The sequence below is a fragment of the Salvia splendens genome, chromosome 8 (genome assembly GCF_004379255.2).
Source record: "Salvia splendens isolate huo1 chromosome 8, SspV2, whole genome shotgun sequence".
Taxonomy (NCBI): domain Eukaryota; kingdom Viridiplantae; phylum Streptophyta; class Magnoliopsida; order Lamiales; family Lamiaceae; genus Salvia; species Salvia splendens.
In genome coordinates, this window is record NC_056039.1 from 11888659 (window position 1) to 11960747 (window position 72089).

The 72089-nt window shown below is 42.4% G+C and overlaps 3 protein-coding genes and 1 pseudogene across 10 annotated transcripts in view; 2 read left to right on the top strand and 2 right to left on the bottom strand.

Moving 5' to 3' along the window:
* Positions 1-7188: 7188 nt before the first annotated feature.
* LOC121745756 lies at positions 7189-8262 on the bottom strand. Its single transcript, XM_042139714.1, has one exon. It carries the CDS (start codon positions 8260-8262, stop codon positions 7189-7191), a length of 1074 nt encoding a protein of 357 aa, XP_041995648.1.
* Positions 8263-24768: 16506 nt separating this feature from the next.
* Positions 24769-35242, top strand: LOC121745616. 6 transcript variants are annotated; one of them, XM_042139591.1, is made up of 8 exons: positions 24769-24865; positions 25894-26903; positions 26979-27320; positions 27521-27601; positions 30105-30281; positions 33877-33942; positions 34030-34266; positions 34597-35242. In XM_042139591.1, the coding sequence occupies exons 2-8, from the start codon at positions 25898-25900 to the stop codon at positions 34815-34817; spliced, it is 2130 nt and encodes a 709-aa protein (XP_041995525.1). In that variant the 5' UTR covers positions 24769-24865; positions 25894-25897; the 3' UTR covers positions 34818-35242. The 6 variants fall into 6 exon arrangements, with proteins under 6 accessions (XP_041995525.1, XP_041995524.1, XP_041995526.1 ...); XM_042139590.1 differs by having other exon boundaries at positions 25894-27320; XM_042139592.1 differs by having other exon boundaries at positions 25894-27320; positions 30195-30281.
* Positions 35243-35402: 160 nt separating this feature from the next.
* Positions 35403-37463, bottom strand: LOC121745759 (annotated as a pseudogene).
* A 28855-nt stretch (positions 37464-66318) lies between these two features.
* Positions 66319-72089, top strand: part of LOC121744771 (probable protein phosphatase 2C 60) — an 8701-nt gene continuing 2930 nt past the window's right edge. The window contains exons 1-6 of one of the 3 annotated variants that reach the window (XM_042138408.1): positions 66434-66449; positions 66584-66641; positions 68561-68683; positions 69537-69600; positions 70161-70269; positions 70585-70726. In XM_042138408.1, the coding sequence (XP_041994342.1) occupies positions 68567-68683; positions 69537-69600; positions 70161-70269; positions 70585-70726 (432 nt within the window). In that variant the 5' untranslated portion in view covers positions 66434-66449; positions 66584-66641; positions 68561-68566. The other 2 variants (XM_042138406.1, XM_042138407.1) reach the window with 2 other exon arrangements.

A 72089-nucleotide genomic window follows, 5' to 3' on the forward strand; every position in this document is an offset into this window, starting at 1 on the left:
CTAAGAATTCTAACTTGAAGTCCATCCACGTGCGGATAGAATCCGGAGGCAACCTCAATAGCCACGTATTAGCTTCCCCCTTCAAGGTAAACGGAATCGCTCGTAGACGATAATCCTCCTCTGTTGCATCATTCGGCCTCTTCTGAATACCACATAACTTACTGAATTCATTTAAGAACTCATACGGACACTCATTTCTACGCCCAGAGAACGTCGGCAAGATGCCGAGTACGTTTGTCTTGATCTCGATAGTCCTCTGGCGTGGATTCATCACTATAGCTTGAGCTGGTTCTCCATCTAAATGAGCAGTGAGAGAGCCGATTTCTGGATCCGGGTCTACCACCTGCGCCATGACTACTTCCTCTGCTTCCCCTGTTTCTGACTCTGTTTCTGATTCGGGTGGTGATTCTGGATCTTCGCGTCCTGATGACGTCCAAGATTCGTCGCTAGTAAATTCACTCGGAAACGGACCTCCCGTGGTGAACCCTGATCTGGTGGTCACAGTAGAGACTGTATCCTTAACCCGCCAATCAAACTGGCCGTGTTTCCACCCAGATGAGTTGCTCCAGTAGGTAGATCTTGAGCCTCTCCTCATAAACTGCAAACAAAAGAGAAAGAAAACAAATCAAAACTATTTACACCACAGACTCTGAACACTAACACTAAGCACGCCATCCATCCCCCGCAACGGCGCCATTTGAAGTGGTTCTTCCTCAACTCTAATGTCGAATGACTAGACTCAGGAGTAAGCGAGTGTGCACATATAAGAATTAATGCAAAGCTTGGTCCAGACACAACGCTCCTTAAATCCACTGGATCACTGGGTCCAGGAACTCTAGAGAACTACAGTGTTTTTGTCGTTGGACACACTCGACTCCCCTTCAAAAATAAATCCCTCAACCCGAATACTATGAATTAGTATAGGGAAGTGGGGTCGATCCCACAGAGATGGATTCGCAAAGTAGTGCTAAAAGACTATGGAAAAAAACGGCTGCTGCCACACAAAGGGGTTGAGATTTAAACTACCACTAGATCTAGACAAGAAATGTAAATGCTGGACCTAGGACACAGAAAACTTACTGGAATCAGACATCAATACCGAAAGACACAATTACTCCCTAGACTAAGTAAACGACTACCTAATCTAGCTAAACAGTAAGCAACTAACAGTGGGGACCATATTTCCAGAAATAGCAAGTACGGTAAAAAGCTGCAGATAACCAACCCATGCTCCAACTAACTACGACATGCACCTTCGCAACTAAACTAAACTCGCAGATGAAGAAAACAGAGCACACTCCTAGATTCAAACAGAATATAAAGATTTGGACGCCGGAAACTTGCTATGAATCGGAAATACATCAGATCTACATAAACTAGGCGAAATGAAATGAAAACACGTAAGCTAGGCATAAAATTAAAACACTCCTGCTCAGAATCACTTCAGACGCTTAATCCACTCCGGATCCAAGCCATCCGAACTCAACAACCAACAAAATCAACTCCATAACTCCGATTCTCACAGATCTGCTCCGATCAACTCCAAATTCCAACAATCACAAACAACTCCACAACATCAGCAAAACAAAACCCCGATTCATCCACAAACAAACTCCATTCTTCCAGATCTCACCATTAACCTGCAATAATCCAGAAAATAACCACGAAAACAACCAACTCCAACAATCCAACTCCAGAATTCAAGTAAACACAATCAATCGACAGAAATCATCACGATCGACGTAAGCGAAAATGAAACTTGCATAAAAGTAGAGAAATATCCAGAAACAAAAGAGGACCGAGCTTCGAACAGCGAAGCTCGGCGAATTCAGCAGAAACGAAAAAAAATAGAAATAAATTGTTTCTTCGCCCCAAAGAAGGACGGTGTTACAACCCACAAATACTATCGGAAAGCTAAAAGTGAACCCCAGCGCGAACCCGAGATCCTCCGCGAATTAGAACCAAGTATGTGAAAAGTGAACTGAGCAACAGGCTGTTCGTGAGGCCTCTACCGAGAAGGTCCCTCCAGCTTGCATGCTTCTTCCTTTTATAGATGCGGACATAGCCTTCTAGAGTCTTCGTAGAAATCCCTATTCTACCCTTCAACTCCGAGGCTTCCTCCGTCAAGCAATTTCTTTCATAATGTCCGCTCTTTCGCCAGTTTTCTAGGACTATGCAAGCGTCCTCTTCTTTTCCTGGATCTAGCGAAAACCTTCACACACCTGGCTTAAAACATGCGTTAGACCCAGTAATTTCACGAAATAAAACCCCTAGACCGATGCATGAAATTAGCCTTATCACTTATATTGGAATATTACAAGCAGCCACTACAGAAGTAATATTGCACTGCCTTTCCAAATCCGAAATTACAAGTATTCCGGGTTTCCTTTAATTTGTTTAATTTTATTTCCTGCGCTTAAGATAGAAACATCCATTAATTAATCAATGTCTGCTATGGACTTAATTAATTAACATATTTTAATTTCCAAGAGTGGACTTAGCAAGAACTCTTATTTATTATTCATAGAGTAATCAAACTCCAACTAGCTAGGTTTCGAATAATAAAACCTTGTTTCGAGCTCCTCTAGTGGATGTTATCAAACGAGACTCTCATCACGCACGATTCAACATAATAGCAATCCAAGCACCGCCAGATAATGATCACCACTACCCAATATACCTGGATCGTTGGGTGACGAAAAACCCGCACCTTTGGTAAGTCAAAGTAGTAGATACTCAATATCGTATGCCCAATGCTAACGTACATTGATTAAGAAATTAATTATCAAGACCTCGTCTTTCAGTAGATAGCATAAAGACTCGTCTTGCTGTTAGATCCATTCAGTACTATACCACACCAACGTCATCATATTTCAATAAGGCTTAGAAATAATCGGACTGACATTGCAACCTTTCACGATAGGTAGTCTAGGCCTATCTAGGTTGTGAAATTCTTATTTTTCTTTTTTCAGGAATGACCGCTACCTTAAATTGAGCGCAGCCCACAACCGGTCTACTAAAACAAAGACTTAGACTTTGTTATGTTCACTTATACATTTAAATATACAATAAACATCCATTAAATGTAAAACATAACAACATTACGACAAAAATAATCTGTTGCATTCATTGGAAAATGATAATTAGAGTTTTACAGTATTCAATCACTCGAAAGGTGATTTCTAGTATACAAACCCTAATAGGTCGGTGGCGGCTTCGTCTAAAACTTACACAAAGAAAATTTGGAATGGTGAGGTTAGGGTTTTTTGAAAATTGAATGTGTGTGTTGTGAGAGTAAATAATTGTGAGCTATAAGTTAATAAGGTGAATGAAGTTATTTTAGGAAAATTTGAAAAGAAAAAAAGAAATAAGAAAATAAGGAAATAAAAATAATAGGAAAAGGGAGAAGGACGGTTGCATGATGATGCAAGCAACCGTATGCCTCCTCCTTGGCAGTTTTGAATTTTGAATTTCAAAATTTGAAACTTCCCCCCATTTTGACCGATAATTTCTCCCCCTCACTTAACTGCTGTTTTCAAACTCCCTCTCACAATACAACACTTAAGAAAATATTTTAACTAAAAAGATGAGACACCGAACCACTGGGTCAAGAGGATATGAATCTAAAATATTTTCAATCTCAAATTGCTTTTCTAGGTATGCTCGGTGTTTCAAAAATATTTTTTTTTGTTTTTTTTGGGTAAATGATTTTTTTCTTTGTTCGGAATTTTTAATATCAAGATTCAGTAAACCTATCCACATTATTTACAATTCGTGCATAAGTATTCTTGGGAATATGCTGGTTTAGTCCACAGATTTTAAAACTTCATTCCTATCTACTTGACCCAGGAATTCCCGAAGAATACTTAGCAACCTGATCAGTTAGGCAATAGTGACGAGCATGCGTAGTGGAATTTCTTCCACTACACGCATCTCTGAACTATACCTAAATATCTTGACCCTATGGCCATTAACAAGAAAAGGTATAGAGTTAGAAGCGCTTCCCTGTATTTCCACAACTCTATTTGCTCCATGCCAACGATCGTGTAGGCCCCTATCCACTTGGACTTTAGCTTTCCAGTCATCAGTTTCAACCATGATTGGAACAAGAACACTTTCTTACCAACCTGCAACTCCTTGACCCGGAGGTTTTTGTCGTGCCATAACTTGGTTTTCTCTTTGTACCACATCGCATCATCATATGACTCAAGTCTCAATTCATCCAGCTCTTGCAGTTGGAGCTTCATCTCCTCTTAGTAGGTCTGGGGCTTCTGATTCATCTCCTTGACTGCCCAGTAAGCTCTATGTTCAACGCCCACAGGGAGGTAGCACATCTTGTCGAAAACGAGCCTGTAAGGCGACATTCCAATGAGGGTCTTGAACACAGTACGGTAGGCCCAGAGAGCATCATCCAACCGTTTGCTCCAATCTTTCCTTGACGGGTTAACTGTCTTTTCCAGAATTCCTTTTATCTCCCGGTTGGAGATCTCTGCTTGCCCGTTACATTGTGGATTATATGGAATGGACAACCTGTGATGTACTCCGTATTTCTTCATCAGTGCCTCAATGATTCGGTTGCAGAAATACGTTCCTTGATCTGAAATCACCGCCTTGGGCACTCTGTAGAGACTGAAAATATTGGCCTTTAGAAACTTTGTGACCTCTTTTGCTTCACACGTGGAAGTCGCCTTAGCCTCTATCCATTTCGATACGTAATCTACTGCCACCAGTACGTAAGAATGCCCGTAGGAAGACGGGAATGGACCATGAAGTCCATCCCCCAGACATCAAACACTTCATAGACGATTACTGGGACCTGGGGCATTTCGTCGCAAGCGGAGATTCCCCCGGTTTGTTGGCATCGATCACAACTTTGGAAATACTCATATGCGTCTCTATTCAGTGTGGGCCAGTAAAAACCGATGTCAAGAACTTTCCTAGCAGTTTTTCTTGGGCCAAAATGCACACCGCATGCCAATGCATGACAATGGTCCAACACTTCCCTATGTTCCCATTCCGGAATACACCTTCTGATCATCTGGTCTGAACCCATTCTCCAGAGGTAAGGATCGTCCCAAAAATAGTACTTGGCTTCACTCCTAATTTTCATCCTCTGGGCCCGGGAAACCTCTAGCAGAGCTCTCCCTTAACTAAGAAATTTGCCAGGTCTGCGAACCACAGTTCTGCATTCATTTTAAACTTCCCTTTTCCTGAGAATCCTGGACCAGTTATCGCTAGCACTTCCATCCATCAAATCGGTCTAGAAGAATTCCCCACGTAATAAAGATGCTCTTCTGGGAACGCATCTGATATAGCTTCCTCTGTATCTCCTAGAAAAATTCTGCTCTGATGATCAACTGCCTTATTCTCGGTCCCCTTCTTATCCCTCACTTCCCAGTCAAATTCTTGTAGTAACAACACCCATCAGATTAGTTTTGGCTTAGACTCCTTTTTCGCCAACAGGTACTTAATAGCTGCGTGATTAGTGAACATTATCACCCTCGACCCAAGTAAATATGGTCGGAATTTCTCAAATGAATACACAACAGCTAGCATTTGTTTCTCCGTGGTGTAGTAATTCTTCTGGGCCTGGTTAAGAGTCTTCGAGGCGTAGAAAATTACATAGCTCTTCCCATCAATTCTTTGACCTAGAGTGCTCCGACGGCGTAGTCACTGGCATCGCACATCACCTCGAAAGGGTGATTCAAGTCCGGAGCTCTGATTATCTGGGTTGATACAAGCTTAACCTTCAGGAGTTGGAAGGCCTCTTGACAAGCCTCGTCAAAGACAAAATCGACATCATTTTGCAGGAGACGGGTAAGCGGTTGCGCTATCTTCGCAAAATCCTTTATGAACCTTCGGTAAAAACTGCATCACCTAGGAATCCTCTCACTTCCTTCTGTCAAGTGGGATAAGGTAGCTTCGAGATTACATCCACCTTCGCCTTGTCGACTTGGATTCCTCTCTCAGATACAACATGGCCCAGGACGATTCCCTCTGGGACCATAAAATGACACTTCTTGAAGTTAAGGACGAGGTTATTCTCTTGACACCTTCTCAGAACAACATCCAAATGACCTAAGCATGACTCAAAAGAATCTTCGTAGATAGTGAAGTCGTCCATGAAGATTTCTATACACTCTTCTAACAGGTTGGAGAAAATGCTCAGCATACACCTTTGGAAAGTTCCAAGCGCATTGCATAGACCGAAGGGCATCCTCCTATAAACATACATGCCAAAAGGGCAGGTGAAAGTTGTCTTATCTTGATCCTCTGGATCGACGTAAATCTGAAAGTAGCCACTGTACCCGTCAAGAAAACAAAAGTATTGTTTCCCGGCTAACCGAGCATCTGGTCGATGAAAAGCAAGAGGAAATGGTCTTTTCGAGTGGCTGTATTTAACTTTTGGTAATCGATACACATCCTCCACCCCGTGACTAATCACATGGGAACGAGTTCATTCTTTTCATTCTTCACCACCTGTATACCCGACTTTTTCGGCACCATGTGGACCGGACTAACCCACTCACTATCTGGGATTGAGTAGATGATTCCCAAGGACAGTAACTTCAGCACCTCCTTCAAGACTTCTTCTCTCTTGTTCGGGTTCAGTTTCCTCTGTGAATCCCGGTAGGCCTTTGCGCCTTCTTCCAAGCAAATATGATGCATACAGAAATCGGGACTGATTCCCACCAGATCTGATAGAGTCCACCCTATGGCTTTCTTTTTCTTTCTGAGCACTTCCAGTAATTTACCCTCCTGTTCCTGGGTCAGGTTGCTGTTGACAATCACATGGAGCGTATCATTCGCTTCTAGGTAAGCATACTTCAAGCCTGGTGGAAGTGTCTTTTACTCTTTCTTTGGTGAACTAGTCTCCTGGGGCAGGGGGTTTTTATCCATTTCACTTGTGGTTGACTCCTCTGGGTCTCGTAACTTTTCCATACTGGCCAGATTGGCTGATCCCCTTGACCTGGTAAACGTCGGAAACTTACAGAATTCCATAATCGCCTCTGCTAGCTCTTCATCTGTCAATTCCTGTGTGTTCATTGCTTCGCACCAACCTGCTACATCTTTATCAATGGAATGGCTCAATTATGAATTATCAATCTGTTCCTGCATTAATTTAGTCTCAAGATATTCTTGGACCAAGGGGTTAATAATATCTACAGCATGAAAATTCTCCACATCTTAAGGTTTTTTCATAGCCTCATCAATGTTAAATGTGAATTTCTCCCCATGATAATCCAGGAAAATTGTTCCATCAAAAACATCAGTTATGGTCTTAGCGATGCGTAGGAATGATCTACCTAATAACACTCCGCTAGACTCAGCAGATTCATTTTCTCTCATCCTAATCACATGGAAATCGGCTGGATACAAGAAATCATGTACCTTAACCATCACATTTTCTAACACACCCTCTGGACTAATGCATGACCTATCCGCTAATTGGATCACCACTTTCGTTTCAAGCATTCGTACTCCTACCAACTTCTTGTCGATGGAAAGCGGTAAAACATTTATCGAAGCTCCTAGATCACACATAGCATGCTCAATTCTAATGTCCCTAATTGAAATGGGCAGAGTGAACATACCTGAGTCGGTGCGTTTTGATGACATCCTCCGCTTCTGAATCACTGCTGAAACACTTTCTCCGATCACTATTTTGCCATTGGGTCTAGTCTTATCGGCGTTGAATTCCTTGATGAACTTGCTGAAAAGAGGCAGCTTCAGAGCCTGCAGGAATGGCAGGTTGATTTCCAGCTTGCCGAAGATTTCCATGAAGTCTACTGGATCATCTTTCTTTTTTTCTGACATCCCCTCGGTAGGGAAAGGGGTCACTTGTTTGACCGTGTTGCTAGAATCTCCCTTAGAAGACTCTCCACTTTCTTTCATTACTTCTTCTTTGTCCACTTCAGTTCCTGGGTCTAGGAAAAGTGGGTCAGCCATTCGGGGTACTGGTTTTCTCAAGCCACCGATCTGGATATCACCCTTTGTTCTGGCTTCCCTTGTTTCCGCTTCTTTTGTCCCAGTGTCTTCCTTCTGATGGATTAGATCATCTCCTTCTTTGCTGACCCCAGTAGGCGTCCCTTCATCAATCCTCATTGTCGGACCCTTATACTCTTGTTCGGACCTAAGGGTGATTTGACTGATGTTAGCCCTATCTGGTGGCTTAACTGTGGCATGGATTCTTCTTTCATTCCCACGCATCTCACTCAGGGAAGTGGCAATCTGGGATAACTGCTTCGCCAGCATATCCATGGCTGCCTTGTGTTCCACCTAAGCGTCTTGGAGCTTATGTACCACATCATTGTTGGATTGCATGTTATTTTGAAGGTGCTGGGCTTGGAAATCTCCTTCCAGCTTCCTATTGAATTTGCCTAGGCTTGGAAATCTCCTTCCATTGGCGGTCCATAGTATGGTTAAGGTTGCAATTCCTCTAGACCTGGCGCTTTCTCCTTTTCTGGTGGGGCTGGCTGGTTGTTCTTCTTGATGGCACTCAAGAGTGCCTTCTCTAATCTGTTAATTCTGGCCTCCACCTTTTCGTCGCCTTGCTCTGTGACTGAATTAGCTGATCCCCTCCTAAGAATGGCGCGAGGCTGATCATGCGTCTTCTTTGCGTCAATCAATCTCCCTAGAATTTCTCTGGCCTCGCTCACACGCTTCTTTGTAAAATTCCCCCCGCTCGAGGAGTTCAACAAATCCTTGGATGCTGGATTCTCCCCTTCTTAGAAGATATTGTAGACTTCTGCTTCGACCATTCGGTTGTTAGGACAGGAATCAAGCAGTCCTTTGAAGCGCGACCAATATTGACTCAATGACTCATCATAATCTTGTCTGCATGCTTGAATTTCCTTCTTGAGAGCATTAGTCTTGTTCGCGGGAAAGAAGTAGTCCAAGAAAACTAGTCTGAAAACTGCCCACGCGCGGATAGAATTGGATGGTAACCTTAATAACCATGTATTAGCCTCACCCTTCAGGGCAAATGGGAGCGCTCGTAGCCTGTAATCCTCCTCAGTCGAATTAGGGGGTCTCTTCTGAATACTGCAAAGTTTGCAAAACTCATGGAGGAATTCATATGAGCACTCAATCTTCCGCCCGTAGAAATGCGGCATCACAGCCAGCACATTCATTTTGATATCGATCGCCTGCTGGGCCTGGGTAATGACAATGGCTTGGGATGGTTTGCCATTCAGGTGGGCATTGAGCGACCCTATATCCGGATCTTTATCAATTACGTCCGCCATACTTTCCGTACTTTCTGCCTCTATTTCTGAAAACGCCTCTGGTTCCTTCTTGATTGGCGAGGTCGGGTCCTCTTCACTGCCTGAACTCAACTGGAGCGGATCAGCTGTTGTGAACCCTGATCTGGTGGTTACATGAGCAAGTACTTCTTTAGGTTGCCAGCTGAACTGAGTGTCTCTCCAATTGGGCGTATAATTCCAGCTTCCAATCTTTGAGCCTTTACTTATAAACTGAAAACAAAAAGGAAAAATAACAATTCAAAACTATATACACCAAACCACTTTAAACAAAAACATAAATAACGCCATCAATCACCGGCAACGGCGCCATTTGAAGTGAGCTAGAGAGAGTCTGTGCACTTGATATTTCTCAATCCAACAGGTCTAGAGGATTTACTAGATCACAGGGTCTAGGAGATCATGAATCAATCAGAAATGGTCGTTGGATACACTTTTCACTGCTTCAAAACCTTAACCCATCATACTATTGGCTAGTATATGGAAGAAAGGATCGATCCCACAGAGATGGAGGTGTTATCAAGTATTTAGAGGGTTTGGAATGGGTCGGATGCTGCCACGCAACTCATGGGTTAATATTTCTTTAAACTACTAGACTCGAGAGAATTAAAAGCATCTAACTACTACTGGACCTAAGAAACGAGAAAAACAAAAAAACACGTACACATGCATGATTCGAGAGATGACTAAACTAAGGAAGGTTTATCAAACTACTAGGTCAAGTAAAAATGTTTCCCGAAACAGTTAGACCAAGATGTCAGAAAAGCAAGGGAACAGATTTCCCGATTTAGCTACTGCGACAGATAAATCTGCAAAAGCAAACAAACAAATAGATCTCAGTCTAACTACCAACAATCATCATCTTCTTCAGCAAATTGAAATGAACATGAATGAAACAGAGCATCAAAATAGAGCATCAAACACAAAAAAACAGAGTAAACTCAGATCGGACTTCGAACGCTACGATTAAGCTTAAAACTACAAGATCTAAACTATCAGGTCGAGCAAATCGAAAACAACAGTAAAAATAACCATACCCATGCAGATCCAAATCAGTATGTATCAGATCTATAACTCCAATTCACAATCCACTCCAGATCAATCCAATCCAAACTCGACCACATTCAGATCCATATCCATCGACTCCAATTCAATGCAATTCAACAACAAACCAACTCCGATTCAACCGATCTCAACTCCAAATCGACAATCAATTGCGAAAAGCATCCAATTCAGTAAAAACCAACATCAAGCATCAAAACCAACATAAAACAGTAAACAAAAACTTCCATAGCTGCAGAAAATAGGTTCAAACACAAAAGCAGTCGCCGAGCTTCCAGCAGAGAAGTTCACGGCGAGCATAAAACGACAGAAAAGTAAAATGATTGTATCTTCGCCCTCGTGAGGACGGTGTTACACTACAAACTAAGCTAACCGAACCCAATATACCCAGAATTACCCCATTGATGCCAAGTACGTGTGTGAAGTTAGCTAAAACTAAAGTGAAACTAAGGAGTAAGTTGGAGCTCTCTGCTCTTCAAGATAGTTGTCCCTTTTATAGTTGAGGCTCAGATCCCTAGGGCACTCCTTCATGATTTGTCATTTTTACCCTCCGAAAAAAGATCTTTTAAAATTTGCTTATTGATGGGGTACGAACTAAACCCTAATGGCAAGCCCAATAATAGTGACGGCCCATCAGCCCAGAGCCCAAGAAAGAGTATCTGTTCGGCACCAAAGAGTTCGGCACGACCAAAGAGTTCGGACTCAGCCTACAGCTCGGTAAAAGCCGACCAGTCAAGCTCTCCTCTCAGATCGGCAAGAGCTGATCGGTAAAGTCCAGCAGTTCGGTCTCAGCATTCGACCGAACTAGGAGTTAGTGGACTCATGAAAGGCCTCCACGACCTCCGCTATACCCACGATCTATTTAGTGGTACGAAGCAGTTATTGAGCAGTTATTGCTCACCCACGATCTTGTTAGTGGGGCTGTAAACCACGACCTTAGTTCAATGTATAAATAGAACTTAGATCAGATAGAAAAGGGTTAAGCTCTCTAGAGATAAAATCATATAGCAAGTCTGTGTTGTAAGCTGTAATCCCAGATCAAGCAATACAATCTTGCCCTCCCTTCTTCCCGTGGACGTAGATTTACCTCAGTAAATCGAACCACGTAAATTCTGTGTCATAATCTTCATTCTCTACCAGCATTTATTAACATCAGAAATTCGCGGAATCATCACTGGCGCCGTCTGTGGGAAGCAGAGAACAAAATTTGTGATAAAGCGAATTTTTGATCCATTTTTTCCACCCAAAAAATGCATACCAGATCGCAGAATACCCGTATTCCAGCCCGTGAGAACCAGGAGGAAGCCAATCCATCCCATAGGTCGGGAAAACAGCCTAGGGATAAATCCACCACCAGTTCTCATGGCGAAGGAACAAGCCGCTCCAAAAATCGTCCCACTGAGTCTTCCCAGCAGCCCGATTTGAATGAGGCTGTCAAGCAGTTTTTGGCTGAAAAGCAGGAGGAATTCTTAACCTTCCTGCGAAAAAGCCAAAAGCAGCCGGATACGAAAACGACGGATTCCCCTTCTCCCTCCGCACAAGAAAGTCACTACCGCAGTAGTGTCGCATCTCCCAGGAGAAAGAATCCTCAACCCCGACATATTCCTGTCCATCCTCGGTACCGGAATCACAGGAGAACTCAATCTCCTCCATACCGACGAGATATCGGATTAGCCGTGTACGGAGCACTGAAGACTCCGTTCTCGGACGACATCACCCGAACTCCCCTACCACAGAACTACCGAACTCCGTCGATGACTTACGACGGGCTCGTGGACCCTCACGATTTCTTGGGGCGCTATCAATATAACATGGCGAACCAGGGTCTCAACGAGGTCCACATGTGCAAGCTGTTTCCCGAGCTGCTCATCGGGAACGCGAGAAGGTGGTTCGATAGCCTCCCCCAGGGCAGCATCAGATCTTACCGAGATCTAATGGATGCCTTCCACAGGAGGTTCTTTCAGAAAGCGGAAGCCCGAATCACTTCGGCTCAGCTGCTTTCCATTCGTCAAGGTCGCGACGAAAAAATTAGCGACTTTATGACAAGATTCCACAAGGAATGCCTGCAAGTAGACGATCTCAACGATCTGCTTGTCATCTCGGCATTCCAAAATGGAATCCTGCCCGGAGCTCTCTACAGGAAGCTCGTTGAGTGCGGTCCGCAGACAGCTCAGGAAATGTGGGACATTGCGGACCAGTACTCCCGGGCCGATGAGGCAGACCGTCGCAAACGGTCGTTAGACAGCTCATCGTCCCGAGGAGACAGAAGGAAGCCCGATCATAGCGATCAGGGGCATCCTCGCCGGACTCCATTTGAAAGAATTCAAAGGGCTCCGGTGCAAGACAGATTGGGACCTCGTCTCAATCCCGAGAAGCCGCCCGCTCAGTTCGTACCGCTGAACAAGCCGAGAGCGGAAATTTTCGAACTGCACTCTGACCTATTCGAAAAGCCAAAGCGGATGACGAAATCAGTCGCGCGCCGACCACAGGATAACTACTGCTCCTACCATCAAGACCACGGTCACGATACTGAGGAGTGCAGAAACTTGGCTGCAGGTATCGATGTTCTTGTGAAGGCAGGGACATTGAAAAAATACCGAAGTAAGCAGCCAAAGAAGAATAAAAAGCAGAGTGGTGCGAACTGCGCCCCTCAGGATCCGAAAAGGCAGCCGGATCCCGAAGACGATGACGAGCCGCAATATGATGGAGTAATCCAGACTATTGACGCGCTCCCTGCCGGGAAGACCAAGTCGTCCCTAAAGTCAGAACGCAGAGGCTCCAATCGAGAGGAGCCAACGCATAAAAGGCTGAAGCAGGACGAAGTGATTACGTTCTCGGCTGCTGATCCCGTCCCGGCCATCTCTCCTCACCAAGACGCCATTGTCATCCAAGCCGGAGTGGCAAACAAACTGATCCACAGGGTGTTTGTGGATACAGGAGCGTCGGTTAGCATTCTTTTTAAAGAGTGCTTCGACAAACTAGAAGTGGACCCAGCTCGGCTCAGTCCGGCTCCGCTTCCCCTGAAGAGCTTCACTCAGGAGGACACCCGCCCTGAAGGTATTATCAGCCTTCCGATCACGGTGGGGAAAGCGCCTACTAGCTCCAGTACGATGATTGAGTTTTTCGTGGTGAAAGCTCGGTCCCCGTACAACGTCATCCTGGGAAGAGACTGGCTCAACACAGTTCGGGCCGTTTGCTCCACCTATCACCTCACCATCAAGATCCCTACTAAAGGAGGGATAGCGGTCATCCGAGGTGACCAAAAGAGAGCAAAGGAATGTCTGCAAATTGCGCTTAGAAGTGCCGAGCAGTCAGATCGGCACCACCAAGCATAGCAATCACAGCAGCCGGAGTCAGAGGCGATGACCGAAGTCATACCGGAGCCGAACTCGATGACAGTTCAGCTGTACGAAGACGATCCATCCAGAACGGTTAAGATCGGCTTCGCGGGAACGCCCCTACTTCGGGAAAAAACCATCCAGCTCCTCAAGGAGTATAAAGACGTCTTTGCATGGTCTCCGTTGGACATGACCGGAGTGCCCCCCGAGGTAATCACTCATCGGTTAAATATTGATCCTTCAGTCCGGCCGATAAAACAGAAGCAAAGACTCTTTGCGGCAGAACGAAGTCAAGTCATCCATGACGAAGTCCGTCAATTATTGAAGGCGGATGTGTTATTCGAAGTGAAGTATCCTTCGTGGGTGGCCAATCCTGTCATGATCAAGAAAAAGGAAGGAGGATGGCGGATGTGCATAGATTTCACCGATCTAAATAAGCACTGTCCCAAAGATTGCTATCCCCTTCCGAACATAGATAAAAAAGTAGAAGCTTTGATAGGCTTTGAAATTTTTTGTTTTCTTGATCTGTACAAAGGATACCATCAAGTTTTAATGGATGAGATTGACGCTTCAAAAACGGCCTTCATTACTGATTTCGGCATTTTCGCTTATAAAAAGATGCCATTCGGTTTAAAGAATGCCGGAGCCACTTATCAAAGGATGGTAGACAAGCTTTTTCGGCACCTGATTGGAAAGGAGGTCGAAGTGTATGTTGACGATATAGTCGTCAAAAGCAAAAGCACTTCGGAGTACGAGCACAACCTCAAGTCCACTCTCAACGTGCTCAAGAAAGCCAACCTCAAGCTTAATCCCCAAAAGTGTACCTTTTTGGTAGATTCGGGAAAGTTTCTGGGTTGTTGGGTTTCAAAGGACGGACTCAAGGCAAACCCCTCAAAAGTTCAAATCGTTCAGAACATGGCAATGCCGAAGTCCATACATGACGTGCAAAGGCTAACCGGATGTCTAGCCGCACTGAATCGATTCCTTTCCCAAGCAGCCGAAAAGCAACTGCCGTTCTTCAAGGTGTTGAAAAAGGCACCAAAGTTCGAGTGGGGAGCCGAGCAGAAAAAGGCCTTTGACGAGCTCAAAAGTTATCTAGCCGAGCTTCCTATTCTCTCTGCTCCAACCGAAGCCGAAGTAATATTCTTATACTTAGCGGCATCGGATCAAACCATCAGCGCGGTGCTTGTACGAGAAGAAGGCCTAAAGCAGCTTCCCATCTATTTTACAAGCCGAGCATTAAGAGGTCCAGAAACCAGGTATCAACCACTGGAAAAGATTGCTCTGGCATTAGTAAATGCAGCAAGGAGACTGCGGCCATACTTCTATGCTCACAAGGTATGCGTCTTAACTGATCTGCCACTTCGGCAAGTGTTGACCAAACCAGAAGCATCAGGCAGAATCGCCAAGTGGGCTATAGAGTTGGGAGAGCACACAATTGAATATCTACCTCGGAAAGCCATCAAGGGACAAGCCTTGGCAGATTTTCTTGCAGAAGCGAAGTTCGATCAAGCAATTCCTGTTATTGCCGAACAGAAGAATTCTGCCAATGCCGAACTAGCACAGCCCTTGGAATCCGAAGTAGAGCCGCCGGACTGCTGGAGCGGGTTCGTAGATGGAGCTTCGAACAAGATGGGAAGTGGAGCTGGTATTTTACTTGTCGCTCCCGACGGACACGAGGTAGCCTACTCACTTCGGTTCTTATTCCCCACTACTAATAATGAAGCCGAGTACGAAGCCCTCCTGGCCGGACTCCAGTTAGCGCAGAGCCTGCTCGTCAAATCTCTCAAAGTCCATTGTGATTCACAAGTCATAGTAAATCACATGTTGGGTACAAGTGAAGCCCGTGACGAGAGAATGAAGAAGTATTTGGACAAAGCGCAAAGCATCAGCCGAAGTTTCTCCTATTTTCGGATAATCCGTATTCCCAGAGCGGAAAATAGCCGAGCAGATACCTTAAGTAAGTTGGCCTCAGATCCGAGCTCAAAGGCGGAAGAATTAATGCATCGAAGCATTGATGAAGCCGAGGTACATTCAGTATCCAGCTCGCCGAACTGGATGACGCCGATCTTGCAGTATCTGGATCAAGGACAATTGCCCGAGGATAAGAGAGAAGCTCGGAAGATTACGTGCCGAGCACTTCGGTACGAACTTCATGAAGGAGTCCTCTTTAGAAAGTCTTACCTCCAGCCGTTATTGCGGTGCGTAGGACCAGAAGAGACGGACTACATCCTCAGAGAAGTTCATGAAGGATCGTGCGGTAGCCACATCGGAGCCAGAGCTTTAGCTAAAAAAGTTCTGAGATGGGGATATTATTGGCCAACCATGGTACAAGAGGCAGTGCAGCTCGTCAAGAAGTGTACGAAGTGCCAAATTCATGCAAATGTCCCAAGGATGCCGCAGACCGATCTATACACTATGCAAAGCCCTTGGCCTTTCATGCAATGGGGCATAGACATAGTGGGACCACTTCCTCAAGCTCCTCGGCAAATGAAATTCCTTATCGTTGCCGTGGACTACTTCACGAAGTGGGTGGAGGCTGAACCATTAGCTACGATAACGAGCTCAAAGGCATTGGACTTCGTCTGGAAGAACATAGTGTGCCGATTTGGCATACCCCACATCCTCATCTCGGATAATGGGACTCAGTTCACCGACAAGACGTTCAAGAATTGGTGCCAAGAGCTGAACATTCAACAGCGGTTCACTTCGGTCTCCCATCCCCAAGCAAACGGACAAACGGAAGTAACGAACCGGATTCTGGTGAAAGGGTTAAAAGCTCGGTTAGAACAAGCCAAAGGACAATGGGTAGAAAATCTCCCTCAAGTCCTGTGGTCCTACCGAACTACACCCAAAACCTCCAACGGTGAAACCCCGTATAGTCTGGTGTACGGCACTGAAGCCGTAATTCCGGTGGAGATCGGCGTACCCAGTCCCCGAACTCTAAATTTCTCCTCAGAAATGAATGACGACGGACTGAGAGCCGAACTAGATCTCGCCGAAGAAAGAAGAGAATTGGCGTGCATAAAAGCAGCCAAGTATAAGGAGCAAGTAGCCCGGTATTATAACCAAAGGGTGAAAAAGCTTCAATTTCAAGTGGGAGATCTCGTCTTGAGAAACAACAAAGTAAGCCGAGCAGAAAAGCTGGGCAAACTCGAACCCACATGGGAGGGTCCGTATCGGGTGTCAGAAGTCCTCGGCAAAGGGTCTTATAAATTGACTCACATGTCAGGAGAACAAGTACCCCGAACATGGCACGTCTCCAACCTCAAGAAGTTCCACTTGTAAGAGACAAAGTCCGGTCAGTCTGTCTTGTGTCTAGTTCGGTCATAGGGGTACATGTTTTTATTTGTTTGTTTTTACTTGTACCTTTTACTTGTCGTTTTATAAAAAGTTTAAAGTTTTTTCTTTCGTCTTTTTCATTTTTTCTCTATGTGTTTTGTCTCTATGTGCTTGTCGTCTCTTACAAATGGTACCAAGGTATATCGTTCTTTAAAGACTGATCCCCTTTTTAGATCGATTATTAAAGACTATTGTGAGTCCAAGCTTCTAAGGAGGATATAAGACCACAAGTCAGCTTAACAAGCAGTCCGTCTGAAACGAACTGCAATAAGCCAACGATTGTGAGTCCAAGCTTCCAAGGAGGATACAAGACCGCAATTCAGCTTAACAAGCACTTCGTCTGAAACGAACTGCAATAAGGGAAAGTCCGATCCACGCGATAAACCTCGCCGAATTAGGACGACCAAGTTCGGTCAAAGAAGTTTACCTCATAAGACCGGGGACGACCATGTCTGGTCAAAGAGGTTTACTGCATAAGACCACTTCGGTTAACTGGGAAAGTCCGATCCACGCGATAAAACTCGCCGAATTAGGACAAGGGAAAGTTCGATCCCGGCGACAAAAATCGCCAAATTAGAACACAAACCAAGTCTGGTCAAAGATGTTTATTTCATCAGACCAAAGACGAGTCCGGTCAAAGATGTTTATTTCATCAGACCAAAGACGAGTCCGGTCAAAGATGTTTATTTCATCAGACCAAAGACGAGTCCGGTCAAAGATGTTTATTTCATCAGACCAAAGACGAGTCCGGTCAAAGATGTTTATTTCATCAGACCAAAGACGAGTCCGGTCAAAGATGTTTATTTCATCAGACCAAAGACGAGTCCGGTCAAAGATGTTTATTTCATCAGACCAAAGACGAGTCCGGTCAAAGATGTTTATTTCATCAGACCAAAGACGAGTCCGGTCAAAGAAGTTTACTTCATAAGACCAAGGACCAAGTTCGGTCAAAGAAGTTTACTTCATAAGACCGAGGACAAGTACGATGAAATTTTTTCGCTAAGCTGTAAATAGTGTTAGAAGCGAAAACAAAATTTCATTCTTCAAATCTTGTTCGGCATACAACTCAGCTACCCTACAAAATGGCGTTACGCTATTACAAAGGACTATTCTACTGTCCAGGGTTGCTGAAGTTAAGCCACCTATCTGCAAAATCCTCTGGAAGCCGAGTTCGGTTGTTCCGAGCAGATGAAGAATAAGCAGGTCGACGAGATGCTATCCTCGACCCAACGCCTCTTCCCCGAGCCCGAGAAGTCCTAACACCTCGGCGATGAAGAGTCTCTGCAATAATCATCTGCTGATCTTGCTCGCTCATAGTCACAACTCCTCGGCGAATTTCAGTCCGTCCCTGTCTTGACGATTCCGGTTGCTCCTGAGCCCGTTCTCGTCTTGACGTTTCCGGTTGTTCCGGAGTTCGTTGTTGACTGGAAGTAGGATTTTGAACAAGGGAACCAGAGGCTTGATCTGGAGTGCGAGCATCTGTTGGCACGACATGCCGAAGGAATCTTTCTATGGAGGGGCGCCGAGAAAGAACAATGTCGTACCGAGAAGCCCAGCGCCGTAATGATTTCACAACTTGTTGGCAAGCCGAGCTCTCCAGCGCATTGTTCCTCCGGAGTACATGATATTCCTCCCACAGTTCGTCAACTCGACTCTGAACATCTGATATGGTCAATCCCCCGCGCACACGGATGTAATCCTCGTACGCAGTCTTCTCAGCAACGGTCGTATTCAGCTCGGCCTCCAGGTCCTTCTTATCGGACTCTAAGTCCTTATTATCGGCCTCCAGCTTCACTAAACGAGCCAGAAGCTCGTCATTCTTCGTCTGATCGGCTATAGCTCTTTGCTCAGCTTCGTCTAAAGCCGAAGAGTACAGCCGTTTCCAGTGAAGTATCTCCATCTCCTTGAGTACAAAGCAGCTATATTAGTTCGGCAGCTGTACCGAGCAGATAGTAAAATACAACAGGAATAAAGGCGAGTACGAAAAGCTATACGAAGACAAGTGTAGAGAATTTTTCATTCACAAGGAAAATTTTTTACACTAGGAGGGCTTCAAGGCCATTTTACAAGGAAGAAACTGGACTAAGAGAAGGGAGACGAAATCATACTCCGCCAGCTTCGTCTCCGGCTCCTTGGTCTGGTTCAGCTTCTTTCTCCTGAACTACCTCAGCCTCCGCCTCGCCTCCTGCCGGCCTCGCCTCCGCCTCCTGATCGGCCTCCTTCTCCGGATGCCCGGCCCGCTCGACTTCGGCCTCCAGCTCCGGCGGCTCGGCCTCACCCTCTCCGTTGTAAGTCGAAGCGGGTGAAACGGGTCCCACGGAGGCAAAGATAGCCTCCAGGTTCTCGTCCCGATCAGCTCGACAACTCCGGACTCGGTCTGCAGAAAGCAGGACCGAGGATGAAGCGAGCTCCTCAAGGAGCGGCAGATTCTGAAGCCGAGCTGCTATCTCTCGGCTGTACAGAGGCAGCACGACGTCGGCCCCCTGCTCGCCCTTATCGGCAATTAGCCTTACCAGGCTACCGACAAAGGCCGAGAACTGGCTGCTCAAAAAGAGTTTCTCCGTGTAAACACGGAGAGCCTCCCCTTGGGCAACCACGGCAGCAGCATCGCTCCGCTTCGTCTGCTCTCGCTGGATGACGAGCTGGTTTTTGGCAAACTGAGCTTCATCCTGGGCCGAAATCCTAGCAGCTCTGGCCTTCTCAAAGTTAGCCTCAGCCTGTTCGGCCCGATGACAAGCAGCCGCCAACTTCCTCTGCATCTCGGCATAGTCATTGGACGCTTTGGAGAGTTCGACGGCGACGAGCTTGGAGAGCATATCGTTCCTCTGAAAATGGATAAAGAAAAAAGTCAACAAAGGGGCCACAAAAAATACAGGAAAAAAGTAAGGCCAGAAAATCAAGAAGAGAATTCACCTCGGCGAAGTCCGTGGGCCATAAAAACGGCTCACAGATATGTTCCGAAGGAGGCGCCAAGACCACGTCTTTCTCTGGCGCTCTCGGGGGCTTCTGGGCCTTCCCCCTCCCCTTTGCCGAAGTCGACTCCGGCTTCTTCGGATCCGAAGAGGTTTTTTGCCTTTTCGGAGTCCTCTCGGCATCAGACGCCGAGCTGGTGGTTTTCGGCCTCTCCGGCTCCTTGGACTCCGAAGATTTGCGGCTAGCCTTACTCAGCATGTACACTGCCAAAAAGCAGGAAAGCAAAGTCAGATTTTGTTCGTTAAAGCAGTAGAGCATAAAGATAAAGAGAAATCCTCACCCTCGGCCTCTTCGTCCGAAGACGAGATGTCGAACACGACGTCGCCCTTGACGAGCTCAGACTCCGTGTATTGTTTCCTAACTATGGGAATCTTGTTGAGCTCGCCATCGAGCGCGTCCAACGGTTCAGGCCGAGGGTGACGGATAACGGACTCCGGCCCTCTCCAGGGAAAACTAGGAGCCGCGGTCCTATCATAGTAGAAGAAGCGATTTTGCCACTTCGGCCACTTCGTTTTACAAAAGGCCCTAAAGGGCTGTAAAGGGATCAAGTAAAACCAAGACCCCTTCCTCTTAAATTGAAAAAATTTAAGGATCGCCTTCAAAGACAAATCCCTTCCTAACCTACGGAGTTCGGCAGCGAAGGCCGACAAGTGCCTCCAAGAGTTCGGAGTCACTTGGCCTAAAGGAAGCTGAAAAAAATCTAGTAAATCTATAAAGGCGGAAGGGAGGGGGAAACGAAGCCCGCATTCTAAGCAGGCCTCGTACACGGTGGCGTACCCCTCCGGCGGGGAGTCAGCCCTATGATCACCGTCAGGTACCACCGCCTTCCCCCCAGGAAAAAAGTATTTTTCGGGTAGGGATGTCACAGTATCCTTACTCAAAATACTATGGAAATACTCTACGGTCTTCTCCCCGGACTCTTTCCGGCCAGAAGACCCCTTATCCCCTTTCCTACCGCTACCCGACTCCGAAGAAGAAGAAGACATTTTCCTTACTTTTTGAAGGTGAAGAAAGTCTGAAGAAGCTCTTGAAAGCGGAAGAAAATTTCTCGAGAAAGAGAGAGTATAGAAGACGCAACAGCAAAAGTGTGCAAATGAGGAAGAAAGAGCATATTTATCAGATTCGGGAAAGATTTCGAGATCGTTGCGCCGTTTCGAATCCCACCTTTTCAGGATTCAACGGCCGGATTTTACTGTCGCATTTAATGCAGGCACGCGCAAGGCACGTCCCCTGACGTCAGCCTCCCCCTTACCATTATCCAGAATGCCGAAGTGACTCACCTCGCCGAAGTGATTCACTTCGCTTTTCGGGGGGGGTAGTGATGGGGTACGAACTAAACCCTAATGGCAAGCCCAATAATAGTGACGGCCCATCAGCCCAGAGCCCAAGAAAGAGTATCTGTTCGGCACCAAAGAGTTCGGCACGACCAAAGAGTTCGGACTCAGCCTACAGCTCGGTAAAAGCCGACCAGTCAAGCTCTCCTCTCAGATCGGCAAGAGCTGATCGGTAAAGTCCAGCAGTTCGGTCTCAGCATTCGACCGAACTAGGAGTTAGTGGACTCATGAAAGGCCTCCACGACCTCCGCTATACCCACGATCTATTTAGTGGTACGAAGCAGTTATTGAGCAGTTATTGCTCACCCACGATCTTGTTAGTGGGGCTGTAAACCACGACCTTAGTTCAATGTATAAATAGAACTTAGATCAGATAGAAAAGGGTTAAGCTCTCTAGAGATAAAATCATATAGCAAGTCTGTGTTGTAAGCTGTAATCCCAGATCAAGCAATACAATCTTGCCCTCCCTTCTTCCCGTGGACGTAGATTTACCTCAGTAAATCGAACCACGTAAATTCTGTGTCATAATCTTCATTCTCTACCAGCATTTATTAACATCAGAAATTCGCGGAATCATCACTTATTGTTCACTTTTGCTTCCTGCCAGCGTTTTCATCATTTCCTTGGTCAGGTAAATTGCTGGCGCATTTTCACTTCACTTTCCTCATTTTCGTCTGCCCGGCTGATTTGTATGCATTTCCTGTGTCTAGCAGATATTTCACGCACCTGAACTTACAAACACTTATTAGTTCACTGAAATCACAGAATTTAACCCCATAACCAATGCATGAAATGAGCCTTATCAGTACCCCATTTTATACTGGCGGTTGTTAGCGGTGAAGTTGATGGCCGACGCTTTACCATCCAAAACTTCGCTGAAGAGGTCGGATTGGTTGATCACGTTGATGTCGTTGTTCAATTCGGGGACCCCGAAAAACGCATGACAAATCCATAGCCGGTAGTCGGCAACGGCCTCGATTATAATGGTGGGGTGGGTGCCTTTGTGGCCGCTCGTGTATGATCCCCTCCACGCCACAGGGCAATTCTTCCATTGCCAATGCATGCAATTAACGCTGCCAAGCATCCCGGGGAATCTGTGCACTGTTTCGTGACGTCGGAGCAGAAACTGACAATCTATGTTGCTTGGCTTCCGGAGAAATTCGTCGGTGAAGGCTGCCCGGACGTCTTTGTAGAAGTTCATAAAACAGTCTCCTAGTGCTATCCCCAATGTGCAGGTACTCGCCGAACAAATCTGTCGTTTGTCCAGTAGCAAGCTGACGGATTGCTGCAATACATTTCTGGAGCGTCGTGAGATTGGGATGGCTAATAGCGCCGAACCCTTCTGCAGAAATAGCTCCCGCCGCATGCGGAAACGGCGACAGAATTAGGTATCTCACCATACCGGGTTCTCACAAAAGTAATCTCGTACCAACCTTGTGGCAGCTTCCTCCCGGTCACGATGGATGTATTTCCGGGGTTGCTTTTGACGCGCCGCGGCTTCTTCCTCCTCCCTACGTCGATTTGCTTCTAGCGATTCTTCCATCATTCGACGCATTTGCTCAAATGGATCCATGAATGGATTAAATTTGAGATGAAAAATGTAGAGTGTTTGAGTGAGAATAGAGAGTTTTTTATGGTGGATAATTTGTGGGAATGATTTGATATTTATAGAAGTGATTGGGGGCTTAAAAAAATAGAAAAAAATAAAATATTGGAAAAAACGGCTATAAACGGCTAGTATTTTTGGGGGAATTTTTTATATATTTTTTATTTTTTTCAGAATTTTTAAAAAACAAAAAAAATATTTTTTCAACGGATATAAACGACGCTCACTCTCGGGCCGACGAGTGGGCGTCACAACCGCACGGGAGCTCGCCACGTGGCCAACCCGCGTGGCGAGCCACCCTCCTCTCGGTGGAGGGATACGGGACAAGACGGAGCATCCGCATCGCTGGCTTGATGTTGTCTCGTCTCGCCGAGACGAGACCGAGACAACATCGAGCCAGCGATGCGGATGCTCTTATGCTCTTGAGGAAGAACGAAGAATTAAAATGAATAAAAATAGGTCCAGGCCCACATTCATACTTTTAGAAAAGAGCTCGGACGTGGATGCTCTTAGGGTGATGATGAGGTGTAATTAATTAATAATTATATATAAAAGTTATCTGGCATTTAATTGCCTCATGGAATAAAATAAATAAATTAATTAAATTAAATCCTAAATGATACTCCATCCGTCCACCATTAGGAGTCCCGTTTTTTTATTTAGGTTCGTCCGTGAAAAGGAGTTATTGTTTATGTTTATTATAAATGGTAATAGTTCTCACATTCCACTAACTCATTCTATTCACACTTCATTTAATGCTAATATAAACAAATAGGACTCACATTCCATTAATTTTTTTCTATCCATTTTTCTCAACATTTCTTAGAACTGTGATGTGACTTATATTTGCAGATGGAGGGAGTATAAAGTTTAAAGTTTATTGACTAAACTTGAGAAAGAGTGTTAAAAAGAAATCAAAATTAGAATAAAATCATAATCTTATACTCCCTTCGTTTCTTCATAGTTGAAACAAAACTATTCGGCACAGAATTTAAGAAAGGGATGTTGAATTTGTTAAATAAATAGATAAAAAAGTAAGAGAGTGAAAAAAGTAGAGAGAATAAAGTAGAAAGTGAATAAAGTAGAGAGAATAAAGTAAGAGAGAGTAAAGTAAGAAAGAGAAAAAAGTTAATATATAAGGAAATGACTCAACTATAAAAGAACTTCCCAAAAAATGACTCAACTATGAATAAACGGATGGAGTATTAAGAATAGTTTAATTACACCTTAGAATAGAGAAGATCTCGTTCCATATTCATATATTCATATTGTAACTCTTACCATATAGACATACAATTAATACAACCTTGAACCGTCCATATTCATATTGTAACTCTTACCATATACACATACAATTAATAATCCCTCCGTCCCATTAAATATGCAATATTTGCTTTTCGTCATATGATTTTATATAGTGTTGTTTGATGAGTTAATGAAGAAAGAGTAATGTAAGAGAGAAGAAAAAATAGAGAGAATGTTGGTTTTTCAGAAAAATTTCATTTTTAATTGAATAAATTAAAAAGAAAAATATTTCATTTCTAACTAGAGGACAGATGACATTTTTTTCCTTGTTTTCGATTCTCTTATACCATGGCAATATCCGGCTCTAATAGCAAATATATACCTCGAATAATGGAATACACTAACAAATTTATAATCACCGCGTTGATACAAAGCCACGTTTGTTGTTAAACAGAAAAACATTTGTTAGGAGCCCTCCATTGGACAGTCACAGAACGCACCATCACAGCTGGCTATTTTAGTTACAATCATGTTACGTGCGAAACCCACCGACCGAACCCTTTAAATCTCTTTTCTCCTCGAAGACCTAAGCGCCAAAAACATGATCTCTCTCTACACTTTTCTCTCTCTATACACTCAGTCACCACTCTCATATATTATCATCACTTCGAAGTTTTTCTTCACCGATCAGAAATTAATCTGGTATGAAATTTTGAAAATCCTCCTCGATTCTCGTCAAACGGGGATTTATTTATTATTTCTATATTCACGAGGGTTATTGATCAACTGATTTTGTTCCTTTAAAAAAAAAATCGCTAATGGTTCATACTTCTGCGGATTTCTTGTGAGAGAATCAAACGTATTTTATGATGCATCCCGACTGGTATTTGTGTCTCTGAGATTCTTATATGGCGGATGTGTGATAGTCCTTTTACAAGTGTTTATTCACCCCACCCCCCTGTATCTGTATCTTTGGGAGAATAGAACCGACGTCTATTTGGTAAATGTTGGGGTGCTTTTTATATTGTGATCGTTGATGCTCTCTTTTGTTTTTAGTTGTACCAGTCAATAGAAGGTTTTGGCATTTTAACTGATGATGATTATGAAGACCTGATTTTAATTCTAATTCTTACCTTTTAAATTGTGTTTAACAAAAAAATTCTTTGAGTATTTTTTTTTCATAATTTTATTTTGTTGAATTGGCCCATATTTGGCAGGGGAACAAAGCATCTGTGCTGGGACCTTTTTCAAATGTTTGTGATTTTTTCATACGATGTTTCATACTCGAACATCTAGGTGTGAGACATAGTATATTTTCTAGTATCTATTATGCATGATTTTGTATCTCTATTGTGTGCATAGAGTATATGGAGTGATGTGAGTAATTGGATTGATGTTTTGGTTGAAGAGAAATGGTATCAGTGTTCATTGTTTGGGAACTGAAGATAGGTGAATTTCATAACTCACCTTTTGTTTTCATTTGGCATGCCTTTCCTCGGACAAATTTTTATCCGCCCAAGTCAGTCTCAGTGGACAGTGAAGAATTGCTTTAGTACCCTGAAAGTGGATAGTATAATATTACTGTGCAAGACATTAACTGATTGAGTACTTTACCGCTATATACATATATATATATATATCTATGTATCTGCTATGCGTTAGGTGAAACTATCCTGCAATCAGCTGGAGAAAATGATTCTTTTTCTCACACTTCTGTTTAATTTGTTTAGATAAATGGGAAATGCCATTCAACCTGTATCTGCTGCTTTGGAGGAAGGGAAAGATGAACATAATCTAACTAACAACCCAAGTGGAGCTGATCTGACTAACAACCCAAGTGGAGATAATCTAAATAACAACCCAAGTGGAGCTGATGATGGGAGCTGGACTCATGGCGCTTGTAGTTATGAAGAGGAAATTATGTCCCTCCCATTTAATTCACTTGGCTATGATCAGTTTTGTGGACGTGATATACAAGAAGATTGTTACTCTTACAATCCTAATCTGAATTGCACAGCAGATCCTAAGGTAGATAAAAACTGGACTGACAAGTCTGAGTCCTGCACAAAATATGAAATGCTGCCTCCAGAACTGAGCATGAGAGGAGATGGTGCAGATTGTCTGACGACCTCAGCTGTCACATCCATGGAGTATGGTGAATTAGACATGAACCTCTCCCCACCAATGTGTGAGACTGCAACAGGTTATCCAATAAAGAATCATGGAGCAGAAGCTCAAAGTAGTAGAATTAGTAGGTTCCAGATGAGTGGACAGTTCTCTTCTTCAAGCACATCTTTGTTGCCACTTGTGGAAAATTTTGGTGCAAGAGCAAATAAAAATGTCCAGGATTTTCTTACTCTTGGAACTGGAGAGTTCAGACCAAATAGGAATTTCAGTATCCAAGAAATTTCCAATACATTGAAGGAGGCCTCTTCCCAATGTAACGATCCTATTACCGGACCCCACCAAAGGAACCTCACTACTCAATTGGCAGGTGCAGATGCTAGGATCCTTACTCATGCTGGCGGGTTTTCAAGATCTAACAATACTTCCTATGCCCCAAAATTTCCAAGTGAAGATCAGGAGGTTTCTTCTCGATTTAATAATTCTACCGTTAAAAACTTCCCGAAGAATGCCTCAAGTTTGCATCGCCTGTCAGGTGGGGATTCAAGGATCCAAACTAGTGCTGGTGAACTTGAAGGGTTTGCTAAGGACCTGTTGAACATTGCTCATTTGGAAGGTGAGGCTGCAACTGTGCAATTGCAACCTAATGCTGGTGGATTATCAAGATTGACACATAGTAGGATGCCCACAGGTATTGAAGATGGGGTTTTTGGAGAAACAGGGTTCAGGCTGAATTCCGATCCATTCCCCAGTCTTCACACTCTGCAACCTAATACACCTACTATGGCCCCATCAAAATGTTATACATCGGTGTGTCAACCATCTTCAATGCCATTGTCATCTGGAAGCACTTTACCATCGCAACCTAATTGTGGTTCACAGCCGCAAATAACGTCCACACATTTGGCATGTCAACCTATATCATGGAAACATGATCACTCTAGGAAGAATTCCATTAATGTGCCATCCATAAGTTCCCGACATTACAATTTGGACAGGGCCAAACCGAGATCCACCAGCCATGTACAACCAGGTGAGTCTTGTACTCCTACATTGATGTTTTTTGGATGTTATATTGGTTGTGTTTTCATATCCTGCCAGCTTCCATAAACTAGAAGACCATCTTGTCCAAGTGATTAGTTAGCTGGTGGGAGAGTATGGGGTAGTCTATTCATGTGACATTCGAACTACACATTTATTTTTAAGCATTTTATCTTTCCTTTTGTATGATAGGAAATCTTAGCCCTGCAGTAGAAGGTGCAAGAACAGGAGTTGCCAAAATTGGTTCTTTCACATCAAGTGTTCAACCAGCAGGTGAGCTCATTGACATATTCAGTTATGCAGCTCACTGGGATTTTGACCAAATATGCTACTCTTATTCAAGCCTAAACTAATTTTTCCCCGCAACTGGACTTTTATATGAGGAGAAACTCCGTTTTCATTTTGTGGTTCTTAAAAAGTGATTCCCTATTTTATTATTTTAGTCTGTTCCCTATTTGATCATTCATGTCATAAAAACTCTCTCTGGTGTTTAATTATTCAACGAATGAGTTATGGACTTAGTACTTAAATCTTTTACATTTTCTGTATATAATTGGAGAAGACTCCTTACTGATTTAGAAGGTATCTCTGGCTCATGCGAGATTACAGTTTTACTTTATAGTTCTCTGGAATTCTTTTACTCTTGGGAAATTTTCCATTGAGTAAGTATTGCAAATAATTAACATGAGACAAGTTTACGATAACAAACATCTACGTACTTCATTCTGGCATGTCTGGTGGAGGGGGCTATTCAAAGTATGCCAAAAGCTTTATTCATAGATGTCACGACCGCCCTTTCTAGGGTTAATAAATGCGGATGGTCGCGACTAAGAAAAGGGAAAACAAAACAATCTTTTCTGCAAACTATCGTCTCTAAATCTCTCCCTCTTCTTTATCCTCCTCCTCCTCAGTCTCCCCAACACTCTCCTTATTTGGGTTCCCTTCTTCCTTGAGAGGCTCCTCCTCTTCGTCTTCTTCTTCGGCACTCACGTGTGAAGTGACCATCATGAGCATGTTCTCGATCTCCCTGCCCATCCTAGGAGTCGAGGTACGAAGCCCTAACCTTGCTCTTTTGTGAGGTGCGGGAGCAATGTGGCTCCGTGTCATAGCAATACTTCTAAGACGAGCTTGACTAGGCGGGAAGGTCGGTGGAGGTGGGTAAGGTGACGATGGTCCATCGCATGAAGCCACTAGAGCCGGAAATAGCACCCCCAGTATGCCGCTCAAGTCTCCTCGTGGAGTGTACTCTGCCGGCTATTCCCATGGAGTTAGTGGGTCGCCCAGGCGGTAGAGCCATTCATGTGGTATAGCCCGCTAGAGTACACTCCGTGAGGAGACTTGAGCAGCCTACTCGGGGTGCTCTTTCCGGCTCTAGTGGCTTCATGCGACGGACCGCAACCTTACCCACCTCCGCCGACATTCCCGTTTGGTCAAGCTCGTCTTCAGAAGTATCGCTATGAAACCTCACAAAAGAGCAAGGCTCGGGATTTGTACCTCGACCCCTCCTAGGATGGGCAGGGAGATCTAGAACATGCTCAAGATGGTCCCTTCACACGTGAGTGCTGAAGAAGAAGAAGAGGAGGAGCCTCTCGAGGAAGAAGGGAACCCGGATAGGGAGAGTGTTGGGGAGAAAGAAGAGGGATAGATTTAGAGACGATAGTTTGTGGAAAAGATTGTTTTGTTTTCCCTTTTCTTATAGTCGCGACCAGCCGCATTTATTAACCCTAGAAAGGGAGGTCGTGACAATAGTAGTCAGTCAAGTTCTTTTGGCTCCGACGCAACTAACATATCATTAAGCCTTATTTTTCAGAAATAAACAGTTAAGGTTTGGTTGAGCTTATATAGTCAAATGTCGTTGAAATGATTTGGCACAATTTACTGCTGGTCCATGTATAATATCTTTACATACTTATATTCAGCCTAGATGTTTCAGTTTTACATGTCATGATCAGTGTTGTTAAAATCGCGCCCCGAGCGCGCTTGGGTCGCGGGTCGCAAGGGTCGAGACCGACGTCGCCCCATTGTGGGTGGGTGGGTCGAGATTCAGGGGTCGCCACTGGGGCGGCTGGGGCGAGCGGCTGGGGCGAGCAGCTGGGTCGATCGGCTGGGGCGAGCGGCTGGAAGAAGAAGATCGTCGGCCATGGCAGCTCAGAAATGGGTCTGTGAGAATGAAGAGAGACGAAGGGATGAGAATGAAGAGAGAAGAAGGGGAATGAAGAGAGAAGAAGGGGGTTTACCGAGACAAAAATTTTAAAAGGAAAGTAGGTGGAAGCTATAGCTAGGGCTCTAGGACCTATAAAAGTTAATAATCATTTTCTTCGACTTCATTTTTAAATATTAGTATTAATATTGGTTCATATTCTCTATTCCTTGAATATGATTAGTTCCTATTTAAATAAAAAAAATACCTTTAATTACCAATCAAAATTACATTCAAATCTAATTAAATATATTGTGATGTTCTAATTAAATTAAATATATGTTGATTTTTATTTATTGTGTTATGAGTTATGAATTATTTTGATATTTTGATCATTTCTATTTTCCATTTTATCTCTATTCACATGAATTGAGTCTACATTTATATTATTTGATACATTATAAACATTAGAGCAATATATTTATTTTATTTAATATTAAAAGGCAAAAAAATTAACCTAGCTTTGTGGGTCTCTCGACCCCGTCGACTCGTCGACCCGCGACCCGAATTTTCACCTCATCGACCCGGTGCGCCCCGCGACCCTAACAACACTGGTCATGATTTTGTTTTCCTCAGGACAGTTTCATGCATTTCATAGTATCAGTCCTATCGAAGCACCTAGGACCTATACTTCCCCTGAGATAATTGGGCTTCAGTTTTCAAAAGGTAGCAATTACCAGTCTGATGTGGCTGCTTCTTTTCCTGAGAGGTTGGGGTTTCAACCTGATTTTGCTACTGCTCGACACACAAGAGGTTAGTTACATGTTAGAACTTAGAATGTTATAATACTGAGTTATCTGATACTTATTTTTGTTAAATTTTGGGTTCTGAATGAGGATGTCAGTTAACTCTGGCTTCTCATTATATACTAACTAAATCTATTTTCTATGTCAAGAGAACACAAGGATAGATTTAAATAGGATAAACCGTTTTCGGTATCAACCCACTGGAACAATTAAATAGATGAATCATCCATCTGAATACAAATGCATTATAATAATGAAATTCATATGAAGAACTTAGATGTTGCTTCACCAGGTGGGGGTTGCAATGCATAACTTTGTTTGACGTGCGAAAAAGCATGAACAGATTCAGCCTTTAAGCAGGTGGGGCAAATGCCCCTCCTCACGGCTCACCCCTTCTTCACCTTTATATATTTATTACTACAAGTTTTCAGATATATATATATAAAATTATACCAAGTTCCCCTTCTCATATCTATAAAAGTTTCTTATATACTACAAAATCCATCCTTGAAAAATAGAACCTTTTGAAATGGCACAGGTTTAAGAGCATCTCCAGTGGGCGGATGTCCCACTCGGACATCCACTAGGACATCCCAAAAACATCTCCTGCCACGTCACTAGGACTTCCCATCCCACTGCCACGTCACTAGGACATCCCCTGCACAATCCGCCCTTCCCATCGCCCTTCCCACTAGGACTTCCCGCAATAAAAAAAATCACAATAATGTAATTACGTAAAAACGGAATTATAATTTTGACACGGAATACGGGAAAGCAAAGTACGGGCAAAATTACATAGTCATAAAACATAAAAAAAACATAGTTAGAAAAAAAACAAAATACATAGTCATTCAAAAAAAGAAAAATACATAGTCCAATATCCCTGGCTCACTCCGCGCTGTGCTCGTCGCCCGTGCCGCCCCCGTCGTCCCCGCCGCTAATCTCGGCGCCATCATCTCCAATGGGTGGCATCCCCAAATCGCGCCGACATCCATCGATGACATCCTTCAACATCCTCTTGTACACCGGATCGGTCGTGCTATGCCACCTATGCATGGTCCGGACCAAGCTAGTCGTTAACTGCGCGCGGGCGAGTTGGTCGATATCTTCTGGGGGAGCAGGGGCCTCTGATTGGACCTTGAACGACCCGCTGCTGCTTCCCCTAGCCCTCCGCTGCGCAGCCTTTTGCCCAACCGGGCGACGACGGCGGCGAGAGTCTGATTGAGGTAGCGGGGACACTTTGTCGGCTTCTGGGAGCTCGTGCGAACCTGCTGTATTCACCAGAAGCGTTGATCTTCGTCCGCTTCGCCCAGCCCGATTCGACTCCCCCACAAAACTTTGGGGAATCCTTCACCACGAGAAAGGCCTCCCACTGATCGAATTGTTTGAACTTCAAGGCTCTGTCGGGCAGTGTTGTCAAAATGTCGTTCGGGTCGCTCGGGTCGCCCGGGTCGCCTGGGTCGAGACCATCACCGCCCCAACATGGGTGGGTCGATCGAGATACAGGGTCGCCGCTGGGTCGGCTGGGTCGAGTGAGTCGCCTGGGTCGCCCTAAACACATGTTATCTCTGATTTTCTCAAATCTCTCACATGTTTTCTGACTCTCTCAATCACAATTCTCTATATATATGCATGCACCACATCAAACTTTTCAAACCTACTTTCTACACTTTAGAATTCGGCCTCTTCACTCCTAAACAAATAAACAATTCAAAGATCTGTTGCCGCCACCCTTCATATATTCCTTTGTTTTGATATTTTCAGACAATGGTTTCAATTATTTATTGTGTTATGACTTATGAATTGTTTTGATATTTTGATCATTTCTATTTTCCATTTTATCTCTATTCACATGAATTGCGTCTACATTTATATTATTTGATATATTATAAACATTAGAGCAATATATTTATTTTATTTAATATTAAAAGGCAAAAAAATTAACCTAGCTTTGTGGGTCTCTCGACCCCGTCGACTCGTTGACCCGCGACCCGAATTTTCACCCCATCGACCTGGTGCGCCCCGTGACCCTAACAACACTGCTGTCGGGGTACTGAGCAAAGGCACGGTTCCGGACAAACTCCTCGGACATACCGCTGCTTGCCTGGCGGAGATTGTTTTGGTAGAGGCCCGCAAATCGACTAAGCTTAGGCCTCAACCGCTCCCACTGTTTCCGGCACTGTTCGGGAACGCGACGCTTCACCCCAGCCGGTTTGTGTGTGTGGTAGGCTTTAGCGATGCGATACCACAGTCTGTCAATATGTTGGTTGGCACCGACATAGGGATCCTCGACTACTGAAACCCAAGCCTTCGCAAGCGCGACATTTTCCCACGGGCTCCATACCGTCCTCTTTCCCGTCTCATCCTCATCCTCCTCCTCTGCCACCGTTCGCGAGGAAGAGCCCGAGGCTTTCCCCTTGCCCTTGCCACGTCCCTTCCCCCTGCCTGGAGTCTCCCTGACTGGAGATAGCCCCAACTCCTCTAAAGAGAAAGTTTCCAAGCTGGTGAACTGAGTCTCCGGAACATAAGTGGAGGGGGTATCAGTAGACAGCATATCGATAACTGGCCGATAGACATCGTCCGCTTGTGGGCCCCTGCCACCCCCTCCCCCCGGCATCATCCCCGCCATCATCCCCGGCATCATTCCACCCATCCCCATCATATTTGGGGTCATGCTCCCCATCCCCGCCATCATCCCCGGCATCATCATATTTGGGGTCATGCCCCCATCCCCGCAGCCCTGGGCATCATACCACTCATCCAATTGTACATATAAGGGGACATCATCCCACCCATTCCACCCATCCCCGACATTGTCGGAACTGTTGTCGCATTTCCGCTAACGTTTCCCTCCAGGTCGATGGGAAACGCCGGAGTCTGCGACTCGCTCGTGGCAGGGGAGTTCCTATCGTTCTCCATTAAGTAGAAATGAAATTTGTAGTAAAAGGAGAGAAATTTGTTAACACAAGTGGTGCGAATGAAATGAAGTTCAACGAGCCGTATATATAGAGTTTTAAAAAAAAAAATTAATTACCGGACGTCCGACCCACTCCACAATGGCGGACGTCCGCCCGCCCGTCGCCCGCACGTCCGAGGACACCTGACGTCCTCACGGGATGTCCGTATCCGACCTTCGACGCCACAATGGCGGACGTCCGACCGGACGTCCGCCATTGGAGATGCTCTAAATGTACAATTAGTAAAGTAAGAGAGAGGGAGGAGAATGGGTAGAAAAAGAGAGAGGAAGAGGGAAAACAATGAAAGTAGTGTTAGTGGGTTGTGGGGGCCACTTCCTAAAATAGAAAGTTCAAAAAAATTCTATTTTTAAGGAACGGAACAAAATGGAAATAATTTCTATTTTTATGGAACAGAGGTAGTATAATTTTGCCTCTCCTACAACAAAATTCTGGCTACGACCCTGCGATTTTGTACTTTCTTTACAGACCCTTTCCTCCTTACCCAAAATCCATTCCTCTGTGCACTTAAATAAATTTAGATCCATGGTAACAACAAGTTCTTCCATGTTTTATTAGACAAGAATATATATCAGGCATATTAGCTTTATATTAACTGTTCCACTGTGATATGCATTTTTCATACAGGTCCGTATCAGCATGGGATGTCAACCCAATCATCTGCAGTCTTTCCTGAAATCGATAATTCTGATGGTATCCAATGTTAATGTTTCTCAACAGTAAAACAAATTATGGATCCACTTCTTTTGGTAATAGTTTTAAACATCTCTCATTTTGCAGGTCAGGTTGTTCCAGATACAAAACTAAATATTGCGCCTCAGGTTGCTCCTATTATTCTTCCACATCCACTTTTGAAAAGAAAAGCAGCTGCAAATCCCATTGCACTCTCAGGTCAACGGAGGAAAAAGATTCCACAATCTGCTATTAGTGATTCTCTTCCTCAACATAGGCAGAACACTCCAGCTATTACAACTCCTATTCATATTCCAACTTCACCTCTTCAAGTAAAATGGAAAGGTACATGTCCTGTTAGCAAATTTGGATGCAGGCTTAGCTATGTCATAATTTCCTGGATCCAAAATTGTCTTGATCATGAGAAAAATATCTTGGAGAACTAGACGAAATATTGTTGATATCTTTCCGTTCTTAATTCCTTATTTACTCCATGATCTGCTAGATGTGGTCTCTTATACCATTAGCAAGAGAGGTTTGATAGCTTTAAATAGATCCTTGGTTTTATGTAACATCTAGAGAAACAATTCTCAACAATTGCATTCTTACTACGCTGTATGCTGTTTGGTCCCAAAATGGACACAAACAACTAAGCTAACACATACATGCTTGTAGGTTTTGAAGAACCACTTGAACCAACTGGACAGAGGTGTCTCTTGTGCAAGAGGGATCTTTCATTTACAGCAGAAGGCTTAATGTACCAGCCCACAGCTCCGCCAGCCGTTGCTGTTCTTCCGTGCGGCCATACTTTTCACGACCGTTGCTTGCAATTAATCACTCCTGAAGACCAGTTGAAAATTCCTCCTTGCATTCCTTGTGTCGTTGGTGACGCTTAATCACTTTTGCTAACTATATTGGGCTAATCTCTTTAACTTTTCTGGTAAAGTGTAATTAGAATTAGAAAAAGGAAGGGAAGAAAAATAGGAATCATTTTGTTGGTGATGGAGGTAGGCGTAGTGTATGGAAGTGTACATAGATAGGCTTCCCAACTCCCATAATGATGGTTAGGATACCTTTTCTTTTTGTCAACAGGTTGCTGATTGGAATTTGCAATTACCAGATTAGATGTACATATGATGTACGGAGGAGCTTCCTACAATCTCATTTTGTCACAGCTTGATATAGATTTAACTTTTTCTAAACTTTTAGCTCTGTTTGTCACCGTGGATTTATGGGTGTGAAATTGGAATTTGAGTCTAATTCTAATCCCAGTGTTTTGGTACTGTTAAAATATTTATATGTTCAAATCTTCTTAATTCTACAATTTGGATTCCATATCAAAAGATTTTTTATTTTTGAAATTCCAAATAGTTATACAATTTGAATTATGTATGTAGATAGAACATTGTGGCAGCTCATGTAGAGAAATATTGACATTTAGTTGATTCTATCATTCTATGCTAGTTAAAAAATTCCAGTAAGAGGGGAACAGTGGAAAAAACTAAGAATCATTGAAGGTTGAAGAAGAGACTCCAAGGGAGGATGAGAATATGGCAGTGGTGTCGCCACTAAGGTAGCTCTTGAGGCGATCCAAGTCATCGGCACAATCAAGCATGGTGGGGCGCAGAGTTGGCGACTCGTGCGTGCAGACGAGCCCCAGCTCGATCAGCTCTCCAGTGGCGACCTCCCACATCCGCATCACTGGTGGAGACACATCCCTCAACGCCCCAACCAGAGTATGGTCCACCACGTTCTCCATCCGCCCACTCTTCACGTATCTGTGCAGGCTCATCCCTCCCACCAACATCTCATCCGTCCTCGTCACCATCTCCAGCAGCACCACTCCGAAGTTGTACACGTCCCCCTTGGTCGACGTCTCCGCCCCAAAACCATACTCTTCAAAACAGACACAGCCAGGAGTCAATTTGTCGATATGGGACAAGAAGGGGTTTCAGTACCTACCTGGTTCTATGTAACCAATGGATCCACATAGCATGTTTGCAGTGGAATTTCCTGCATTCTCAACCATCCCGCCGCCTTCACGGTCATGACGAGCCTGGATATCCCGAAGTCGGAGACCAGGGCCGTCATGTCGTCGTTGAGGAGGACATTGCTAGGCTTGAGATCGCAGTGTATGACCTTAACCGGAGAGTGGTGGTGCAGATAAGCCATCCCTTCAGCAATGTCGCTGCAAATGTTGACCCTCTGGAGCAGGGTGAGCCCCGCTGACCCTGCCCCGAGCCCCTTGGGCGGGTAGAGGTGGGCGTCCAGGCTCCCGTTTTCCATGTAAGGCAGCGCGAACGCCTTGAACTCGGGCAAGCTGCACGCGGTGATGATACGTATCAGATTCCGGTGGCGAATCCTCTTCAGTATCTGGCATTCTCTGTTGAAGACCTTGGTGGAGTTGCTTATCTGCAGCTGTAAAACTTTGACGGCGATCTGCGTCCCATCCGGCAGGCTTCCTCTGTAAACGCGGCCGTAGCTGCCCCCCAGCAGCCTCTCGTAGTCGAATCCGGCAGTGGCCTCCACTCATTCTTGGGAATTTCTGTGTCAGCTGATCAGGCGACTCTTTTCTCTCTTTTCTTGATCGTCTGCGTGAGATGTTGACTCTCACGTGCCGCCATCCTATCACGCAGCAGATCGTTGACAAGAATCCGGACACAAATATGATAACACAGAATATGATCAAGTAAGTTCTTGATCGGAAATAGTAGTGCTTGCGCTTGTAAGGTGGAATGCCAGGAACGGAGCCACAGAGCTTCGGGTTGTTTAAGAAAGATGATTTCGTTGTATAAGTTAAAAACGCCGCCGGTGGGGATCATTCCTTCAAAGCTGTTGCCTGAAAGATTGAGGAAAGTCAGAGTCTTGCTCTTGTTCAAGCTCGCTGGGATCTTTCCGGATAGCTTCTTGTTGGAGAAATCCATGGCTACGATGCTCTTGAGATCGCCTAATGTCTGCGGCAGAGATCCTTGAATAGAATTATTCGAGAAATTTACCAACTTGAGCGCGTAGCAGCTGGAGATGGTCCCGTTGAATCTGTTGCAGGAGAGGTCGATCTCCTGGACCTTCTCCAGCTTGCTCAGCTCAACTGGCAACGGCCCATTGAGCTGGTTGTGCGAGAGGTTGAGGAACAACTGCATTTCCTGTAGATTGGTAATATTCGGAGGCACTCTTCCAGTCAAGAAGTTGTGGGAGAGGTCCAGCTTGTGCAGGGCGAGGCATCCTCCTATGGTGGAAGGTATCTCCCCTGAGAGAAGGTTATTGTTGAGGAACAGGGAGTTTAAGCTAGCAAGATTCCCTAGATCATCTGGGATCCGACCCGAGAGATTGTTGTACGACACATCGATCAGCCCGAGGGAGGATAGCCGTCCTAATGCAGCTGGGATTTCGGTGAAGAAGTTGTTGGAGAGAGAGAGTTGTTCCAATCTGGACAAGTTGGGTATCTCAGGTGAAATCTTGCCAACTAGAAAGTTGGATGTTAAGTTGAGCAGTGTTAATTTGGATAGTCTCCAAATTGTTGAAGGAATCGATCCGTGGATCATGTTTTCTACGCCCCGGTAGTGCTCTCGGTTTGGCGTGTCGTTCCCAAAGATGAAACGGCTTCGTCTTTGAAGTAGCAGCACCGCTAGCAACAGAGCTCCGGCGAACGGGAGTAAGGCGGGGGCAGAGCTTCGACGGGGAAGATTATGCAGAGAGGGAGATAGCGTGAATGCAAGATGCTTGTGTATGTTCTCTTTAAAATGCAATGGATGCATGCCTATTTATAGGCCAAGTCCACCTGCAGGGCATTGATGAAGTCAACAGCTATTATGTGTGCCATGATGGCTTGACTGTAACCGCCGGAGGTTATTGACTGGTGCACTAGCCAGTGGGAGCTGAAGAGACACGATGCACCTGGACATGCTACACGATGGGATACACCATGGACCGTCGGGGTCCATCGGGGACCTTTTGTCTCCCATTATGCGTCGGGGTCCAGCGGGGACCTTTTGACTCCCGTTGTGAGTCGGGGTCCAGCGGGGACCTTTTGTCTCCCGTTGTGCGTCGGGGTCCAGCGGGGACCTTTTGTCTCTCGTCATGCGTCGAGGTCCAGCGGGACCATGACGTGGACTAGGACCCGTCGAGGATAGCGTGGAGTTTGGGGTGGTCTAAAAAGAACAAGCGAGGCTCTAACCACGCCCAACGACCAGCTCCAAAGAACAGCCCAAAGACCAATTGCCAAGGCACAAGGCACCAGGCACCCGGTGCACGGGGCACGATGTGCAGGTCGCGGGTCGGCGGTGGCGGCACGGGTGTGCGCGCGTGTGGGCTCTGTCACCCGTCTTATTCCACGATAATTATTACACATGATAATTCATCTGATTAAATATTTCATCAAAGAAGTTTAACATCCCCGATGTGGGATAATTAACACCTAGTTAATTAATCCCTTAATCTTTTCACATAGCTCATTTCTAGCTTTATTGTGACCAACTTTAATATATTATTTCTCACTCACGAGGAATCGGATTTGAGAAAATGAATATACTACGGTCATCTACTCGGAACGTAGATCGACTTTATTGCATTTAATTTTACAAAATTAAATGCCTTGTAATATTTATTATTAGTAAAAAATCATTTGACCAAGCACGATTCCAACAATCCCCCACATTAGTGGAAATTGCCAAATGCATATGTATGCTGTCACGACCGCCCTTTAGGGTTAATAAATACGGTCGATCGTGATTAAAAGAATTTAATGAACAGACGAAGAGAACTAGGGTTTCAATAACGAATTTGACCAACAATTAATATTCAAGAAAACGATCAGGAGTTTAACATTATCCAACAAAAACTCAAGTATCCAATATCCAAACAATTCAAGTTGCAGGCCCAAAAAATGATAAGTAAAAGCAATGTCACAGCGGAAACGACCAAGAGAAAGAGTGGCGTCATGTGTGAAGACACAACGACACTCATTATTCAAAGATAAACCATTCATTCTCCAATTTACTTGCTCAACACCACCATATTCTCGTCGTCCCTCAACCTGCACATAGGGAAAACACATGCAGAGCTGAGTACTTAATATACTCAGTGGACACACGCCAAAAATAGTTGATAAAAGTTATGTCATCCATACCATAGTGAACTCGAGTTTTACATTTAGAAAAGAAATATCATCGAGTATCACAAAACAATTTCATAGACTGGCAAGTCAAAACAATCTCCCCACTTTCTCAACAATCAATCAATCACATCCTCTTACCATAGTGCGACGAAAGTGTGGCCATACTATTCGCCCACGAGACCGGCCGACTAGCAAGGACGGCTCACGATCCCACCTGTGTAAACTAGCCTGATAGGGTTTGCGGCCCTACTCAGACCCGAATTCGTTTAACATAGCCCTATAGCCTAATGGAGCGAACTCACAAACTAAGCATCAGGCAACAATCTCAACAAAGCCCTATAGCCTAATGGAGCGAACTCACAAACTAGGCATCAGGCGACAATCTCATCATCAAAACAAACATGACATGACATAACAATTTAAACCACCATTATTCCACTATAATCATACTTTTGAAAGCGTAAAAGAGTTTAGTAAAAGAAAGCCCACCTCGACTGCGTAATTCACAAGCACTTTCTTCCCCTTGGTATCACGTTTCACTTGCGATGATTCACCTTTATCATTTAGTTAATACATAAATCAACACACTTTTCAAATAAATGAATAAAATGCATGCATCCTAAGTAAAGTCTTTTATCTCGTTTGTCTCGTTTTTCGATTATTCGGCGGCCGCCCAAGCTATATTTCCTCTGTTGGCTCCTCGTATTTTCCACCACGATGTCGAATTAGTTCCCAAAATTTATTTAAGCGCATAACTTAATTATCGCAACTATTTCCCTTTTGTTAAGAAAAATTATATATTCCGGACTTGGGGTAAATTATTCATACTTCAGAAATTATTCCGAAATTTAGTCAAATAATTTCCCACAATTACTTATCAGCCCTAAAATTTTATTCAAGTGGCTTACCATCATACTACCAACTTATCCCTCCATTTAAAAATTTGAGCCCAAATCAATTAATGATGGAGCCCAACACAAAAACAAAAATATGAAGTTAGTGGCCCATTAAGAAAAGAGTCCAAACGAAACTAATCCTCTCTCCCTCTCGGTCAAAACGTCTCCCACCTTCTTCTCTTTCACAAAATCCCTCAAATATCCCCAATTTTTTTCTATTTCCGCCGCATTCCTCCGACTCACCCCTCGATGCCAGCCGCCGCTCACCGTCGAAATCACGATGCCGCTGCTGCTGTCGGAAATCGCGCCGCCACTGCTGTCTCGCCGGGAAGACGCGGCACCGCTGCCGTCGTCAAATCCAGCCGAGCCGCCGCCGATTCATCCATTGCCACCGATTCGTTCTCCATCGCCAAAACAGCCCTGTCTCGGCTGTCCGAAGTCAGCCGCTGCTGCTGCACCGATCAACCGAACAGCAACTCCGAGCAGGCGCCTCTTCGTTGTTGCTCCGCCACTCGCTGTTCGGCAGCCTCCGAAATGACAATGTGTAACCATGAAACCAACCCGAAATTAAAGTTCTATTCTTTGATTCGGTTTTGTTTGAGTTATCAGTTTGATTTAGTTATCGTTGTCGTATGTTGCGTTGGTTACATGGTATGCAAAGAATGTGACTGGAATTGAGGGAACAAGAGATCATATACATTTGGCCTGCGTGAGGCTCGACCTCGGCTTATTTGAGTTGACAAAAGAATTCGGCCTCTGCTTCTCGAGAATCTGGAGAAGTGTAGTTGAAAGTTGAAATTGGTGGTGAAATTGAATAGGTAATTCTCTGCTGCTAGTTTGTGAAAAGGAGTACACCTTGAACGGATTTTGAGAGAATTATCGATAGTTCCCTCCTTCGAGTTGGGTTCTCGATTTCTGCCGAAGGAGATTAGATGAGTTGGTTTGAATCATGAAAACTAGAGAGAAATTTGTGAGATTACCTTGAGAGAATGAAACTTGTTTTTCTTGATTGCAGAGAACGATAGGAGAGAAAACAAAACTGATTTGAAGTGTATAAAATAGAGGGAGGGTGGTTAAAGATGTGGGAGAGATTTAGGGGTGAGGAGAGAAACGGTTTTAATCGTGGGTTGAGGGAAGGAGAATTCGATTTTTTTTTGGATTAATTTGAATTTGTTTGGTATTTATTTGCAAATCACGGAGGAGGAAAATCTCTGCAGAATCTTTAATTAAAATTTGAATTAATGCAGCTTGGTGACCAAGTCAACAGGTCGAAATTAATTAGATTAGTTTAATTCACGGTCCCTTGTATTTTATTTAAATTGTGCAGCCCATAATTTATTTGTAACTAACTAAATTTTTGTATTATTTATTTAATATATCGGATCCAACACAGAATTGAGTCCAATAAATATTCTTCACGGAAAGGAATTATTGAAATTCGCATTGTGATTTACTTCACAATTTCTAGCTCTCATAACAAATTATCAATTATTCAAACACCGTTAATTTCACTCCACATTAACTATTCAAAGCATCCACGTCACATTTATAACAAAGTTGACCCTGTCACAATTCCAACTCAAAATTAGGTCACGAAAAGTATCCAACAACAATTCCACTCGACAATTAATCCACGGACTTCGCAACATTAAAAGCATTAAATGCAAGTACTTTAGGGTTCGAAAATTAGGGTTCAAAAAGTGGGGCGTTACATCCTACCAACCTTAACAGAAATTTCATCCCGAAATTTGTTACCCTCAACTAAAGAGTTATGGGTACAATTTCACCATCTTGTCCTCAATCTCCCACGTGGCTTCTTCATGCCCATGATTTTCCCAAATTACTTTCACACAAGCAACAGGTTTATTTCTCACATTCTGGATCTTTCGGTCCAAAATAGATTGGGGTCTCTCCTCATAGCTCAAGTCTGGATTCAACGCGACTTCCTCAAAACGGATCACGTACTTTGGGTCGAACACGTATTTCCGTAACTGCGACACATGGAAAACGTTGTGTACCTTTCCAAGGTTTGGTGGTAGCGCCAATCGATATGTGACGGGGCCCACTCCTTCAAGAATTTCGTAAAGCCCAATAAATCGCGGCTTCAATTTGCCCTTGACGCCAAATCGTGTTATCCCTTTTGACAAGGATACCTTCAGGAAAACTTTGTCGCCAGCTTGGAATTGTAAGTCAGTTCGTCGGACATCCGCGTATGATTTCTGTCTGTCTTGAGCTTCGTTTATCCTTTCATGAATTTGCCGAACGATTCCTACCATTTCTTCAACTGCATCGGGTCCAAGTATTCTTCTCTCACCAACTTCGTCCCAGTAGAGTGACGATCTGCACTTTATTCCGTATAATACCTCATACCTCGCCATGTTTATCGTTGCCTGAAAACTGTTGTTGTAGGCGAACTCAATCAGTGGTAGTGCTGCATCCCAACTTCCTCCTCGGTCGAGTACCATAGCTCTTAACATATCCTCGAGAGTTTGGATCGTTCTCTCGGACTGTCCATCGGTTTGCGGGTGAAACGCTGTGCTGAAGTTCAATTTGGTTCCAAGCTCTTTCTGTAGACTTACCCAAAATCTTGAGGTAAATTTTGGGTCATGATCGAACGTGATAGTCACTGGGTCTCCATGCAATCAGACTATCTCCTTTATGTAAATTTGAGCTAGCTTGTTGGACCCATAGTTTATGATAATCGGTATGAAGTGCGCACTCTTGGTAAGTCGATCTATAATTACCCAAATGGGGGTGTTCCCTCTCAGAGTCCTCGGCAATTCCGTCACGAAATCCATGGCGATGTGTTCCCATTTCCACTCAGGAATCTCTAGCGGTTGTAACTTTCCATACGATCGTTGATGTAGAGTCTTTACTTGCTGGCAGACTAGACACCTTTCGACGAATGACGCTATGTCCCTCTTCATACCATTCCACCAAAAGGACTTCTTCAGATCTTGATACATTTTCGTACTTCCTGGGTGGGCGGTATAAGGAGTCTCATGTGCTTCACTCATAACCTCGTTTTTGAGCTCCTCGTTATCCAGTATGCCTAGTCTTCCTTCGAAAGTAAGGGCATTGTCACCTTCTTCACTAAAATTCCCCGATCCGCAGGTTCTTACTTCTACACGAGTTTTCCTCCAATTTCGCATCCATCCGTTGTGCTTCAATAATTCTCGACCTTAGGTCAGGTTCAACAGCTAAAGTGGCGATTCGCGCTTCCACTGTTTCAGGTGCCCTCACCACTTCCAAACGCATCTTGCTAAACTCGCGAATCAGGCTTTCTTCTTTGGTGAGAAAAGTAGCCAGTTGGGAATGGTCCTTCCGGCTCAAAGCATCTTCCACCACATTTGCTATGCCGGGGTGGTAGTTGATGCCACAATCGTAGTCTTTCACCAACTCGAGCCATCTTCGTTGCCGCATGTTCAAATCTTTCTGCTCGAAGAAATACTTTAGGCTTTTGTGGTCCGTAAAGATCTCACATCGAACTCCGTAGAGATGATGTTTCCAAATCTTTAAGGCGTGTACTATCGCTGCTAACTCCAAGTCGTGGGTTGGATAGTTCAACTTGTGTGGCCTCAATTGTCGTGACGCGTAAGCAATCACTTTGTTGTTTTGCATCAACACACATCCAAGTCCCATATTCGAAGCGTCAGTGTATACCACGTAGTTCACTCTAGGCTCTGGCACGGATAGAGTCGGTGCACTAGTTAGCTTCTCCTTTAACAGTTGGAAACTTTCCTCACACTCCGGGGTCCAATTGACTTTTACCCCCCTTCTTGAGTTGTTGGGTCATGGGTCTCGCTATATTGGAGAATCCCTCTATAAACCTTCGGTAGTATCCTGCCAAGCCTAGGAAACTCCGAATCTCGTTTGGTGTTGAAGGTGCTTTCCATTGCTGTACCGCCTCAACCTTGGCGGGGTCCACTCGAATTCCTTCTGTCGACACAATGTGACCAAGGAAGTTCACTTCCTTAAGCCAAAACTCACACTTACTGTATTTGGCATATAGTTTCTCACTCCTCAACGGCTCCAAAGTGATTCGCAGGTGTTCCCCGTGTTCCTTCTCATCCTTCGAGTAGACGAGTACATCATCTATGAAGACCAAAATGAATTTATCCAAATATGGATGAAATAATCGATTCATCAAATCCATGAATACTGCAGGTGCATTCGTCAATCCAAATGGCATTACCACAAACTCATAGTGACCATATCTTGTGCGAAAAGCAGTCTTCGGTATGTCCTCTCTTCGGACTCTCAATTGATGGTATCCGAACCTTAAGTCCATCTTTGAGAACACACCGGCTCCTCGAAGTTGATTGAATAGGTCATCTATCCTCGACAGTGGATATTTGCTCTTGAGAGTCATCTTGTTCAACTCTCTATAATCGATACACATCCTCATCGTCCCATCCTTCTTCACAAAAAGCACAGGCGCGCCCCACGGTGAAACACTGGGTTTAATGAAACTCAAGTTCATAAGCTCTTGAAGTTGTATCTTGAGTTTTTCCAACTCTTTAGGCGCCATTCAATATGGAGCCTTGGACACCGGTGCCGACCCTAGCTCTAGGTCAATTGTGAACTCCAATTGTCGATCTGGCGGTGGACCAGGCAATGCTTCAGGAAAGACGTCTGGAAATTCTCGTACCACAGCGACATCCTCCACTTTCCTTTCTCCCTTCTCATCTCCTTGTAGATAGACCAGATAGGCAGGGCGCCCTTTCCTCAACATCGTAGTGGCTTGGAGTGCGGAGATGATAGACGTTTTTCGGTTCATCGTGATTCCATGATACACTATTGGTTCTTTTCCAGGGCTTGTAATGATATTTGTCTCTCCTTGCAACGAATAGTAGCAAAATTCGCAGTTAACCAATCCATTCCCAAGATTATATCGATATTCCCCATTGCCATGACTTGTAGGTTGTGCGCGACTAGCTTAAGTTCTCCCATAAAAATTTCTACATTCGAGCATGTTCGAGAAATCTCTATTACCCCTCCTACTGGTGAGGTCACCATATCTTATGTTCAGATTTATTAGTAGGCACACATAGTTCTGATATGAAAGAATGCGATGCGCCCGTATCAAACAATACAACAATAGGTGTATCGAGGAGTTTGCCCATACATGCCAAGTTTTCGTTCTCGTGACTCCCTTGTTCAGTCTTGGATTATTTAGAACTCAACGCATATGCTCTAGCGTGGGAGGGAAGTCTTGGGCGGTGAGGTTGTTGTTGTCGCTGATCACGATTTATCCTTGGTTTCACCGGTGGTGCCCTCGACTGCTGACGAAATCCTCTGTTGGCTCCTCGTATTTTCCACCACGATGTCGAATTTGTTCCCAAAATTTATTTAAGCGCATAACTTAATTATCGCAACTATTTCCCTTTTGTTAAGAAAAATTATATATTCCGGACTTGGGATAAATTATTCATACTTCAGAAATTATTCCGGAATTTAGTCAAATAATTTCCCACAATTACTTATCGGCCCTAAAATTTTATTCAAGTGGCTTACCATCATACTACCCATTTATCCTTCCATTTAAAAATTTGAGCCCAAATCAATTAATGATGGAGCCCAACACAAAAAACAAAAATATGAAGTTAGTTGGCCCATTAAGAAAAGAGTCCAAACGAAACTAATCCCCTCTCCCTCTCGGTCAAACCGTCTCCCACCTTCTTCTCTTTCACAAAATCCCTCAAAGATCCCCAATTTTTTCTATTTCCGTCGCCTTCCTCCGACTGGCGGGACTTGGAAAGAGGCGAAAACGCGATTAGAATGCAGATCAAGTTATATGGAATGATAACCAAACCGGTCGGATCAGATAGCAAATTGTTGTTGCCACTGAATCACTGCAGTCTTGCTCTCGCTCTTTCTTCCTTGCCAAAGTAATTTATAAACTCCCAATTTTGCACAACTTTAACAGTAAAGCGGCCAGTTTGGGGTCGGTCCCACAGAGAAGTTGGTGTGTCGAGTGTGTGACTAGTGAACAGGGGGGTTGGCTGCTGCCACGCTTTAACTTGGGAGTTTTTAACTACTGTTTTTAATCTAAGCAGAATTAAACTAGCTAGCTTGATCAATGGAACTTTAACTACTGGGTCAAGTGAATTGCAGGTAACAGCGGAAAAGTAAATGCAAGGATGTAACGAAAAATAACTTCGATTAAACTAAAAACTGAGTACAGCGTGAAATTAAACTAAGCTAACACTTCGGAAACTAAGAAAGCGGTAAAAACTGAGAAGAATCTCAGCGGGAAACTTAAGATAACGCAGACAGAAATAAATATTCTGCAGCGCTCTCTTCGGTCGCCCTTTTAACTAAACTATCTAAACTAAACTATAGAACTGATCTAAACTAAGCTAGGGAGCTGAACTACACTAGTTAACTAAGCTAAGCTAAACTAGACGGAAAGTAAAGTCTCGGATCCCCCTTCTTGTTGTGGCACATCATCTATTTATAAGCTCGATTCGACTCCCAGCTGGAATACGATCTTGACAGGGAATATTCGCTCATTCTGAGAGTGAGCGACTCATTGATTGCTACGTGCTGTTCTTCTAGAATGACGATGCTTTTTGGTAACAGATTCGTATAACAGCTTCGTCCTCGCGTTCTCATATTCCGGCACGTGTCCCCTTCTAGAACGTCGTCCTTGATAACAAAATGGTGCGCCATATCCAGCTCATTTTCTCACGTGTTCTTCTACTAGAAGCCAGCGGTCCCCACCTAACTGCTTGATCGCTCCCCCTTGATCAACTCCCCTGATTCTTGGCCCTTTTTCGCCTTTTGTACTTGCTTGATCAGTTCGGCCTTGTTGCCTTGGTCAAGTAGCATTTCTGCACATTTTAACACTTGTTTTGTGCGATAAACCGATCAAGTAGTATACATTTTACCCTAAAACCGATGCATGAAATGAGCCTTATCACCGACTCACACCTCGACGCCGGCCACCGCTCACCGTCGAAATCATGATGCCGTTGCTGCTGTCGAAAATCGCGACGCCGCTGCTGTCTCGCCGGGAAGACGCGGCACCGCTGTCGTCGTCCAATCCAGCCGAGCCGCCGCCGATTCATCCACCGCCGCCAATTCATCCTCAACGTCCAGTCACCACCGTTATCCCTCCATTCTCCATCGCCAAAACAGCCTCGTCTCGGCAGTCCGAAGTCAGCCGCCGCTGCTGTACCGATCAGCCGAACAGCAACGCCGAGCAGGCGACTAGCCATTGTTGCTCCGCCATTCACTGTTCTGCAGCCTCCGAAACGACAATGCGCAGCCTCGAAACCAACCCGAAATTAAAGTTCGATTCTTTGATTCGGTTTTGTTTGAGTTATCAGTTTGATTTAGTTATCGTTGCCGTATGTTGCGCTGGTTACATGGTATGCAAAGAATGTGACTGGAATTGAGGGAACAAGAGATCATATACCTTTGGCCTGCGTGAGGCTCGACCTCGGCTTATCTGAGTTGACAAAAGAATTCGGCCTCTTCTTCTCGAGAATTTTGAGAAGTGTAGTTGAAAGTTGAAATAGGTGGTGAAATTGAATAGGTAATTCTCTGCTGCTAGTTTGTGAAAAGGAGTACACCTTGAACGGATTTTGAGAGAATTATCGATAGCTCCCTCCTTCGAGTTGGGTTCTCGATTTCTGCCGGAAGGAGATTAGATGAGTTGGTTTGAATCATGAAAACTAGAGAGAAATTTGTGAGATTACCTTGAGAGAATGAAACTTGTTTTTCTTGATTGCAAAGAACGATAAGAGAGAAACCAAAACTGATTTGAAGTGTATAAAATAGAGGGAGGGTGGATAAAGATGTGGGAGAGATTTAGGGGTGAGGAGAGAAACAGTTTTAATCGTGGGTTGAGGGGGGAGAATTCGAATTTTTTTTTAGATTAATTTGAATTTATTTGGTATTTATTTGCAGATCACGGAGGAGGAAAGTCTCATCACGGTGGAGGAAAATCTCTGCAGAATCTTTAATTAAAATTTGAATTAATGCAGCTTGGTGACCAAGTCAACAGGTCGAAATTAATTAGATTAGTTTAATTCACGGTCCCTTGTATTTTATTTAAATTGTGATAACAGAATGGTGCGCCATATCCAGCTCATTTTCTCACGTGTTCTTCTACTAGAAGCCAGCGGTCCCCACCTAACTGCTTGATCGCTCCCCCTTGATCAACTCCCCCAATTCTTGGCCCTTTTTCGCCTTTTGTACTTGCTTGATCAGTTCGGCCTTGTTGCCTTGGTCAAGTAGCATTTCTGCACATTTTAACACTTGTTTTGTGCGATAAACCGATCAAGTAGTATACATTTTACCCTAAAACCGATGCATGAAATGAGCCTTATCACCGACTCACACCTCGACGCCGGCCACCGCTCACCGTCGAAATCATGATGCCGTTGCTGCTGTCGAAAATCGCGACGCCGCTGCTGTCTCACCGGGAAGACGCGGCACCGCTGTCGTCGTCCAATCTAGCCGAGCCGCCGCCGATTCATCCACCGCCGCCAATTCATCCTCAACGTCCAGTCACCACCGTTATCCCTCCATTCTCCATCGCCAAAACAGCCTCGTCTCGGCAGTCCGAAGTCAGCCGCCGCTGCTGTACCGATCAGCCGAACAGCAACGCCGAGCAGGCGACTAGCCATTGTTGCTCCGCCATTCACTGTTCTGCAGCCTCCGAAACGACAATGCGCAGCCTCGAAACCAACCCGAAATTAAAGTTCGATTCTTTGATTCGGTTTTGTTTGAGTTATCAGTTTGATTTAGTTATCGTTGCCGTATGTTGCGCTGGTTACATGGTATGCAAAGAATGTGACTGGAATTGAGGGAACAAGAGATCATATACCTTTGGCCTGCGTGAGGCTCGACCTCGGCTTATCTGAGTTGACAAAAGAATTCGGCCTCTTCTTCTCGAGAATTTTGAGAAGTGTTGTTGAAAGTTGAAATAGGTGGTGAAATTGAATAGGTAATTCTCTGCTGCTAGTTTGTGAAAAGGAGTACACCTTGAACGGATTTTGAGAGAATTATCGATAGCTCCCTCCTTCGAGTTGGGTTCTCGATTTCTGCCGGAAGGAGATTAGATGAGTTGGTTTGAATCATGAAAACTAGAGAGAAATTTGTGAGATTACCTTGAGAGAATGAAACTTGTTTTTCTTGATTGCAAAGAACGATAAGAGAGAAACCAAAACTGATTTGAAGTGTATAAAATAGAGGGAGGGTGGATAAAGATGTGGGAGAGATTTAGGGGTGAGGAGAGAAACAGTTTTAATCGTGGGTTGAGGGGGGAGAATTCGAATTTTTTTTTTAGATTAATTTGAATTTATTTGGTATTTATTTGCAGATCACGGAGGAGGAAAGTCTCATCACGGTGGAGGAAAATCTCTGCAGAATCTTTAATTAAAATTTGAATTAATGCAGCTTGGTGACCAAGTCAACAGGTCGAAATTAATTAGATTAGTTTAATTCACGGTCCCTTGTATTTTATTTAAATTGTGATAACAGAATGGTGCGCCATATCCAGCTCATTTTCTCACGTGTTCTTCTACTAGAAGCCAGCGGTCCCCACCTAACTGCTTGATCGCTCCCCCTTGATCAACTCCCCCGATTCTTGGCCATTTTTCGCCTTTTGTACTTGCTTGATCAGTTCGGCCTTGCAGTCTTGGTCAAGTAGCATTTCTGCACATTTTAACACTTGTTTTGTGCGATAAACCAATCAAGTAGTATACATTTTACCCTAAAACCGATGCATGAAATGAGCCTTATCACCGACTCACACCTCGACGCCGGCCACCGCTCACCGTCGAAATCATGATGCCGTTGCTGCTGTCGAAAATCGCGACGCCGCTGCTGTCTCGCCGGGAAGACGTGGCACTGCTGTCGTCGTCCAATCCAGCCGAGCCGCCGCCGATTCATCCACCGCCGCCAATTCATCCTCAACGTCCAGTCACCACCGTTATCCTTCCATTCTCCATAGCCAAAACAGCCTCGTCTCGGCAGTCCGAAGTCAGCCGCCGCTGCTGTACCGATCAGCCGAACAGCAACGCCGAGCAGGCGACTAGCCATTGTTGCTCCGCCATTCACTGTTCTGCAGCCTCCGAAATGACAATGCGCAGCCTCGAAACCAACCCGAAATTAAAGTTCGATTCTTTGATTCGGTTTTGTTTGAGTTATCAGTTTGATTTAGTTATCGTTGCCGTATGTTGCGCTGGTTACATGGTATGCAAAGAATGTGACTGGAATTGAGGGAACAAGAGATCATATACCTTTGGCCTGCGTGAGGCTCGACCTCGGCTTATCTGAGTTGACAAAAGAATTCGGCCTCTGCTTCTCGGGAATTTTGAGAAGTGTAGTTGAAAGTTGAAATAGGTGGTGAAATTGAATAGGTAATTCTCTGCTGCTAGTTTGTGAAAAGGAGTACACCTTGAACGGATTTTGAGAGAATTATCGATAGCTCCCTCCTTCGAGTTGGGTTCTCGATTTCTGCCGGAAGGAGATTAGATGAGTTGGTTTGAATCATGAAAACTAGAGAGAAATTTGTGAGATTACCTTGAGAGAATGAAACTTGTTTTTCTTGATTGCAAAGAACGATAAGAGAGAAAACAAAACTGATTTGAAGTGTATAAAATAGAGGGAGGGTGGATAAAGATGTGGGAGAGATTTAGGGGTGAGGAGAGAAACAGTTTTAAACGTGGGTTGAGGGGGGAGAATTCGAATTTTTTTTTTGGATTAATTTGAATTTATTTGGTATTTATTTGCAGATCACGGAGGAGGAAAGTCTCATCACGGTGGAGGAAAATCTCTGCAGAATCTTTAATTAAAATTTGAATTAATGCAGCTTGGTGACCAAGTCAACAGGTCGAAATTAATTAGATTAGTTTAATTCACGGTCCCTTGTATTTTATTTAAATTGTGATAACATAATGGTGCGCCATATCCAGCTCATTTTCTCACGTGTTCTTCTACTAGAAGCCAGCGGTCCCCACCTAACTGCTTGATCGTTCCCCCTTGATCAACTCCCCCGATTCTTGGCCCTTTTTCGCCTTTTGTACTTGCTTGATAAGTTCGGCCTTGTTGCCTTGGTCAAGTAGCATTTCTGCACATTTTAACACTTGTTTTGTGCGATAAACCGATCAAGTAGTATACATTTTACCCTAAAACCGATGCATGAAATGAGCCTTATCACCGACTCACACCTCGACGCCGGCCACCGCTCACCATCGAAATCATGATGCCGTTGCTGCTGTCGAAAATCGCGACGCCGCTGCTGTCTCGCCGGGAAGACGCGGCACCGCTGTCGTCGTCCAATCCAGCCGAGCCGCCGCCGATTCATCCACCGCCGCCAATTCATCCTCAACGTCCAGTCACCACCGTTATCCCTCCATTCTCCATCGCCAAAACAGCCTCGTCTCGGCAGCTCGAAGTCAGCCGCCGCTGCTGCACCGATCAGCCGAACAGCAACGCCGAGCAGGCGACTAGCCATTGTTGCTCCGCCATTCACTGTTCTGCAGCCTCCGAAATGACAATGCGCAGCCTCGAAACCAACCCGAAATTAAAGTTCGATTCTTTGATTCGGTTTTGTTTGAGTTATCAGTTTGATTTAGTTATCGTTGCCGTATGTTGCGCTGGTTACATGGTATGCAAAGAATGTGACAGGAATTGAGGGAACAAGAGATCATATACCTTTGGCCTGCGTGAGGCTCGACCTCGGCTTATCTGAGTTGACAAAAGAATTCGGCCTCTGCTTCTCGGGAATTTTGAGAAGTGCAGTTGAAAGTTGAAATAGGTGGTGAAATTGAATAGGTAATTCTCTGCTGCTAGTTTGTGAAAAGGAGTACACCTTGAACGGATTTTGAGAGAATTATCGATAGCTCCCTCCTTCGAGTTGGGTTATCGATTTCTGCCGGAAGGAGATTAGATGAGTTGGTTTGAATCATGAAAACTAGAGAGAAATTTGTGAGATTACCTTGAGAGAATGAAACTTGTTTTTCTTGATTGCAAAGAACGATAAGAGAGAAAACAAAACTGATTTGAAGTGTATAAAATAGAGGGAGGGTGGATAAAGATGTGGGAGAGATTTAGGGGTGAGGAGAGAAACAGTTTTAAACGTGGGTTGAGGGGGGAGAATTCGAATTTTTTTTTTGGATTAATTTGAATTTATTTGGTATTTATTTGCAGATCACGGAGGAGGAAAGTCTCATCACGGTGGAGGAAAATCTCTGCAGAATCTTTAATTAAAATTTGAATTAATGCAGCTTGGTGACCAAGTCAACAGGTCGAAATTAATTTGATTAGTTTAATTCACGGTCCCTTGTATTTTATTTAAATTGTGATAACAGAATGGTGCGCCATATCCAGCTCATTTTCTCACGTGTTCTTCTACTAGAAGCCAGCGGTCCCCACCTAACTGCTTGATCGTTCCCCCTTGATCAACTCCCCCGATTCTTGGCCCTTTTTCGCCTTTTGTACTTGCTTGAACAGTTCGGCCTTGTTGCCTTGGTCAAGTAGCATTTCTGCACATTTTAACACTTGTTTTGTGCGATAAACCGATCAAGTAGTATACATTTTACCCTAAAACCGATGCATGAAATGAGCCTTATCACCGACTCACACCTCGACGCCGGCCACCGCTCACCGTCGAAATCATGATGCCGTTGCTGCTGTCGAAAATCGCGACGCCGCTGCTGTCTCGCCGGGAAGACGCGGCACCGCTGTCGTCGTCCAATCTAGCCGAGCCGCCGCCGATTCATCCACCGCCGCCAATTCATCCTCAACGTCCAGTCACCACCGTTATCCCTCCATTCTCCATCGCCAAAACAGCCTCGTCTCGGCAGCTCGAAGTCAGCCGCCGCTGCTGCACCGATCAGCCGAACAGCAACGCCGAGCAGGCGACTAGCCATTGTTGCTCCGCCATTCACTGTTCTGCAGCCTCCGAAATGACAATGCGCAGCCTCGAAACCAACCCGAAATTAAAGTTCGATTCTTTGATTCGGTTTTGTTTGAGTTATCAGTTTGATTTAGTTATCGTTGCCGTATGTTGCGCTGTTTACATGGTATGCAAAGAATGTGACAGGAATTGAGGGAACAAGAGATCATATACCTTTGGCCTGCGTGAGGCTCGACCTCGGCTTATCTGAGTTGACAAAAGAATTCGGCCTCTGCTTCTCGGGAATTTTGAGAAGTGCAGTTGAAAGTTGAAATAGGTGGTGAAATTGAATAGGTAATTCTCTGCTGCTAGTTTGTGAAAAGGAGTACACCTTGAACGGATTTTGAGAGAATTATCGATAGCTCCCTCCTTCGAGTTGGGTTCTCGATTTCTGCCGGAAGGAGATTAGATGAGTTGGTTTGAATCATGAAAACTAGAGAGAAATTTGTGAGATTACCTTGAGAGAATGAAACTTGTTTTTCTTGATTGCAAAGAACGATAAGAGAGAAAACAAAACTGATTTGAAGTGTATAAAATAGAGGGAGGGTGGATAAAGATGTGGGAGAGATTTAGGGGTGAGGAGAGAAACAGTTTTAAACATGGGTTGAGGGGGGAGAATTCGAATTTTTTTTTTGGATTAATTTGAATTTATTTGGTATTTATTTGCAGATCACGGAGGAGGAAAGTCTCATCACGGTGGAGGAAAATCTCTGCAGAATCTTTAATTAAAATTTGAATTAATGCAGCTTGGTGACCAAGTCAACAGGTCGAAATTAATTAGATTAGTTTAATTCACGGTCCCTTGTATTTTATTTAAATTGTGATAACAGAATGGTGCGCCATATCCAGCTCATTTTCTCACGTGTTCTTCTACTAGAAGCCAGCGGTCCCCACCTAACTGCTTGATCGCTCCCCCTTGATCAACTCCCCCGATTCTTGGCCCTTTTTCGCCTTTTGTACTTGCTTGATCAGTTCGGCCTTGTTGCCTTGGTCAAGTTGCATTTCTGCACATTTTAACACTTGTTTTGTGCGATAAACCGATCAAGTAGTATACATTTTACCCTAAAACCGATGCATGAAATGAGCCTTATCACCGACTCACACCTCGACGCCGGCCACCGCTCACCGTCGAAATCATGATGCCGTTGCTGCTGTCGAAAATCGCGACGCCGCTGCTGTCTCGCCGGGAAGACGCGGCACCGCTGTCGTCGTCCAATCCAGCCGAGCCGCCGCCGATTCATCCACCGCCGCCAATTCATCCTCAACGTCCAGTCACCACCGTTATCCCTCCATTCTCCATCGCCAAAACAGCCTCGTCTCGGCAGTCCGAAGTCAGCCGAACAGCAACGCCGAGCAGGCGACTAGCCATTGTTGCTCCGCCATTCACTGTTCTGCAGCCTCCGAAATGACAATGCGCAGCCTCGAAACCAACCCGAAATTAAAGTTCGATTCTTTGATTCGGTTTTGTTTGAGTTATCAGTTTGATTTAGTTATCGTTGCCGTATGTTGCGCTGGTTACATGGTATGTTAAGAATGTGACTGGAATTGAGGGAACAAGAGATCATATACCTTTGGCCTGCGTGAGGCTCGACCTCGACTTATCTGAGTTGACAAAAGAATTCGGCCTCTGCTTCTCGGGAATTTTGAGAAGTGTAGTTGAAAGTTGAAATAGGTGGTGAAATTGAATAGGTAATTCTCTGCTGCTAGTTTGTGAAAAGGAGTACACCTTGAACGGATTTTGAGAGAATTATCGATAGCTCCCTCCTTCGAGTTGGGTTCTCGATTTCTGCCGGAAGGAGATTAGATGAGTTGGTTTGAATCATGAAAACTAGAGAGAAATTTGTGAGATTACCTTGAGAGAATGAAACTTGTTTTTCTTGATTGCAAAGAACGATAAGAGAGAAAACAAAACTGATTTGAAGTGTATAAAATAGAGGGAGGGTGGATAAAGATGTGGGAGAGATTTAGGGGTGAGGAGAGAAACAGTTTTAATCGTGGGTTGAGGGGGGAGAATTCGAATTTTTTTTTTTGGATTAATTTGAATTTATTTGGTATTTATTTGCAGATCACGGAGGATGAAAGTCTCATCACGGTGGAGGAAAATCTCTGCAGAATCTTTAATTAAAATTTGAATTAATGCAGCTTGGTGACCAAGTCAACAGGTCAAAATTAATTAGATTAGTTTAATTCACGGTCCCTTGTATTTTATTTAAATTGTGCAGCCCACAATTTATTTGTAACAGACTGAATTTTTGTATTATTTATTCAATTTATCGGATCCAACACGGAATTGAGTCCAATAAATATTCCTCACGGAAAAGAATTATTGAAATTTGCATTGTGATTTACTTCACAATTTCTAGCTCTCATAACAAATTATCAATTATTCAAAAACCTTTAATTTCATCCCACATTAACTATTCAAAGCATCCACGTCACATTTTCAACAAAGTTGACCCTGTCAAAATTCCAACTCAAAATTAAGTCACGAAAAGTATCCAACAACAATTCCACTCGACAATTAATCCACAGACTTCGCAATATTAAAAGCATTAAATGCAAGTACTTTAGGGTTCGAAAATTAAGGTTCAAAAAGTGGGGCGTTACATATGCAGACACAAGCTCGACCCTCAAGAGGTATGTAAGCATAAGGATAGGTAGTTTTTGGCTTTGAACCATCCATAGTCAACACCATCGGATACACAGGCGGACTAGTAGTGCGATGCTTTGAACTATTCCTCCACGGCGTGCACCGAGACAATGATGTTAACACTTAAACACCTCAACCTCATCCGTTCTCACGTTTTGTGTCCATTTCAGGCCTTGGACACCACTTTGGATTCATAAGTGTATTGTTTGAAGCGGCCCCACTTCACACTTACATAGGTGATTCCTCGTTAAGTATCTTGCCATATTCGGTCTCCTTGAGAACTTCATCTCAACGAGATCCTTTAGGGATGATTAAAAGTCATAGACTTAACCTCACCACTAGGCAAGTTTTACAACACTCTATTGCTCTCTAGGAAATAGATATAGATGAGTGTTTCACACGAACATAGCTTAGTTTTCCCATTGAACCAAGTTCTTGGGATCTGCAATCATCATGGTTGGGTTACCACTATGACAATTCTTTAGTTTGTGGATTTCAAACCCATTCCCTCTAGCAATTTATTCATTTGATCATGATTAAACCCTTTGGTTAGCGGAACCGCTAGATTATCCAATGACTTCACGTAGTCAATTGTAATCACCCCTGTTGTGATCAATTGTCTCACGGTATTATGTCGTCGACGAATGTGTCGAGACTTACCATTGTACAAGCCACTGTTTTCCCTCCCAATAGCGGCTTGGCTATCCCAGTGAATTAACACTGGAGGCACGGGCTTTTACCAACATGGAATATCTTCAATGAAGTTTTTAAGCCATTCAGCTTCTTCCGCGGCTTTATCTAAAGCTATGAATTCAGATTCCATAGTAGATCGGGCTATACATGTCTGTTTCGTGGATTTCCACGAGACAGCACCACTCTCAATAGTAAAGACATATCCACTTGTTGAAAGTGAGTCTTTGTTATCGGATATCCAATTTGTATCGCTGTACCCTTCAAGTACCGGGGGGTATCTCGAAAAGTGTAGCCCATGATTTTGAGTATACTTGAGATACTTCAAAACTCTTACAAGAGCTTTCCAATGCTCTTTGGTTGGATTGCTCGTATAACGACTCAACTTGTTCACGGCGCAAACAATATCAGGTCGAGTGCAATTAGTAAGATACATAATGCATCCAATGACCCGTGCATAATCTTCTTGTGCAGCGGGCTCACCCCAGTTCTTGCTCAAGTGAACATTGAGCTCTATAGGCGTCTTAGCCGGAATGCCATCATAGGCATTGAACCTCTTTAATACTTTCTCAACATGATGAGATTGTGTTAATGTGATTCCTTCGGATGTTCTTAGAATTTTCATTCCAAGAATTACATCGGCTAGACCCATATCCTTCATGTCGAAGTTTCTCTTTAACATGGCTTTCGTGTCGTTAATCACTTGGGTGTTACTACCCATGATTAACATATCATCAACGTAGAGACACACTATAACGTATCCATTATCTGTGTTCTTAATGTAGACACATTTGTCACATTCGTTGATTTTAAATCCATTTGATAACATCACGTTATCAAATTTCAAGTGCCACTGCAACGGCGCTTGTTTCAATCCATAGAGGGATTTAACCAGTTTGCTTACCTTTTTCTCTTATCCAGATACTACAAAACCTTCAGGTTGTTCCATATAGATTTCATCTTCAAGGTCACCATTTAGAAACGCAGTCTTAACATCCATTTGATGAATCTCAAGATTGTGTACAGCAGCAATCGCGAGAAGCACTCGAATTGATGTAATACTCGTTACAGGTGAGTAGGTATCGAAGAAATCGTACCATTCATTTTGTTTAAAGCCTTTGACTACCAGTCTAGCTTTATACTTGTCCACTGTTCCATCGGCCTTAAACTTTCTTTTAAGGACTCATTTGCATCCTAAAGGTTTAGCACCTTCAGGTAGATCAACCAACACCCACGTGTGGTTTAGTAAAATTGAATCAATTTCGCTTTGAACAACTTCTTTCCAATGCAACCTGTTTGGGCCAGCAAATGCTACTTTTATCGATGTTGGTTCTTCATCCAACATAAATGCAATATAGTCAGGACCAAATGTCTTTAGTGTTCTGACCCTGCTACCACGTCTTAGTACCGCATCGTTTGGATCATGCCTTGTTCGCTTGCGCGATTCAGGTTCTTCATCCACTGATTTAGAACTAGTAACTTCATCCTCAATTCTCGTCTCAGAATTGGGTGCAATATTTTCCTTGTCTTTGCGAGGAAATATATTTTCAAGAAATACAGCATTTCTTGACTCGATTGTTGTTCCCACGGTCACAGTCGGTATTTCAGACTTGTGGATAACGAATCGATATGCACTACTATTAAGTGCATACCCAATAAAGATACAATCAACTGTTTTAGGACCGACTGTAACTTCTTTGGGCGGAGGAACCATTACCTTAGCCAAACACCCCCACACTTTGAGGTATTCGTAGGATGACTTCCTTCTCTTCCACATCTCATAAGGAGTAACGTCCTTACCTTTGCGTGGGATTTTGTTTAGGATGTAGTTGGCTGTCAAAACAGCTCCATCCCACATGTTCTGGGGCATCCCCGAACTGATTAGTAACACATTCATCATCTCTTTGAGAGTTCGATTCTTTAGTTCTGCAACACCATTAGATTGTGGTGAATATGGTCCAAACTTGTACAAAGAAAATCTATCAGATTCAAATACAAGTTTAAACCCCTTATTCACTAGTATTGATTCTGACACTAGGTTCTTGCGGATGTCCGGGACGTGCAGCACATCCTTCAAAGTGATGGTGACGCCGGACGTCATCATGAGAATCACTTCTCCAATGCCGAGGACTTGAGACGAGGCTTGATTCCCCATATTGATCTTCCTCCCTTCAACTGCAGTGTAGGAGGCGAACTTGCTCTTATCGGCACAAATGTGGGCAGTAGCTCCAGTGCCGATATACCAGCCACCTTTGTTATCAACAAGGTTGACTTCTTTCGTGACCACAACAACAAGGTCACTTTCATCCCAGTCCTTGAACTCTTTTTCAACAACGTGGGCAGCCGGCTTCTTCTTCGGCTTGCGGCAGTCCTTGGAAAAGTGGTCAGGTTTGCCACAGTTGTAGCAGTTGCCTTCAACCTTCCTCGCAGGCTGCTTCTTCTTGGCCTTGTCATTTGCAATTGGACGGGAGCGTTTGTTGGAGGGACCGCCCCGCTCCAACAGATTGGCATTTGCAACAGGTGGGCCATGGCCCTTAGCCAAACCATCGCGTTTGCGCACGTCTGACTCGATGCGCAGCTTCACGACCAAGTCTTCAAGATTCATCCCCTTTCACTTGTGCTTAAGGTAGCTCTTGAAGTCCTTCCAGCCGGGTGGAAGTTTTTCAATGACCGTGCCCGCCGTGAAAGCTTCAGGCAGGGCCATTCCCTCGGCGGCAAAGTTGTGAATGATGAGCTGGAACTCTTGCACTTGGTCCATGATTGGTCGGGAATCGACCATTTTGTAGTCCAAGTACTTGGCTATTACAAATTTTTTAGTGCCCGCATCATCACTACGATACTTCTTATCTAGCATTTCCCACACTTGTTTTGATGTGGGAACAGTACAATACACGTCGTAAAGACTATCATCTAAAGCACTTAAAATAAAGTTTTTACAAAGATAGTCTCCTTTGCGCCAAGTGTCATACTCGACGTACATCTCGACAAGTGCCTCGTCCTCACTTGGTGGGGTTGGCTCGTTCTCTTTGAGGAAGTTCACGACGCCCAACGTTGTTAGGTAGAACAACATTTTCTGTTGCCATCTCTTGAAATCCGTTCCCGTGAACTTCAATGGCTTCTCGGCGGGTGGCATCATCCTTGGTGCCATTGGTGCCGAGTTTGTCCCATGAAAGGGACCAAGTCCGTTGCCCCCGTAGGAGCTAACAATTGGGTGGGACACAGTACCCCCCATAGTTGCGTGGAGCATGGAGGCCCCCGCATTTGTGCCGACCCCGAAGGATCCAGCACCCGTGCCGACCCCGATGGATCCAACACCCGTGCCGACCCCGAAGGGTCCAGCACCCGTGCTACCCCCGAAGGAGCTAGCACCTGTGCCGACCCCGAATGGTCCAGCACCTGTGCCGACCCCGAAGGAGCTAGCACCCGTGCTGACCCCGAAGGGTCCAGCAGCCGTGTCATGCCCGAAGGCCCCGACACTCGACCCAATGAAGGATCCAATGGAACCACTGAAAGTGTAACCGACCGATCCACTCTAGGTGAATCCGGAAACCGTCCCAGAGAGGTTGTCAAACACCCAAGGGGTTGTTGAGGAAGAGGTTGAGAAGCCAGGTGTCAGGATCATCGTTATGTCCGACGACGTGTTGACGGGAGCGACGGGGGACATAGTGGATGGAGCGGTGGCAGCGGCGGTAGACGGGTCAGTCAACATCTCCAAGCAAAGGTGTTGATTTAAGTTCAGTTGGTGTGTAAACTCCTTTAGTGGCAAGAATATCTCGTCTTGCGATTGTTGTGGAAAGTGAGATATACAAATCTTGCTGGACGAAATTACAATGGAAAATAAAACAAGGAAATTACACGGAAAATAACTGAACAAAATTACACGGAAAACTTGTGGAAAGTGGTAAGCCGAGTCGAGGAGTCCTCTTTCCGCAAGACGAGATACGCCCCGGTAGTGCTCTCGGTTTGGCGTGTCGTCCCCAAAGATAAAACGGCTTCGTCTCTGAAGTAGCAGCACCGCTAGCAACAGAGCTCCAGCGAACGGGAGAAAGGCGGGGGCAGAGCTTCGACGGGGATGATTATGCAGAGAGGGAGATAGCGTGAATGCAAGATGCTTGCTTATGTTCTCTTTAGAATGCAATGGATGCATACTCTCCCAAAAAATTGGAACCTGAACCGGCTCGGTGGAACCGGCGGTTCCGGTCACGGTTCGAACCGCCGCCGACGGTTCCGGTTCCGGTTCGGAACCGCCGGTGACGGTTTCGGGCCGGTTCGGTTCGGTTTGGGGACCTCTGCCAACGACCAGCTCCAAAGAACAGCCCAAAGACCACCCAAAGACCAATTGCCAAGGCACCAGGCACCCGACACCCGGTGCACGGGGCGCGGCGGGCGGCGGCGGCGCGCGCGTGCGCGCACTTGTGGGCTCTGTCACTCGTCTTATTCCACGATAATTATTACACATGATAGAATTCATCTGATTAAATACTTCATCTAAGAAGTTTATCATCCCCGATGTGGGATAATTAACACCTAGTTAATTAATCGCTTAGTCTTTTCACATAGTAAATTTCTAGCTTTATTGTGTGACCAACTTTAATATATTATTTCTCACTCACCGGGAATCGGATTTGAGAAAATGAATATACTACGGTCATCTACTCGGAACGTAGATCGACGTTATTGCATTTAATTTCACAAAATTAAATGTCTTGTAACATTTATTATTAGTCAAAAATCATTTGATCAAGTACGATTCCAACATAATTAATAATATTTGATTCCATAATCCAATGTACACAGAAGAGTTGGACGAATGAACTCTACAACCCTTCTATTATAGATAAAATAAAGAAGTAGGATTTTCGGTTCAGATTTTTCGGTTTTAGATTTTTTCGGTTTTTAATTTTTTATATAATTTTAGTTTTTCGGTTTAATTCGGTTTTTTAGGTTCGGTTACAGTTTTAGCCTAAATTCGGTTCTTTGAGTTCGGTTCGGTTTGGATGAAAAACCGAATCGAAACCCGAATGTACACCCCTAATTGTCACTAAATTTACCCTACATAATAAAATAACATAATGCATTTTGTGAGTGGAAAAAAGGCACCAGTTTCATTAGTTACTCTGAACGAGAGCACAATGGAGGGTTGTATCGTTAAAAAAGGTACGAGTGTACGACGAGGTGTATACTTTTGTCTTTTTACTTTTTCATGTAAATCGTCTAATAATTTTACTTTGTAGACTTGTAGTTAATCGATTTTGTTATGATTATCCTTTTTAAAACTAGAGTTTATTATATTACTTACATTTTTATTTGTATTTTATACATTTAAGCTAATCAAATCTAATGATGTTTCCTAATTCTGGATTTATGCTATTTTTATAATTTTAACTTTTCTATGTCAATTATTTCAGTTTATTTTTAATAAGAGTGAATTAAATAAATGGTATCTAATCTTTTAAATGGTACCTGATCTTTATTTTATCTCGTTTTTAGTACCTATAAATCATATTTTTGGTACTGATGAAATTTTCATCCCAAAATGCCCTTTAAACAAATGCATTATCTCATTTGTGTCCTAGGGGATATTTTGGACATACACAAATCTAGTGCCAAAAGTGATATTATAATATATTCTCTCGTTCTCCTCACTCTTTAGACTATTATTATTGATCAATATTATTATTATTATTATTATTATTATTATTATTATTATTATTTTGATGTTATAATTTAATAATTAATTTATTTTTAATATCATTCAAATACTTAACTAAAATTATAGTTATAATTACATTTAATTATTTATATACTTTTATTGTTATAACATTAAAAACTAGTAGTAGTATTGATTAATAAATAATTATAGTATATTTATTTAAATTACGAATCATATAATATTATATAATAATAACTATTGTTATTATTTATATTAAATTAATAAATAATCAGTATAGTCTTAATAAAAAAATAAAATTGTGAATTGTATTCATAATGATATAAAAAAAATTTGGTTATGTGTTTCAACCCTAAAATGAGTATAAAATAATTTAATTAAAAATATTCAATTGATTTATTTAGTTTAAATAATTAATTTAATTAGGTATTTTATTTTTATTATATTATGAATACAATTAGATGTGTGTATAGAATATTAAAAAGAAAGAAGAAAAAGAAAAGAAAAGAAAAAAGAGGAAACATAAACTAAGGATTAAAAAAAGAAGAAAATGAAGAAAAAAGATAAAAGAAGAAACTAAAGAACCAAAAAAGAAGACTAAAGTCCCAAAATGGTCCTTAACATATTGCGTTTTTTTTATTTTGGTCCAAAACATTATCTTTTGAATTATTCGTTCCCTCACATTTGAAATCGGATCACATTTGGTCCATTTTGGACGGTTCCGTCAAATATTTGACGGTTTTAATTACCGGGTCACAAATCCGTCACTAATCCGTCACTAATCGGGAGAAACTGATCCGTCACAAAATCCGTCACAAAATCCGTCACTAATCCGTCACTAATTCTTTTAAATTGTTTTATCTCCTTATAAAATATTGTCTTTTGACAACATTTCATATGTAATTCTCATCATACTATATTTGTCTTAATTAGCCATTCCATTTGTTTATTTAAAATATCGTCTTTTACGTTTTAACTTATATGATTTCACTAAAGTAAATATTTATTTTGATGAAATAATATTGTTTTGAATATTGTCAAAAGACAATATTTTATAAGGAGATAAAACAATTTAAAAGAATTAGTGACGGATCTGTGACGGATTAGTGAAGGATTAGTGACGGATTTGTGACGGATCAGTTTCTCCCAATTAGTGACGGAGTTGTGACCCGGTAATTAAAACCGTCAAATATTTGACGGAACCGTCCAAAATGGACCAAATGTGATCCGATCTCAAATGTGAGGGACCGAATAATTCAAAAGATAATGTTTTGGACCAAAATAAAAAAAAACGCAATATGTTAAGGACCATTTTGGGACTTTAGTCAAAAAACAAAATAAGAAAGTAAGAGCATCTCCAATGCCCGGATGTCCCACTTGGACATCCACTAGGACTTCCCAAAAACACCTCCTGTCACGTCACTAGGACTTTCCATCCCACTGCCACGTCACTAGGACTTCCCCTGCACAATCCGCCCTTCCCATCGCCCTTCCCACTAGGACTTCCCGCAATAAAAAAAAATCACAATTCACAAATAAAGCAATTTACGTTTACGGAAATAAAATTTCAACACGAATACTAACGAGAAAAATTAACAACTTCATTAAAAAAAACATACATGATTCGAAAAAAAAAATTACATAGTAATAAAAAAAAATTAATCACATCAACGTCAACCCCTCCGCATCCAAACCTCTTCGATAATATCGTGCTGATTCAACGAGCCGTATATATAGAGTTTAAAAAAAAATTAATATCGGACGTCCGACCCACACCACAATGGCGGACGTCCACCCGCCCGTCGCCCGCACGTCCGAGGACATCCGACGTCCTTACGGGACGTCTGTATCCGACTTGCCACGCCACAATGGCGGACGTCCCGGTCGCCCGTCGCGGATGTCCGACCGGACGTCCGCCATTGGAGATGCTCTAAGAAAAAAGAAATCACATGTTTGGTACTCCATAATAAAAAAAGAAAAAAGAAAGGAGTATTGTTTAATTGAAATTTTCAAAAATATCCTCCATAATAAAAAAATCACATATTTGGTACCTAGGGTTATTTTTGTCATTGGGTACAAAAAACGAGATAAAATAAAGATCAAGTATCATTTATGTGCGAAAGTGAAAGATTATGCGCCATTTATTTAGTTCACTCTTTTAACAATTATTGTGGGATTAATTATTATATCGATATCGATTCCAAATTATAATTATATCGATTCCTACAATAATGAACTTTTTTTTTTATCATATTGGATTATTTTTCACAATTTTTATCAATCGTCAAAAAAGAGGATTTGATTGAGTATAGAGGAGGTAAGGAATTTAGTCCAAAATACCAAATGAAAGTCGATCGTTTTTTTTTCATTCCCGAGGAAGTGCATATATTACCTGGATCTTCTTCCCTATTGGTACGGAATTTAGTCCAAAATAACAAATTTTATAAACTGAGCTAATTTTTAATGGGCAAGCAATCATCGACCCAACTAACGAAGAAGGAGGAGTTCAAGGATTAGGTAGGGAGCAGTAGTGAAAAAGGAGGGCACCAATGGAGAAAAAATTCCTTAGTCTAGACATACTATTTGGCATAATGAATTTGGAATTTTTTCTGCTAATGTTGATTAAATTGTAGAAATGAAACAATTTATTAGTTATAGAAGATGAAGATAAAGATGTAGATGAATATTGACATTTTAAATTTTCATTTTTTTGAACAATTCTCATCATCAATGAAGATGGGCAATAATTTTGCAATAGATTTGATTAAGCATAAGATAAACTATCGTAATTAGAGCATCCGCAACGGTGCTCTTCCACAAGAGTAGCCGTTGTGCCGACGGCACGGCAAGAGCAGCACTCGCCGCTGCGCTTTTGCCGTCGGCACGGACGTGATCATGCCGATGAGCACCGTCGTGCCGAGGGCAAGAGCACGAGCAGTTGACGTGGCATGCTCTGGTTGGCCATTGATTTATCATTTTTTTTAAAATATCGAAAAAATTCAGATTTAATAAAAAAATATTTTCCACTTCCCAATAAAATATATCCGTTTTTTCCACACTTTTATTTTATTTTTTCATTATTTTTATCTTAAAATTCACACTTTCATCTATAAATACCCCCATTTTAATACAAAAAATCACACTACATCAAACAACTCTCTCAATCTCAATTTTTAGGATTTTAATTATGTAGTTTTTATTTTTTAGAATTTTGATTATGTAATGTTTAATTTTTTAGTAATTTGTAATAGTATTTCAGATATTTTAAATGCATTTTAATACGTGGAAATATTTTTAGTAATTGAAATATTTAAATTTAATAATAGAATGGTGAGACCTTTGAATAGTGTAAAAGCATGCTTTTATGAAAGAGTATGGATGTGAGTGTTGTGCTCTTGCGGAATAGCATATAATTAAAAATAAATAAAGGTGAGTCCAGACCTGTATCCATGCTCTTATAAGAGGATTGATGTGGATGCTTATTAGTTATTAGCTTGAATATGAAAAAGATACTGTTTCTGTTTCAGCCATAAACTATAACCAACATCAGCTATCAAGAATACAAATTTCTTAGCTTGAAGCAGTAGAGATCCAATATATTAGATACAATACACACATGCATTTTATTTTAGGCAATGTTTAGATCGATTATATGAATTTGAAATATTAAATTAGAAATATTTTGTTAGATTTTGAACAGGAGGGAGGCTATGAGATCAAGATAAGCACACTAATATTTTTATTATTTTTAAATATGGGACTAAAATCATTAATGTATATGTAGATATAATTATTTATAACTATTCCAGCTACATTTTTAAGACAATTATAAATATAAATTCTATATGTGGAAATAAATTAAACCCGAGTTATCAATGGGCCCATGGAATATACAGCATGGGCCTGTGCCCTGATTCTTTACTGTGCCTGTACAATTAGAAACTCCCTTTACAAAATTTAATACTTGGATTAATGCGAATTTTAATTTAAAATTAGTAAAGTAAAAAAAATATAAAAAAATGAATAAAATATTAGTAATAGAGAATGAGTCCCATTTTAATAGAGAGATTTTTTTTCAAAATTAGAAAATGCATATTCTTATTAAACGGAATAAAAATGAAAGAGTGTATATTCTTGTGGGACAAAAAAAAGTATAATTTTAACTAAGAATTATCTTGTCAATAATCTTTTTATTTAAATTATTTTTTATTTTTAATTTATCTTCTCATTTTAATTAGTGGTGCACTAAACTCAATTTCATCTAACTATTTTGAATGTTTGATGGATGGACCGATGGAAGCTCGTAGTTCAAATTAGACACATCTTTTATTTTGTTTTTATGTTATTTTGGTACGTAAATAAAAATTAATCATTTTCGGTTTATTTAAATTTGTGTGACATCCGATGAATACAACACGATTTGATAGGCATAAACTAGATCTGTCCGATTATTTCCAATAGTCCAATTCCAACAAATCATAACCCGTAACATTGCTTAGCTCCATTTTTTACGCACCTCCAAAGCGGTATAAAACGACACAAATCACAATTATGAATCATATTTACTCTCTAACTTTCACTTTTCTCCAGAGGTTAGTACGCTCGTATAATCTCCAAATAATTCGATCACGAATTATCGTATCTCTGTAAAATTGTTGTTTCAATCATACGCCATTTCATTTTCTCCCTGCGATTTTGATTCCTTCGTCTTCTTTGCCGATGTTAGCTGGCGATCATTTTCCAGCATCTTCCTGATCTAATTGGTTTGCGCTTTTTGTTATCCGGTATCCTGTTCAAATCTAGCAGCAATGGAATCGTCTGTGATTGTTTTTAAGGCATATGAATGTGTATTGTATATGTAATTGGGGATTTTATGTACAATCATATTCGAAACTGAAGTGTATTGCGCTGATGATTCACAGTCTGTATTGTTGCCAATGTATGTACAACACACACTAACCTTTTATAAATTTGCATTGGCTATACTTATATTTGTGTGATTTTAGTTCAGTAGGGGGATGGCAAACTTTACACCCATTAGAAAATAGAAACTCAAAAATAAGTAAGCTGAATCATAGTTTATACCTGATTTTTCAATTCTTTGGGAAACTTTAAGGCCACAAAGACATATGTTACCTATTTTGCTATCTTAAGCAGAAATGAAGGCACTGTATGAGTTACGGTACTCTATACTTAGATACTAACATGGAACCAGATTATGAGTTCATGAGGTTAGCCATTTGTGAAGTGCATGTGTAAGAGTAAAATGACCTTTACTTGTTGCATTGAAGAAGGATAAGGACAGATTATGCCTGCTGACAAATAGTAGAATAGTGGACAAGGAGTATTTTAGTTGGCTATATAAGATGTATGCTTAGAGTGTATAGAGTTATATGATTGATCAAGGTAAGTTCTTTAATTTCATGGATGCTGTGATAGTATCATTGGCATCTTGAAGTTCAAATTCATTGTTGGGAGCATAGTGTTCGTCATCAGTCAACCATAAGGGAAGATTGTTCTGTTTTACACAGCTGTATTTCTAAAAATTATGGGTCCTTGCATGATAAGAACTATTTTTGAAGCATTCATTCAATAGAGACCTCAATGTAGGGCTTTCTTTTCTTGAGGCACGGATTTTAGCTACTAGAAAATATCCTCAGAACCAATACTCACGATTGTGTTCAACTTGTCCCATGTAACTTCATGTTTGTGGTTATTCTGATTAAAGTTATTTCATTTACCTGAGTATATAAAGTTCTAGACATGTACAGTTCTTATATAATGAAATCAAGTATTAAGATAGGTGTATTCCATTTTCATATGTGTAGAATATGCATTTGTATGAGCTAGGGGGTATCTTATGTCAGTTACCTGATTATATTTTTGGGCTGATCTTTGTGTCCTTATAGTGTAATTTCTTGGTGTTACCCCTTCTTCCAAAAGCTTCTAAAGATTTGAAGGAAATATTTAATATGATTGAACTAAAATTTAAATGTAAAACTAAATTTTGCACTTCATATACTTGGAAATTGACATTTTAATAAATAATAACATTGAAAACAATGATAGTGTTCACGATTAATAGGTATAGAGTTGGTATGATTGGACCATCATCTGAAAAATGTTGAACTGTTGAGCAAAGTAGAAGTCTTAAATCTTGAAAGTAAGAATGCTAGGGAAAACAAGAATATTGGTTGACTATATACTTTCTAGATGAGGATTGAGGAATCAATCTGCAACACATGATGCCGTGGATTGTAGAAACCTATGTATTTTGGGGAACAGCCCCCTTAGTGTTGTTGCTTTAATTCTCCTCTCTAGGAAAACACCCTTACTAAACTGTTTTGGTGAGTTCATTAGGAAGACCGAAGATATTAAGATTCTTTTCATTTGTAAAGATTCAGACCTAATGGTCTTACTCGCTTTCTAATGCTTGATGATAGTATAATCCTCTTTAAGATAGATCAATTGTTCAACAAAACTGATTGGTATAAAAGATAATACAGGTTGCAATTTTATATTTGTAACAGCAAATAAAACATTAGATTTCTGAACTTGTTCCAAACCTTATTGAATTAAAAGCAACTTTCGCTGAGAAGGCAGAATATAGGTGCTAACTATATAATGCTGAGATGGTGAAACTGACTTTGACGTCATATTTTGCTCTACTGTGGTTTGCTAAATTGATTAGTTGTTCTTGCAGTTTGAAATGGGGATATACCTTAGCACTCCCAAGACTGGAAAAGCCTCTGAGGATGGTGAAAATGAGAGGCTTAGATATGGCTTGTCGTCTATGCAGGGTTGGCGAGCTACTATGGAAGATGCTGTAATTGATTCTACTTAAAAATATTTGTCTCTTGCTTCAGTTTTTCCATGCATAAAAAAAGTTTGTTTTTGGTTTTTTCTAACTTCTTATCCACTTCATCCTTAAATGTGATGATATTCACGTTTCCAAGTTATAGTACTCCTCAGGGGTTCTTATGCCAATGTACTGTAGTGTTATGCTTATGACTACCATTTTTTGTTTCCGATATCTAGATTGCATGTGAGTCAGATGTCTGCATATTGATAAGATGATATGATGGTTATATCTTCTAACAAGATGCTGTTTTTGCTATGCCTAACCATGGAATGATCCTTCACCTTTTTTGTCCTCTTGATCACAGAAAAGTCAATATGTACCCCTAATATGTTAATTAAATGATAATGAGATGAACAAAACATTCGAATTTCTTTCTACTTACTAGCTAATATTTACTGTAGTTACTTTCAGTTTGCAATGGATTATATGACCATGAACAATATCTGAAATGCTGAAATTCTCTGACCATTCTGGCTTATGAAGTTCTCTGTAAGTAATAAAATGATTGGATATAGTGAAGCATTGATGCAACCGTGTTTTTTACTCATGTTTTTTTTCATATATATTTTTACAGCATTTTTGAACTATTCTGAATCCACCACAGTTAGGACTTTAGAAGAAACAGGAGATGATTGAAGATTATCATTTTCCAAAATGCATTTGAAATTTAACCACTGTTTATGTTACTTCCTTTGCCTTATCAAGTCATGAACACTTTCCCATAAATGTGTATCATTCATGAGGGAAAGGGGAAATCTATATATTTATAAGAGAGGTCTTATGTTCTTTTGTTTTTCTTGGTTGAGTTATTTTACAGCATGCTGCATTCACTAATTTGGATGATTCAACCTCTTTCTTTGGAGTTTATGATGGTCATGGGGGTAAACACAAATCTTTATGTAATTTTTTTTTCCTTTTTTTTCTGATGGCAGTAGTTGCAAAGGTTTATTGATATAGGTGTTAGCTTAACTGTTGGCTCTACACTACCCTTTAAAAACAGCGTCCGCTCAAATTTTGATTAATAGCTGGTGTACTGAAACTTTCTTTTGAGAAACCCAAACTGTTTATGAGGTTCTTATTCATTAAGGGACCTGATCCTGCTTGAGATTAAGCCAACTAACAAATAAAACCACCCAAATTAAGTTTATATACACATGATATTCTACCAAGAAATTTAGAGAGTCTCAATTCTTGTAACAAGAGAATGCAAGATCTAGAGTATCTATTGAAGTTTAGTTTAGATACTACAAAAATATCTCAATCGGTTTATAACTGATATTTTAATATTATTTGGTGTAAATGTGCAATCCATCATTTGCTATGGGAACAATTTGAAGTTAATGGAAAAACAATCTAGTACTTAGGTTAACTTTAAATTTTATTACAGATTTATAGATTTGTACCTTTTTCTCTTGATAACTGGGGTTTATCAACTATGCAGGAAATGAAGTTTCCAAATTTTGTGCCAAGTTTCTCCATCAACAGGTGTTGAATGATGAAGCGTATGCTGCTGGTGATCTCGAAAATTCTGTTAGAAAGGCTTTTCTCAGGTTATTTTTCATTTCTGTTGAGGCTTTGTTTTGTATTGATTATTCATCTCATCCAGTAGACCATATTTAACCGTCTCTTGGGTCAGTTTTAGTGCACTGTCAGGAAGGCCGAAGGAGAATATTGATGTTCCTATCACAGTTCAGTGATGTGGTTCTTTACGCACTATTGCATTCAAAACATTGTTCTGGAGGAAAATACATCATATATCTTATATGAATGGATCAAAATGATCTATGTGGTTCTTGATTTCTAGCTCTTATCAGGATCATTGTTAAGCTAACAAGTTTGTACCATCATATTCTTCTCTGGTGCAGAATGGACGAAATGATGTGTGGAAGAAAAGGACAGAAGGAGTTGGAACTACTAAGGTGTAAAGTGGACCAGTCTACTAGTAATGTAGAAAATTTACAAAAGACTGTAGAAGAAAATGGCAAGGATGTGTTGTCCTCGGATGACGTACGTGCTAAACACAGACTTGCACTAATTTGACTAAAGAAGTTTCTTGCTCTAAAATTGATAAAACCAGTGTATTACATAGTGCTTTACTTGCATTGCCCCCTGTCTACTGAACCACAAACAAAAAATGTCTGATACCTTTAACCTCTAAAGTTTGTGATATTTGCAGTGAAAGAAAATAAAATAAGGCAGAACATGCCCTGAATTTCTACTAAATGCTCTTTGGGCCTGTATTATATGCTTATACTTATATAGAATGAGACCTATTGTGCTACTAGTGCATAGAGTAGCACCTTTTCTACCTCTGATGAACAACATATGGCAAAACATAAGAAGATATAACTCATTTCAGAAACAGAAGATATAACTCCTTGGAGAACTGGGGCTTTGTTGCTCAATTATATATATGTTCCTCTACTTTTCTAACATGGAAATAGTAGGAGTATATAAAATTTATATTTGCACGTGTCAAACTTCTGAGGAGATTAGATTGTTTATCATGCATAGAACCAGATGTTACACTAAAATAAATATTCTATCTTTATAAGCTTCCAAAAGAGAAAATAAAGAATTATCTCATCTATTGCAGGCATTTGTCCTATAACTATATTCCATTATCCCATCCAACTATGTGTGACTTTTGTGGTAAAGTTTGTGTTACTTTCTATTCTTATGAGAAAACGTATGCATATAAGGTCACAACTGATTTTTTCTGGAACTGATAATTTCTGAATTTGAAGATTAAGTAATGCTGGGTTGGCATTTAATTGTTACTGATCTATTTTTCTGGGGGCTGGAAAGATTTTAGGTAGAAATAAAGGTCATTTATTTCTCTTAGGAATTAGGCATGGCAATTTTTACAGTAGATTTCAAATCAATTTCATTTTTTTGGAATAGTGTGTTGATATAGTTTATTTTAATTTTTTTTCTATTGAATATAATTAATTGTATTGGGAATGAAAACTACTGAAGTTATATTTTGATTATTTTAGTTGAAGACTTATTTTGATGTTTTGTTGTGTAAATATGGTGATAGTAGGTAGGACAGAGAAAAGCTATAGGATGTGACAGAAGATTGGGAGAATATTAAGTTGTTTTGGGGGAATGAATAAACCAAACATTATTTTATTTCTCAAGGAAAGAACTAGAATTTGGGGAAGTAAACAAACACCGCCTCTTTATTCATTCATTCTCTGTTTAAGATATCTCAGTTTGTCTGGATTCTTGTTGAAGCTTATCAAGATGAGAACCTCTGTTTTTTACTGCTCATCGTGTCACATTCTCGATCTGAATTCACAAGGATAAATGTTTTGATTTGATGACGTTTTGGGAAAATTATATTGCACACAAGGGTTCTGTTAAT

What these genes read in the sequence shown, in the direction of transcription:
- LOC121745756 (XM_042139714.1), bottom strand. Translation starts at nt 8,262, where the DNA reads ATGGATATGCTGGCGAAGCAGTTATCCCAGATTGCCACTTCCCTGAGT.
- LOC121745616 (XM_042139590.1), top strand. Translation starts at nt 25,898, where the DNA reads ATGGGAAATGCCATTCAACCTGTATCTGCTGCTTTGGAGGAAGGGAAA. An exon ending in TACTGCTCGACACACAAGAG is followed by an intron (nt 30,282 to 33,876) that starts GTTAGTTACATG and finishes TTTTTCATACAG; the next exon opens with GTCCGTATCAGCATGGGATG. An exon ending in TGAAATCGATAATTCTGATG is followed by an intron (nt 33,943 to 34,029) that starts GTATCCAATGTT and finishes CTCATTTTGCAG; the next exon opens with GTCAGGTTGTTCCAGATACA.